Source organism: Argopecten irradians, unplaced genomic scaffold, assembly GCF_041381155.1.
Source record: "Argopecten irradians isolate NY unplaced genomic scaffold, Ai_NY scaffold_0208, whole genome shotgun sequence".
NCBI classification, from domain to species: domain Eukaryota; kingdom Metazoa; phylum Mollusca; class Bivalvia; order Pectinida; family Pectinidae; genus Argopecten; species Argopecten irradians.
In genome coordinates, this window is record NW_027187675.1 from 1 (window position 1) to 68,384 (window position 68,384).

Genomic DNA, 68,384 nt, shown 5'->3' on the forward strand with positions numbered 1-68,384 from the left:
CAGATAGTGAGAGACAAATTGTAATAATATTTTTCACATTGTGTTGCAAATTACGTTTGTTATATAAAATAAATTCAAATCGAGGATATCAATAATTAATTGTAAATCAGGTATGTTTCTTTGAACTTTGAAATTTTGAAAAAAGTTTATGTAGATTTGTCTAGGCTTCCGTTGGGTTTCCTGATGAAGTTTGACACCATATACTACAATGTAATCATCTTGACCAGGTCCTGTCAAGTTCCACATACAGTACTAAACGTCAATCTCAATTAATGAAATCGTTGTAAAAGGAAAGTTTTCAGGAAAATCAAACGTTTTTGTAGGCTAAAGTAGAAAAAATGATAAACGAGGTCACTGTCAACTATGTTTTGAATTTTTCTTCTGTTTTCTTATCATCTGCAGTTCACGAACCCAAAAGTGTTGCAGGCAAAATCTGTGTAAACTATATTTGATTTCTACTTAATATTTAATCATATGGACTTTAACTCTATAAAACATCAATTTTCACCCTTTGACCTCTAAAACTACCATGAGCCAAGACAACAACGGATATTCTGAATAGCATACACTATGCAGCTGACCCTAAGGTATCTTCATGCAAAATAGCTTGCTTATAAATAAGTGACCGTAAAACGGTCCGAATTCTGGTAATCCCATTTGTTAGAAACCACATAAAGGGGAAATAAGCACGACATATGGCAGACAGTGCGCGATGGACAACAAAATGGACCAAGTTTAAACGTCATACAAATCTTCGTATAGCTGACCTAAACAATTGTAACATAATATTGTGCAATAGAATATATATTAATGTATCATATATAATATGTTATATATAATTCTAAGTCTAGATTCCAATGAAATGTGCATCTATTATCTGAATTAAATCAGTTCTAATGAAAGAAGGAGCACATATTGTTGGCATTACTATAATATGCCAGTAATTTCCATTGTGATCATGGTGTGTGGAACATTCTGATCCAACGTCTTGTACGGCGACCTCTTCCACGCTCCACTAGAGTAAAGAAGTTTTGTCTAGAACAACTCGAGTCGTTCTGACAATAGCGTCATTACTGATAAGGTGCATGGTCTTGGATTGTCTGATTTTTTTCAACTCTTCGCTGGCTATTTATAGTACATTTGTATGACACATACTCGGGTATGGTATAGCGTACATATTGTACTAACTTAATCGTATTATAGCTATATCGTTTGAACATTCAACGGTATTAATTAGAACATTTATCAATTTCGCAGAACTTGCCAATATTTTTTAGTTCCGATTTTATAAGGAATATAGAACAATAGCGTATGGCATATTTTTGCTTCAAGGTTATATTTTGTATGTAACAGAAATAGTCTCACCGAATTGTACCTTTAACATACTGTTATATGGGGGTTCAATGTGTATGATTAAATCATTTTCTAAAGTGGAAGCGTATTTTACTTTGACATCATATATCAAAAATGTTCAGTAGACCAGCCGCTTTCATAATAATACACCTTCCTGTTCGGGTGTTTTTGATGTGCTAAATAAGTGATATTAGCAATTTTTGGTATATCTTAATTTTCACACGTTTGCTGAATAGAACCATAAATTGTTATCACATCATTGAACAGTATATCACCTGAAGTTCATTTTTCTAAATATAGTTTTCACCTTTGACCTTTATGGTAGTAAAGGTCAAAGGTCAAAGGTCACAAAATCACCTTTTTATTGAAGAAAACTTCACACTTTTGTTTTTCTTGATTAACGTGCGGAACAACACCACAAACGGTACGTTTGAAGTTTCAATGTAAGCTACAGATAGTTCTGGAGATTATCCTATGAGAAAACCCATTAATTACGATCGACAAAATTTTGACAAAGAGATTATCTGTGTGACCTTCGATGAAAATAGCAGCTAAAATGTTGATATTGGCAGCAAAACCATGTATTGATTAAGTTAGAAGTTACACATATCATAGTAAAACATTGAATTGATAAATATATGAGTTACCAACCGTAATCAACCAAATCAAAATAGCATAAAAATTAAAATTCATGTATATAATATAAATATTATTATAGGCAAGAAACAAGGGAGGTAATATCATATTCTTGCACACTACTCATTGGTTTGGGGGAAACGTTTGCATATCATTAACTCCCAATTTGTTATGAACTTGTAACCTGAAAGATGGTGAAAACATCTTCGTCGTCAGACATTGTTTCCATTCATATTACTGAGATGACAATGTTCATTTTTACAAATGGATTTGTTTGTTTGTTTGAGTTTTACGGCCCATCGACAACTGAGGTCATTTAGGGCCAAACTACAAGTCATGCATTAATATCAGGATAAAAGATCAGGGTAAGAAAAGGCAGGTAAGGACTAAAACACAGATTGTAAACGTTTATTTGATAAAAAAAAAGGTTTGCATGGGATAAAATAGTTTTGGCTAAAACACATGAGAAAACTCATGCACAAAGTTGATGAAACGATGAAATGTTGAGTTGATACGATGATATGATATGATGAGAAAACGTTCATATTTTGTTTAAAATACCGATTTCTTTGAGATAATTAAAAATACGATTATGTCTCACGGCATGAAACAAAGTGTACATGTCGGAGACATCGTAGTACTTATCTCGTATGTGCTTAAAATCAATACAGTGCACTAAAATATGTTCCACTGTGAGAGGAGAATCACATGCATGGCATGTGGGAGGATTCTCCCCTCTCAATAGATAGGAATGTGTAAAATATGTGTGTCCAGTTCGGAGCCGAGAGAGAACAACTTCCTCTCTGCGGTCTCTCCGACTGGACAGTTTAGGATTAAGTGTAGGTTGAATTTTAAACAGTTTATTGTTTGTTTCGGTAGACCACCTTTGTTGCCAATGGTGTTTGATGGCTGACTGAATTGAAGGTTTGATGTCGGTGTATATGGTAGTTTCAAATCTGTTTGTGCTAGGCGAAGAGCAGTCTTAGCTGCTTTATCAGCCTGTTCATTCCACTTTATACATACATGACTGGGAATCCAGAGATAAGTAATTTGAGTTTTAGAAGATAATCGAAATGTTCGGATTAAAAGATTTTGAATAAGAGTAGTTCTACGGTTTCTTGATTTCAAAGCCTGAAGAACCGAAAGAGAGTCTGAACAGATGATTGCCTTTTCAATGCGGTGTTCTTCGATGTGGTCAAGAGCCAGACCGATAGCACAAGATTCCGCAGAGAAAATGGAGGCAACATCTGGAAGTCGGATAGTGGAACAGTGATTAGATGTACAGCATGCTGCCGCAACTTTATCACCATCTTTTGAGCCGTCAGTGTAGATCTTAACATGATCAGGGAAAGCTCTGATGCACTCCCGAAAGGAGGATTTATGTTCTTCGGGTAATGCACTGGACTTTGCCCTCTCATGCAAAGATAAAATTGATATCAGGTGTTTGAATGAGCCATGGTGGTACATCCGATACGGTGTACTCGTCAATGGTGTCGAAATTATATATAGTTCCTGTAAAAAACTTTGAAATTCTGATGCCAAATGTTGGTATGAGCTTTTGATTTTGTCAGAATATGTCCTGGTGTTATGGATTAAATACAAGATCGAATGCGGGGTTTTTGGGATTGGATTTCAGTTGAGCGGCATACTGTCAGGATAATTTCTTTCGTCGATCGTCTAGAGATGGCTCATTAGCTTCCACATGGAGACTCTTCACAAGTGTTGTTCGAAAAGCTCCAAGTGCCAGACGCAGTCCCTGATTCTGGATAGGGTCAAGCATCTGTAGATAGGAGCTGCGAGCCGATCCATAGACAATCGAGCCGTAGTCAAGTTTTGATCTAATAAGTGCCCGGTAGATACGCAGAAGCATTTCACAGTCTGCACCCCAATCAGAATGGGACAGAACACGTAGAATGTTCAGCGCCTTTGAGCACTTATCCTTCAGGTGTTTTATGTGTGGAACAAAGGACAGTTTCGAATCAAATATTAATCCAAGAAATTTAGTTTGTTCAACTACTGGAATTTTAATTTCATTCAGTGTGAGGTCTGGATCGTTGTGTGGTTTTCATTTTTGACAGAAATGCATGCAGACAGTTTTTGATCTTGAAAATCTAAAGCCATTTTCATCAGCCCAATTTTGTAATTTGCCTAACCATTGTTGTAGTTGTCGTTCTATAGTGTGCATGTTTTTTATCTGTAACAGATCAAAAATCGTCCACAAATAGAGGACCCTTCCGTAGATTGGCCAAGATATTTAGTTATGCTGTTAATTTTTAATCCAAAAAGTGTGACGGACAGGATACCACCCTGAGGGACGCCCATCTCCTGTGTTTCTGTTTCTGAATAAGTTGAACCCGTTCGAACTTTGAAATGCCTGTCAGATATAAAATTTGAAATAAACACTATTTAAAATTAAGACGTCTCTTTTCCTTTTCCTTTTTAAATTTTTGAAATTTTTTTGAATGATTTTTGACGGATGAATTGTTAGCAAAATTTTTGGCAAAGGCGTCAGCTATTTCGGATTTTGAAGAAAATACTTTATTTTTGTTAATGAGGTGGGATGATGGTGTTGCTTTTCTTTTCCCACTGATTTTACCAATCATTTCCCAAACTTTCTTCGAAGATGTATTGGAGTTAATTTTTGAGACGTACTCTTTCCAAGTACTTTTCTTGTCGGATTTGATAGACCTTCGAGCTTTCTACCAGATCTATTGATAAATGAATCATTTGAGAGAAGAAACTTTGTAGGTTTTGGCACGGATTTTGGTATGGTTTTTGTAGCGATAGAAGTGAGCGCTTCTGTGAAAATTTTAATGGGGTCATCAAGGTTCAAAAATTTATCCTCGATGAGCTCCTCTGCGCACAAATTTTTAAATTGAACCCAGTCCGCCTTATGTAGATTCCAACGAGGAATAGGCTCCTCAAGTTTTGGTGACCCTATGATTTTTAGTATAATTGGAAAGTGATCGCTCCCACAAAGATCATCGTTGACCATCCAATCATAATCCAGAAAAATTGATGGATGGCACAACGATAGATCAATGTGGGTAAGCGAGCCAGAGGCAGGGTGTAAATATGTTGGGGCATTGGTGTTATAAAGACATAAGCTGTTTTTATTAATAAACTCTTCGATACGTCTACCTCTATCGTCAGTGCCTGGGGAGCCCCAGATGCTATTATGACCGTTAAAGTCACCCATGATAATATATGGCACTGGTAGTTGTGATACGATGTTACTCAGTTCATCACAACTAAATGGAGTATTTGGAGGTAAATATATAGAACAGACTGTTATTTTACGGTGAAGAGTTGCGCTTATAGCAACAGCTTGTAAGGTGGTATTTAGCTGAATGTGTCTGTGAGGGACGTTTTTATGCACCGCCACACCACCTGATGCGCGGCCACCTGTTGTTGGAGTTTTTGTGTATAGTGTAAATTGTCTGAGATTGATGGTGTCTTTCATGGATATATTATGTATACAGTATATTACATATATATATTAAAACGGGAAATTAGTTTTGGTATTAATGGAGAAGCAGAATCAATAAAACAGTTTTGTTGTTGTCGGTGGGAATGTTTGAGATCTATGTTTACGATCAATTGTTATGTTTATATATATACATGAGTATACATTTCAACATATATCACAAATCATCTTTGTCATAGCATTGCTGAATAGAATGAATCCAGGAATGACGGTGTTTACTGGGTTTTTAGTCCCACCATCTGATGATTGTGGGCTATTCAAATCGCCTTCGTCCGTGGTCCGACCGTCCTTCCTTCCGTCCTTCTGTCCTTTAACAATTTTTGTTACTGCTATTTCTCAGAAAGTATTAAAGGATTTTTTTCTCAAATTTCATATGTAGGTTCCCCTAGGACCTTGGCTGTGCATGTTGTATTTTGGGATCGATCGGTCAACAAGATGGCCGACCGGCCGCCATGTTGGATTTTGATAGTTAAAGTTTGGAAAGCAGAGAAAAGATCCCTCTGTCATATGTCAGACATAAATCATTCTTTGGTTGGCGCCAATATCCCTTTAGTATTTCTTGTTTCTTTGTGAGAAGGGAAGACACGTGATTAAAGAGTACCGACATTCTGATAACCAGTACCTATGTCCTTAGTTGACATCTTTGTGTCCGACAGGTTTGTTATTATTGTGGTAAGAGCGAGAAAATGCACGACCAGAATGGTTTCAAACCCAGGACCATCCGAACTCTTGCCGGATGCTCTACCAATTGAGCTGCTTGGTTGTCGGCTATCGATCCGATCCAGAACCTTTACATTAGTATTATCCCCTTCCTTTTTCAGTCATCGCCCACATCGACTCGACACACATACTGGGGTTTTTATATTCGCCTTTTTAGACTCCAAGACACTCCAATTGCTATCCTGATGCTTTACCAATTTAATTGAGCTAACTATATACATGTATATGTCTGTTTCAAACCGATGAGTTCAAGATGGACCAAATCGGAAACAAATTTATAAAATGTGTTTAAGAGGGAAAACATTCTTTTTGATGGCATGATATATATATGATATGTAAAAGTAAGTTTACATATATGTTTATTTTGACTCAAATGTAATTCAAATCACTACATTTACGAATAACATAAATGAATTGCTGTATTGAACTAAGATCCTACTATACTATAAAACTTTTTCATATGGATGTTGTCGATCAATTGTAAGAATGATTGTTGTATGTGTCGTGTCTATTTTATTACAGGCTGTTATTACAAAATTGATTTGTAATCTGTTTTCTTTGTTTTAAAACTATGGTGGTTTTATTATTGTATATATATATATATATATATATATATATATACATAGTATATATAAAATCAATGATCGTCCAAAATTTGTTTCATCCAAGTAATTGTTTTTATCTTAATTAACAAAAGTCTTCCCACATTATGATATAACCATCAATTACATGTTCATATATGTACATATGATCATGCATATACATGTAGCAGAGTCAACCATGATATTATGTCTTCCTCCGATATCCCTTCAGCTTTCATTTGGTTGTGTAAAATAGTGCAAATGACATATCTGACTTGTAATCAGTATGACTTATATGTTTATGGAATTATGAACCACAAGACTTCTAGTATATAATCTATATAACTACATTTTTTCAATTCCAATAACTTTAAATTTTCCAATTACATTACAATATAAAAAAGATCTAATTTGTCTTGTCTACTATTTGTATGTCGTCATCGGATTATAGGCTCTGATTCTGATACCAGAGTCAACATTTTGATGCAAACAAATTAAGAGAGCATTATAAGGTATATGTACATTTATCATGTATATACACATATTTTTAATGCAGATGTTCGTGTATCAGTTTATTACAAATAGTTCGTATGTCAGTCAATTACAAATAGTTCTATCTTCAGCCTATTTTCTGAGTCTATTTCAAAGCGGATCCAGAGCACCACTTAATTTATGCACGAGATCTACATGAACACGTATGCACCATATATGCCTATCACGACACACTCGTCTCAACTACGTACACTGTACATTTACTAATGTACCTGTGATGTACCTGCTACTAGTCCCGCTATTTCACAAATTTTGAAGTAAACAAGTGGAAATGTATCCGTTTTATAAAAGGTTTTATGATCGAACTGGTTTCAACAACGCCTAAACTTTAAGTGCTAATGCATCAAAAATTGTTGAGAGTTTATTATGCATTGTTTCTATGGACGTTCAAGACTTATCCAAGGGACAATACTATAGATTGATTTTCTATACATGTACAGAATTTGAAGTACTTTCACAGATGCCTTACGGATTTTTTTGAAGCGGTGATAATAACCTATGATTCCATCAAATGAGAGTTTCCGAGACCGCAGAGTTGACCGTCCGAGTCAGAATCACCGTTATCTCGCATTCAGCATTCCATAATATGAAGGCGATGCTATTCTTAGATCTCTCACTCGCAAAATGCATACAGTAATTTGGATAGTTTCGTTAAATTATATCTCTGTAATCTTCAGCAGTATGATATATATATATATCGATTTAATTTAGGTAAACAATCACCCAATGTGCTTCTCCAGGATCATGATCATAACGTTACGACAAACGTAATTATTATACCTCATCCATGTATTACAGATTCTGATTAGTCAATACAGTATCACGTGATCAAAAACAATCGTCATGTCATCTGCAATCGCGCTGCATTGATTTGAAATTCCATTATGTCTGAAGAGGAAAAACGCCAGTATTTTATCTTTGATCTAATGTACTATCTTTGTAGAAGAGGAAGAGAAAATCTTCGCCAAATGAAGAAATCTTCATTTCAAATTGCCACCGATGACACTTGGGCCAAATACGTGTACCAGGCAGTTGATGAAATGGATAAAAATCACAGGGAAAACTCCAACGGAGGTAACACAGAGGGCAGAATGTACCAGATACTAGGTAAGTGATTCCTATCTTAAACATTAAACTGTAAATACGGTAGACTAGAGTATTTAATTTCAGTAAGCAGTACTGTACATGTAGCTCTAGACTCTGTATACTAAACATGTACAAGCTTGTTCTTTTTGTATTGCCAATGTAGGCTTATACTACACATTTGTATTACATAAAGTTTTAGCAGTCACTCATAATATAGATGTATAAATAGATCTTCTGTTAATGTAAAGTAACATCCATATTTTGTAGGAAATCGTAACTGCCCGGTGCTGTCATATCAGCTCTATATATCCAAACTACATCATAATTGTGAGGATCTCTGGCAGAAACCTAAAGATTCCATTTCGACTGATGGTGATGACATTTGGTACTGCTGTGCTCCACTTGGAAAGAACACCCTCTCTAATTTTATGCCGCGAGTTTCCACTATCGGCCGTAACTCAGCCGTAAATATACAAACCATTCCGTAAGAGCAACAAGCATTACCGTAATGGACCAATGTGGAATAGATACCAGGCATATTATGAAAGTGTCGGGTCATGCATCTGAGTCGTCTATCAAATCTTATTCCCACAGCATTAATGACCACAAGAAGCGCGAGATATCAAATGTTCTCTCGATAAACCACCTACTGTATATCCACGGTCAGAAACTGTAAGTGTTCCTCCAGCTACAGAAAATACTGGATCTTGTGCTCAAGTCAATGATTCTGTTGACCAAGAACTCATGGACATTCTCGCACTACCTTTTGAATTGGAACCAGCAGACTTGAAATTGACACAGCCTACAAATGTACAGTCTACAAACATTCTCTCGACCAGTAGTTCATTGAGCAAGACATCAGAAATGAGTGCAATGAATTTCACGCCAAAATTTGAACAACTATTACTGAAACTAGATTTTGGATACATAGAAATCCTGCAGATTGTCGAGACTGTTGCAATATTTCCAAGCATATTCTATTAACTATATTTTTACTTGTTAAACTTCACCATTTAAATGTTTGTTTCCAATTAAATTATTTTAAGTGTTCTTCTTCTTGATTTTGTTTTAAACTGTCCTCCTAAATCTACATTTCCTGTTAAGGTATTTATTCCGACATTCGTAGATTGTGTGACATGACGATTTGCCCACCCTCGAGTCGTTATACCATCTCGGGCTCCGCCATAATGTTAAACTTTTGTAAGTAACGTCGCAATTTTTCGTTTGAGTAGGATAAAGTAAAATCGCGATAATTTCGTTTTCAAGAACACCAATTTTTAAATCTAAAGCTGATTTGTGAAGGATTTTATCTGTGGCATTAACACTGTGTTTTCATGAAATTACAATCTAAACTGATACATTGTATATATATTCCGGTCCTGAATATATAAAAAACGCTAATTCTTAACAAAAAATATCGGATGTGTTTTTCATTTGAGAAAATTTTCTATGAAATAATAATATAAAGACATTAGAAAAAACGCCTTTTTCTTGCTTGCAATCTCAGCTTTTCATTGATACAATGTATATGTCATAACAAAAGATACATGTTTTTTATATTCACTTTCCGAGCGGTTTTATTCACGAATAACGTTTACAGATTTAACGGCATTTTCGGGCACTCTTTAAAACGGACGTTTTTTCGACGGAAACCTACAGCGGACTAATTCATTCTAGAAAACTAACTTGTTAAATTTGTATGAACATAAAATGAAGAAATCACTGATTCTGTTGATGTAAATTTCGCATTTCTACAAGGAACATAAAGGTTAATCTGATGCCTTCGAAAACTTATCAAAGTCATATCGGTACAAATGTAACGATGAGAACGGGAAGTGTTAACTCCATCTGGCATGTTGCAAAATTGCCCATTACGAACTGTCAAAACATCCCAACTGAATAAATCCGAGATTGACATTTATTGAAGATTTAGTTAAGCTTGACCTCTATACGTCTTACGTGGTCACAGAAATTAACACCATCATTTTTTATGATAGCAGTATACTGAACATTTTGATATATGGTGTCAACCTTAATCAAGGAAAGTCAACGAAATGACCGAAATGAAAAGTTTAAATTCATTTTTTTAAAACGAATTGCAAAGTCATTTGATATATGTTACTTGTTTTTTAGCAGTCCAGATCACAGCATTTACATTGCGGTACAATTGCAAGTAGTCGGAAAAAACAAAACTCTGACTGTCGAAAAAATCTGTAGACATCGAATTGAATGCTGTCAACACAAAGGAGACCAGTGATACAGGTTTGGCTGAAGATGGTTTTGGTTGTAAAACCAGACGATGGTGTTACACAGTCTTCATTATCCCGAGTTCATGTTTACGACCACGGAAGACATGTGTTGCGACATCTATATTGACAATGACAATGTTACTAAAAGTATCAACGACGAGGTGGCAAATAAACTCCGAATTCCAGTGTCACCCTTATTTTAGTACACAATGGGAATACAATCAATGAAAACTGGCCATTTCATATCAAGAATGGCGATAATATTCACCTTACCGTTAAGGGTAGAGGAGGAATGATGGAAGGGGATGGCATTAAAAAATCTGAAGATGAAGAACACAGAAGAAGAACTGCTGATCAACCATGTGCAGGTTTAAGATCTTTTCTAATTATTTTTTTTATCTTCTTAACATCAAAGTATCTACAACAACATTATAACAATTAAGGGGTAGTGCGTATTAGAACTGGTCAGGTGGCACAGAGGAATCACACTTGCCTTCTCTAAGTTAAAAAGGAAGAGGTGCTTGACCAGAATATGCGATATGTATACCTATTGCGAGATCCTAAGAAAAACTAATCATTAATTGGCAGGTTTATATACCATTTGTCTGTATAACAGACAAATTTCCTTGATATACTTATAAACATAAATTAACATTTGACGAACTTAGATGACACTCTTCTATTTGTGATTTATTCTAAATACCTTTAGGCCGTTGTAATGCGTCGTCTGCAAGCACAATATGTAAAAATATGTAGAGAATCAAAAAGGAAAAAACCAATATATTTGACATTCAAAACGTGACCATTAAGACGTCACTAATGTTTCAGTATTCCATCTTCTGGATTACGTCGTCATTAATATTTGCCTTAATAAACGGAAAGATTCAGGTTTATTTTTTCTCTTAAAAATGCTTTATTTTGCATTTAATTTTTCTAATTGGACTGACGATAAGTTGACAGTAAGCTAATAACGTTTACAATTCTACAAATTAAAATGTCAAACTCTTTTTTAAGTTATATTTATGTACCTTCAAGTGTAAAACTAATATTCGATTTATTCTTAATTGAGCAGTTTAATTGAAATTAATATAATCTTATAGGGTTCTGTCAAGTGGACAGGGTTATCTCAACCCAAGTGACAGATCTTGGCATGCCAACCCATGGGTTGCCGAGGGTTGGCGGCCAAAATCTTTCACGAAGGTTCAGATATCCCTGTCCAATAAATAGATCCATGTTTGATTCTCTATCTCTCGTTGCTTTCCATCTTTTTCATTATCGCAGGAACGTTGTTATGGGTCAAAATTTATATAGCGCATGTGAGCTATCTCATCCCATCCCCTGTGTAAGATAGAATAATCTTTTCCCTAACATCCACGGGATATCCCTATGAAGTATGGGATCATATATTGATCCTAATTGACCCCGATAACAAGTGTGTGAGAAAAGAGAGGATTGTGGGAATCAAATATAAAATTCTAGGCCAAATAATTATTTTTGTTTTTACGAGGAGATTAGTGTTAAATGGAATATTTGATGATGGATATTGTAAGAGATATTGAAAATCCGGGAGAGGGTTGATATCGGCCATTGCCTAGCTGTTGCCCAATTCAAATTGTAATTGCATCATACAATACAATATTCTGAAATTCTGATATTGCAAGTAGTAAAACTTTCTGGTCGATGTATGGATTTATAATTTATTTTCATGAAAAGATACGGTTTCCAGTACAGACTTTCGATAATTCAATTACTTTGGCTGTTTCGAGATCAATCTGTTTTCCAATGACTTTGTTACCCCAAAGACTTATAAACTGAAAACTACAGAGGCAGAATTCGTTAAGTTTTGTCATCTCTTCAAATGTGATTCACAGCTTCGTGTTTCTAAGACAGCTTTGAAGTCCAAAATGCATATTGATGTGATTCAACAAGAATATCCTCCTACATTCCATTCCAAAGAAAGTGTAACGGATGCAATTTGTGCTAAATTTCAAGATTTACTATCAACACTTTGTTTTCAACTGGATGTTGTAGACGTAACTGCAAAATCATGGAATGTAAATTAACTCAAAAACATTTTATCTTCTTTGGACTGTTATCTGAGTGGCACTGTTATCGGTTATGAAGTATCCGGGGAAAGTCTGAAGTACTGGCTTGTTGGTGACAGTTGTTCCATTGAAAAAATGAATGACATTTTAAATCAGGAGCTAGGTAATGCAAATGTGATAATTGGTCTATATTTGCTATTTTTTTTTTATTAAAATCTGCGAATTATAAACACTAGCGAAATATTACAAAAATTCTTGACGTACCTAAGAACAATAGATTAAAGAATCATAAGAATTTTTGAACCATGAAATTTAACCGCCGAGAAAATGGTTTGCATAAGAAACCATGAAATATTGATCCCGCGAATTTAAAGCGTTATACAGTAACAGACCATTGAAGAAGTATAAATGTTAACCTGAGAAACTTTTGATGAATCATAACTCTGACTACCAAAGGGAACAACTAACTAATTAAATGAAAAATAGACATTTGAAATGTGTGTAGATGATTTAGTTCTGGGTAGAATTTTGACACAGCCACTGGTGTGTTGGTTAATTATAAATTTCAAGAAAAAAAATATTTTCTGATTGGTAATTATCACTAGGTACCAATGATATGAATTTGAAAATCCAGATTTAAAAAAGTTCAAAATATCAATTTTGATATTGAATAGGTGATAACAAAATGCACCATATTTCAAAATTGCTACCCTGGTTTGAGTTTGAGCTGAAGGACCCCGTCTTTTTTCCATTTTTTTTCCATAGGAGGTCCTTTTAAGTATAGAGCATAATACATGTAGGTTACTAATAGCTGGTTTAATATTACATTAGCACAGTGGTCTATGTAAAAGCATTTAGTTGGTTGGTCTCCAAAAGGCCAGCAGAGATGGGGGAGCAATATATAAAATTTCGCATATTCTGTAAAATCCTTCTTCTGCTGAAGGAATAGAAGTTTATTTTCATATTTGGTCTGTAGCATCTTTGACTGAATCGGATAATAAGGGCAAATAGAGGTTATTTTAAAAATCCTTTGAAATTCTACTTCGTTTATATGAATGAAAGGTATGTATCATCGTAATTGTTGTTTTTGTATAAACCAATGGTTTGGGTGCCCTTGAAGTCAGAAGGAACATGCGTATTTGGTGAAATGTGATTTCCCTGATCAGACGTAGTTATGAATAAATTACTCTTAAATATTAAGTTTAATTATAATTTGTGAATTATTTGCCATCTGGACGGATCCCGTCTGATTTAGTCGATGTTTACAGTACTTAAAATCGTACATGCTTCTCGATTGTACGAAGTGTATTAGACTATTGGTGCTTACGTTTTATAAGGAATAGTAGGTTTGCATAGCAATTATTCATTCTTTTATCAAGCCAGCATTGTTGATAATATTGCAGTATCATCTTTCGTCTTGCAGCGTCCTTAATCACTATACCACCAGTTGGTAGTGCACTTGACGAAGATGAATTTGATACTGACGAATTTTTTAGTTGTGAAGACGACACCTCTTCGAGTTCTGAGGATATAACAATGAGTATGAGAATGCCGCATAGTCAACATGAGACGCGTCATGCATCTATCGATGTGGAAAAGGGCCATATTCAGTAATACAAGAAGGTGAGATTGAAGCTACATGTATTTGTAAATTCAGCTAAACTTTAAAATAGTGTTTTTTTTTAATATTTTATTGCATAAAAAACATTTTACATATAAACAACTTGTACATAGTCATCATTCACTAACTTTTCTCATCTCTCATTTTTTTAAGCATTTTATTATATGGTCATCTTAACTTCAGCATATTATCGCACTATTATTTCCTTTCGTTGTACAAATATATCTCATTCTCTCTCATTTTTATTACAATTATATCGTTCTCTTACTTCTATTTCATTCAATATAATATCTAATATTTCCTTAATGCTTGTTAGGTTGTATATTTTTTTACATCCCTCTCATCGACTCATTCTAATTCTCTCATTCTATTACAAGCACACTTCATTTTCTAGTATCGTAGTCAATTTTTCCAATGTCCCATCCAATACAAAAATGTTTGCTGTTCTGATTAAATTATTTTTAGTGTGTCTGAATATAAAAATTTTCGTCATGATCAGTGTTTTGATATTTAATAATATTTTTTGCTTTCCAAATCCACCATTTTGTTGTCATTATGATAAAACTGGTAATGATTTGCTGTTCCTTGTTGAAATAAGTATTCAGTCCTAACATAATGTGTTTTTCTTCCATAATATAATTAGGGGGTAAGTTAAATAGCCTTATAATGACATTTTTAATTTTTTGCCATAGTAATTCATTTTTTGGGCATGAATAAAATAAATGAGTTAAGGTTTCTTCATTAATTTTACAGAATGTACATAGGCCGTTTGATTTCTTCATTAGTTTAAGTTTATGTTCTGTGCTTACTATTCTTTGTATAAGTTTCCATTGAAAATCCTTACATTTTTTATCTGCTATTGAATATTTGATTGTTTGCCAAATTAGTTCCCAATTCATATCCTCGTTATTAAAGTAGTGTTCCCATTTGTTCATTTGTTTAGTTTTTGAGCTATTGCTATACAGAATGTGTTTAAAAACTTTTGAGGTCCTAAGTGTATTTATAATTTTCTCATTGTATATAAGACATAGATCGTCGGTGATCTTAGTAATTTCTTGGGCATTTTCTTGTTGGTTTTCTAAGATTTGTAACCAGTTACTAGGTATTGCCTTCTTTATTTTAGCAAATTCTGATATCCAGTTATGTCTGTTGATTGATTTATTCTGTAATGCTTCGGAAGTTATAAATCTGCTTTCTGTATTATTCCATACATGTTTGATTTTTGATATTCCGCTCTTACACCATTGTTTAAAGAAAAGTGGTTTGTGCTTAAATAATATTTTGTTATTGCCAAAAAGATTCATATTCAATATGCCTTGTCGGGTGTGATTAGAACATTTTTGGATAATGAACTGCCATTGAATTAAGGCCTGCTGAAATATGTCTGGGTATTTTTCCGAGGTCTAACCCTTTTGTGGTGCTACATTTGCAAAGAAAGTAATCAATGTTGAACGCTTTATCGTAAGTTTGGAGCCAGTATTTTCCTAAGATATTCCATGCCTCTGTTTCACTGTGGATAAGCTTATATATCATTTTGACTTTTTTTATTTTATCAATAACGTCTATATCCAACATATCCAATCCACCCTGATTTAAAATAATGTTTTTATTGTATTATTATGTATACATCATTAGGTTTAAAACGTTTTAGTTCATCATATAACATTGTTATAGCATTTTTTATTATTTCAAACAAGTAATTGATACCAAAATCCTTGGTAAATCCTTTACTATCGATGATAGGCCACAGTTAGTATTCTTTCGTGCTATTATTTGAGAAGTAGGTTTGTTTTTCGAAGTCATTTCAGCTGTAAAACAAATGTGATTATTTACAAACCATCATTTATTTAATGAATACAATGTATACTAAGTATACGGACTATTTTGGCAAATTATTTAGGCACGTATATACATATTAAATCGTTGGTTTTCATTATGCCAAACTTTAGTAAACTTAACTGATGCTTATATTTTATATGAATTATCATGGAAGGTGTAACAATTTTCATATTTTTGAGAACATTGTCTGGCGTTTTGCTTTTTATTAACAAACAAATTAAAAATGTATCCAACATAATTTGTTCAAAGTCCACCATTCCACACACAGACGCACACGAGATTATGTATGCAATTACTATACAGGGAAACACTTCTTACAAGAATGTTAACACTTATGTTCAGTATGAAATAAAATATAGTACATAACATAACAGCGAAATTAGTTAAAACTTGGCTGTAATGTTATCTAATACGAATATTATTAGTTATATAGTTAGTTACTGACCCCCTATTATTAGTTATATAGTTAGTTACTGACCCCTATAAAGGCATAGAGGGGTCAGTAAGATTTATAGGGGGGCGAGGGCGTAGCCCCGAGCCTCCTATACTTCTTACTGACCCTCTATGCCTTTATAGGGGGTCAGTAACTGACTATATAAACGAATTTATCGCATCGAGGACCATTTAATTGTTTCGTTAATTCTTTGTTTCCTATTTCATAGTATTTGTTTGGTCAAGAATATGAAATCAAACTTAAATCATACTGGCGAATGATAACAAACAATCGACACTTTTAAAATAATAGGCCTACTTCAGTATGCTACATATTTATTTATTCATTTATTAATTTTCAAGAATTTTCAAATACACTGTATAAGGAACCTGCAGAATAATACTGAATAATTCATAAATCAACAATAAGTTCGACATTCCTATGTACACAGTAGGCCTACCTCAATACTACACCAGACCGTCTGTATATTGAAAGCATCACAAACAAGAGTGACACAAACATCCATCTAACATTTTAAGCACAATCTCCTTGATCATCTGTGCATTCTTGCTGAGATAATCACTGAAAAGTGATGCCGATAAATTGGTTGTAGAGTGAGGATTGATCTGTGTGTCCGAACACCTCCATTTGTTTATAATCACAGTCTAGAAAACGCTTGAATTGCTACGTTTGACTTTCGCCGGGTCATCAACTTACAAACTGGCGTAGGGGAAGCAATTCGTATTTAAAAAAATGCATTTCATTTAATCTGAAGTATTAAAACGATTACAATTATTTTTACACAAAAATTAAATAGTAATATATAGTTTTACGGTAATGAAGTGGTATATTTAGTTGAAGAGAATGTGTTTTAATTTTGAAGCGAGGGCGACAGCCGCCATATTGCACCATAATAAAATTTACTGACCCCCTATAAAGTGTTAGGGGGTCACCACGTGACGGCTCTCCGCCAATCATTTGGGGACATTTCTGTCCGTGGTGCGATAAAAAGGCATAGAGGGTCAGTAAGATTTATATACCTATACTTCTTACTGACCCTCTATCCCTTTATAAGGGGTCGGTAACTGACTAAATAACGAATTTATCGCATAGAGGACAATTCTTTGTTTTTCATTAGGTCTTTGTTTCTTTTTTGTTTTGTGAAGAATCTGAAATCAAACTTGAATCATGCTGGCGAAGGATAAAAACAATCGCCTCTTTTAAAATACTTCATAACTGAGAAGTGGCTTAGGCCTACAAAGGTGGGATTGCAAAATCCGCCCACGTGCCGATTTTTTTCTCTCAAATTTTTTGCAGTGTTAAAGGTGCATTTTATTATTTTGTATGTTTTAAAAACGCATAAAGGGCCATAACTGATGTTTTCTAAAATTACTTTCGGTATGTGGCAAGGTGACCCCTTGTGTCTGTCTTTTGAACATATTTTTATTTTTTTAATTATTTTTGTTAATAAAAGATACCTCGTTCTTTATTTTATATCCATTTATAATGACTTTTACGAATTTAACTTACAACTTAAACTCAAACGATACAAATTAATATTATAATTTAAAAAATAATACCAGCACCACAAAGGTTACAATATTTTTTATTATTATTATTATTCAATATACATATAAATAACATTATGTTCCTTTCACAGAAGGACTTGCACACAAATATCCATATCTAATAGATTATTCTAATCTTGAACACAAACTTTCACCGCTTTCACATTATTTACAGATATATTCATCATTTATTCTTAATTACCTCTCAATCATTCATATCCATTCAAAATAAATTGATATTTGTAATTTCAAATTATTAATTTACATTGTGTATATAATATGTCAGGTAAGGGGAGACAAATCTAATATAAAAAAATCGGTAGAAGGGGGACTACTCCGTATCACCTATTCTGACATTCTATTACAAATATGATATAAATGCTTTCATACTTCTAATAAATTCAGTTGTTACATATTATGTAATGTTATAAGGTAACAATTTTAATTTTGGGCTTTTATTTCGAAACAATGGCAACAATGTATTTAAAACTGTTAGTATCTCATTCGGCATATCCCATAACCCATATGTACCAATTTCACTTATATCTAATAATATTTTGATTTCAACCAATCAGAGACCTCCATTTTGTTTCCATGGCAAACAATCTTTTAAAAAGTGATTCCATATTATTCAGCATATTTCATAACCAATACTATATACCAATTTTCACTTTTTGAAAAATGATAATATTTAAATTTCAACCAATCAGAGGCCTCCATTTTGTTTCCATGGCAACCAATCTTTTTGAAATTGATAACATGTTATTCAGCATACCTCGTAACCTCTATATAAAAATTTTCACCTAATTCTGACAACATTTAAATTTCAGCCAATTAGAGGCTTCCGTTTTGTTACCATGGCAACCAATGTGTTACTATGATATTTAGCATCTAAAATTATTACTGTACACTGATTTTCACTTACATCGGACTTCGGAATCGTAAAGTGCAAATGTATAACTAGGTATACTAACAAAGAAGTGGTCCGTTGCTACCTGCACTCTCTATTTTCAAGTCACTCGCAAACTGTTTTCCCGGATTTTAAATTTGAAACTAATTTACACATAGACAGAAAATGTCATGGGAGTTTTTTTTATTGGAGGTAAAATTGGGGACAAAACCAGTAACATGGTGAAATGAGATGGCAAAGAGCAATGTTTCTTCTTCTTCGTGTTTTTCAAAAAGTGTAAAGTTTTCGTAAAAATTGTTAATTCAAACAAAATATTACGTTAAAAATCTAAAAGAAATGACTTAAATATAAAAATATACTCAAATAATTTATGAATAAAAAATATAGAATATTTAACAAATTCACAGGATTACTGTCGGTATTGAGTTATCTCCAATTGCAGGAGGCAAATATCACCTAGATATAAAGCAATTGGCTGATTTGATATTTCTTGCGTTTTGCGTTGAATTTAAAATGAAATTAAAATATTTCAACTTAAATGAATAACAACTGCTTAAACTGCCATAATCACAATATGATGATATGAACTTTGATGCATTATTCTGTAAAATGATTTGCAACAAGTTGATGGTGTATTTTTCTTTACAGATGATCAAAGTGAAATGAAAGGCGATAAAGGCGATGGCGACATTTCAAACACAAATCATCAGGGAGATGGTTCAAGCTCTCTCGATGCAACGAATATTTCTGTGAATAAAGACAGCCAGAAAATTGGAAAACGTACCACAATGGAAGAGACTGGTATAGATGCCACCTCCATTTTACCGACAGTTGAAACAAAAAATGGTAAGTTATATTCAAAGAATACTTGGTCCTCTGCTGTTTATTTTGTATATAAATGACTTACCATTATACACTAAGCATTCAAATATCGACATGTATGCTGATGACTCTACCATTCACATCAACTGCACGACTCTTGATGTAATTCAATCAATCTCCAAATTGACCTAAATCATATAAAGCAGTGGTGTACAAATAACAATATGGCTTTTTAATAAAGAAAAAACAACATGTATGCTCCTTGGCGAACCTAAAGCATTACATACTGCAGGAGTTTTAGAGCTTGAATTAGACAATTACATATTAAACTCAGACACTACACAAAAAGTGCTAGGGATACACATTGATCACACCCTTAGATGGAATGAACAAGTTAATAAGGTTTACTCTAAATTGGCAACTAGATTAGCCCTCCTCAGAAAATTAAATACCTATTTGTCAAAAGACGCGAAAAACTGTTGTATTATCATGCTTATATCTCACCAATTCTTGACTATGCGTCTATTGTCTGGGGAAATGGTACTAAAGAACAGATAAAACAATTAACAAAAAATCAAAAGCAGGCATTGAGAATAATTCTTAATAAACCACCTCTCTCACCTTCTAAGGAAATGTTTAATGAACTCAAAATACTACCCTTTGAGTATAGAATCAAATACCACATGTGTGTGTGTTAATATATAGACCAATTCACGGACTAGCCCCTGAATACATATCAACATTATTTACACCAGTTTCACCCAGCTGTTCGTATGGTCTAAGGTCAGCCTCAAAAGATGCTTTTGTGCTCCCAAAGCCTCGTACAGAACTAATGAAAAAGTCATTTAGCTACCATGGAGTGATTAACTGGAATTTATTACCCAGGCAAATTAAAGAATGTACGCCACTTGCAAATTTTAAATACCGATTAAAAATGCATTTATTGCAAATGTATATTGAAATTGATTAAATGTTGTAAACAACACAATCGAGATCATGTCCTTGAATAGAATGTGGTGATGAATCTATGTTTACTTTGATTCCTCTAACTTAATTTGTAGTCGTAGTTGATATACATATATATGTAAATGTTTTCGTATGTTATTTTTTTTTATTAATTACCTTATTTTAGTTGATTTACTTCTATCTATCCATGTATAATTTGTCATATTATTGTCTGTTGTATTGCATGCTTTTGTGTCGACCACATGGGAGATGAGCCATTGGCTCAATGGGTCATCGACGTTTAAATAAAGTCATTATTATTATTATAAAGTTATATGCGCCATAACAGGGCAATAATTTTACATGTTACTTTTTCTTCAGTAATCTATTGAAAATCACAGGGTTTGAAGAATTAAATTGTGAAAATCATTCAAATGGACAGACAACCATGTATAATGCCTTACAAACGTTAGTTAGAAAACATTATTTACCAACTGTAAATGTGTTGTTGTTTGTTCCTTATGTATGTTTAGATGGAAATATATGTGCAAAAATCACTATACAATTACTAATAACACTGTAAAAATGTGAAAGGAAATTGTAGACTAACACTTGACTTCATGGTCTGACAGATGTACTAAGTTTAATGCACGGTAGACATTATTGTAATGGTTTTTGGCAGTCATGCCTAAAGTATTTTTAGCTCAAGATTATTTTAAATGTAAAACCCTATGCATTGTGAAGATTGTATTTCTCAAAATATTTGTAACTTTTGGTGGTTAATATGGTTAGTATGAAAAATATGGAACATATTACTTTTAAAATAAAACCCGAACATAGTGGTACAAGCATCATTATCTAAACAAACACAAGGTTTTCCCATTGTTACTTGAATGTAGTTTTTTTTCTATTAAAGCATTTCCCAACTAATCAATAAAAACCAACCGTGATTCTGTATTAGTTTAAAACTAAGTGAGGACAAACGTCACTTGACTCCTGCTCAAGTAGGCAAAGCAACGAACAATAGAAATTTAAAGGACAGATACAAGCTGACTGAAAGAATAGTAGAAGCGGATTGATAGAGCAAAGTAATAGATAATCCCAGCAAAAAACATACTACGATAGTTACAGATTCTTTTGATATATTTATTTTAAAAAGGAAGCAACAATTTCTATTATCTTTCATATGTGAACATCGAAATCAAAGCATTGAAAATTAAATTGTGTTAGTTTAATACCTTGGTATAGTAATATTTTACTTTCGTTATGTTTGGTCTACATTGTTGGTACTACTTATTTGCCCCATTTATCTGTGGTGTCATGTTCTCAGATTGTAAATGTTAACGTAATCCTTAAAGATGCTCCACCGCCGACAGAGCATAAATGCTATTCATCATTTTAACAATAATTGGTGTTTATTCGTGTATATATATGTCTAATTCACACGAAATATAATATAAAATAATTTATTTTGCCTTTGGTGCATGCGCAATCAGTACTTCATTCCATAAAGGATATAGTGCCACGGAATTTTTTAGGGATGCAATTAATTATTTTTTTTTATGTTTTTAACTTGAAGTAAAATTAGAAGATCAAACTTTTAAATGGTGGTACTGGTGTGAAGTAAGTTACTTTTGTAACTGAAGAAAAATACTTAATCGTCTGCTCCTGTTTTTAATAGTGAAAAAATACCATTTGTGAGACCGCAGAACCAAATGATTTCGCTATATACGATATATTAACGTTTGCCACTGTCCAGGTTAAATGGAGTTTTCAAGTCTGGTCACCTGTCACTAATTTTGAAGAATGACATCTGGCATACCTGTGAATAAAAAGAAATAAAGATCTACCATCTTGCTAAACTTTTATGTGGGGGTTCCATCTTATGCTGAATTCCGCACCAAAAATAACCAAAATATTCATGAAATTCCAATATTGATTACCTCCCCCTGTCAGACACACACTTGACAGAATTTTAAAATTTCTTTACATATTTTACATCCACATGTGTATGCCCAATCCACACATTAAACATTTGAAATTTGATGCGCCCCTGACCTCTCTATACCCAAAAAATCAGCAGGCTCCGAAACATTCACCTCTCTATGAAATTTCTTGGTGTGCCACTCAATAAAGATTCACAGGGATTGAGTCCAGGAATCGTTTTAATATTTTTTACGTCTTGCGTTGCATTTTGAATTTAAAATATTTATAGTGTTAGCTATTACAATATGCTAATATGAACTTTAATGGGTTTGTTCTCTAAATGCTATTTGCAACAAGTGGATAGTGGGTTTTTTCTTTACAGATGGTCAAAGTGAAATGAAAGGCGATAAAGGCGATGGCGACGTTTCAAAAACAAATCATCAGGGAGATGGTTCAAGCTCTGTCGATGAAACGAATATCTCTGTGAATACAGACAGCCAAAAAAACAAAGAATGGTTAGTTATATCTAAAGTTATATGCGCCATAACTGGGGAATAATTTTACATGATACTTTTTCTTCAGTAATCTATTGAAAATCATAGGGTGTGATGAATTAAGTTGTGAAAATCATTCAAAATGGACAGAAAACTATGTATACTGCCTTACAAACGTTAGTTACAAAACAGAATTTGCCAACTGTACATTTGTTGTTGTTTGTGCCTTATGCATGTTCAGATGGAATCTTACCTGCAGATATCACTTTACAATAACTAATAAAACTGTTAAAATGTGAAATGAAATTGTAGACAAAACCTTGACTTTATGGTCTGACCGATGATCTCATTGCAATGCACTGTTAGATGTAAATATATTATGATTTTTGGCACGACTGTCAAAAGTCATTTTAGCTTTTATTTTTAAAAGTTAAAGCATATGCACTGTGAAGATTTGTGATTCTCAAAATGTTGATCACTTAAGGTGGATAATATGATTAGTATGAAAAACTCGGCACATATAACTTTTGAAATAAAACCCGAACATAGTGGTAAAAGTGTCGATATCAGAAAAAAACATAATGTTTTCCCATTATTATTTGAAAGTAGTTTTGTCTATTAAAGCGTTTTCCATCTAACCAATACACAAATAACGAGAATATGTTAGACCGAATATGTTCGAAAGTTTTACAAAGACTTCATTCTTCCCGTGAGTGTTTCCTTTCAATTCAAAGCAGATCAATTGCTCCCCAAAAACAATCTTACGATTAAAAACTTTGCTTTAAATTTCACTCTTGATTCAATTCAAAGGTATTTGGAAATAAAACCAATCGTGGTTTTGCATGAGTTTAAAACTATAGTATGTCAAACTTCATTTGACTCCTGGTCAGAAAGGGAAGGTAAATAACAATTGGAATTCAAAGTGAAACGTTTTTTTGTTGATACCGAATCCCATTTACTGTTTGAGTGCATTTAAGCCTAATTGTTTTCCTAGGGACTGATACAAGCTGCCTGTAAAAATACTAGAATTAGATTGATAGAGCAAAGTAATTAAAAATCCCAGCAAAAACAGAATACGTTAGTAACAGATTAATTTGATATATTTAACTTAAAAAGGAAACAGGAATTTCTATTATCTTTCATATGTGAACACCAAAATCAAAGCATTGGAAATTAAAGTGTGTTAGTTTTGACGCCTTGGTATAGTAATATTTTACTTTCGTTGTACGAGGTAGTCAATATTGGTCAAGGACGTAAATCATCAATTCGACAATGTTGGGTCCACACTGTTATAACTACTTATTTGCTCCATTTATAAGTGATGTTATGTACTCAGTTTGTGGATGTTAACGACATCCTTAAATCATATATCTGTGTGTTTTTTATCACTGTTTTTTTTCCTACATGATATGTTTTTGGTAGTGTATCGCTGAAGTTAAAGATTCATAGGAATAACTGCCAGTATGAGTTATCTCCAATTGCAGGAGGCAAATATCACCAAAATATAAAGCAATTGGCTGATTTGATATTTCTTGCATTTTGCGTTGATTTTAAAATGAAATTAAAATATTTCAACTTAAATGAATGACAACTGCTTAAACTGCCATAATCATACAATATGCTAATATGAACTTTAATGGATTTGTTCTGTAAATGATTTGCAACAAGTGGATAGTGGTTTTTTTCTTTACAGATGGTCAAATTGAAATGAAAGGCGATAAAGGCGATGGCGACGTTTCAAAAACAAATCATCAGGGAGATGGTTCAAGCTCTGTCGATGAAACGAATATCTCTGTGAATACAGACAGCAAAAAAAAACAAAGAATGGTTAGTTATATCTAAAGTTATATGCGCCAATAACTGGGGAATAATTTTTCATGATACTTTTTCTTCAGTAAGCTATTGAAAATCATAGGGTGTGATGACTTAAGTTGTCAGAAAATCATTCAATATGGACAGAAAACTATGTATACTGCCTTACAAACGTTAGTTACAAAACAGAATTTGCCAACTGTACATTTGTTGTTTGTTTGTGCCTTATGCATGTTTAGATGGAATCTTACCTGCAGATATCACTTTACAATAACTAATAAAACTGTTAAAATGTGAAATGAAATTGTAGACAAAACCTTGACTTTATGGTCTGACCGATGATCTCATGCGATGCACTGTTAGATGTAAAATATAATGATTTTTGGCACGACTGTCAAAAGTCATTTTAGCTTTTATTTTTAAAAGTAAAAGCATATGCACTATGAAGATTGTAATTCTCAAAATGTTGGTCAATTTTGGTGGATAATATGGTTAGTATGAAAAACACGGCACATATCACTTTTGAAATAAAACCCGAACATAGTGGTAAAAGTGTCGATATATCAGAAAAAAACATAATGTTTTCCCATTATTATTTTATAAGTAGTTTTGTCTATTAAAGCGTTTTCCATCTAACCAATACACAAATAACGAGAATATGTTAGACCGAATATGTTCGAAAGTTTCACAAAGACTTCATTCTTCCGTGAGTGTTTCCTTTCAATTCAAAGCAGATCAATTGCTCCCCAAAACAATCTTACGATTCAAAACTTTGCTTTAAATTTCACTCTTGATTCAATTCAAAGGTATTTGGAAATAAACCAATCGTGGTTCTGCATTAGTTAAAACTATAGTATGTCAAACTTCATTTGACTCCTGGTCAGAAAGAGAAGGTAAATTACAATTGGAATTCAAAGAAACGTTTTTGTTGATACCGAATCCCATTTACTGTTTGAGTGCATTTCAGCCTAATTGTTTTCTTAGGTACTGATACAAGCTGCCTCTAAAAATACTAGAAGTGGATTGATATAGCAAATTAATAAATATTCCCAGCAAAAACAGAATACGTTAGTAACAGATTAATTTGATATATTTATCTTAAAAAGGAAGCAACAATTTCTATTATCATTCATATGTTAACATCGAAATCAAAGCATTGAAAATTAAATTGTGTTAGTTTAACACCTCGGTATAGTAATATTTTACTTTCGTTATGTTTGGTCCACATTGTTGGAACTACTTATTTGCCCCATTTTTCTGTGGTGTCATGTTCTCAGATTGTAAATGTTAACGTAATCCTTAAAGATGCTCCACCGCCGACAGAGCATAAATGCTATTCATCATTTTAACAATAATTGGTGTTTATTCGTGTATATATATGCCTAATTAACACAAAAAATAACATAAAATAATTTATTTCGCCTTTGGTGCATGCGCAATTAGTACTTCATTCCATAAACGATATAGTGCCACGGAATTTTTTTCGGGATGCAATTAATTATTTTTTTTTTGATATTTTTAACTTGAAGTAAAATTAGAAGATTAAACTTTTAAATGGTGGTAATGGTGTAAAGTAAGTATCTTTTGTAACTGAAGAAAAATACTTAATAGTCTGTTCTTGTTTTTAATAGTGAAAAAATACCATTTGTCAGCGGTGGAGCATCTTTACATTGTAAATCTATGTTCAAGAAGTGTTTTTGTATCAATGTTTGTCTGTCTGATAATTTTTGGTAGTGTACCACTCAAGATAAAGATTCACAGGAATACTGTCGGTATTGAGTTATCTCCAATTGCAGGAGGCAAATATCACAAAGTTATAAAGTAATTGGCTGTTTTAATATTTGTTTACGTCTTGCGTTGCATTTAAAATGAAATTAAAATATTTATAATAGTTAAACGAATGATAGCTACTTACGCTGACTTAATTACAATATTCTAATGTGAACTTTAATGGGTTTATTCTGTAAATGATTTGCAACAAGTGGATAGTGGTTTTTTTTCTTTACAGATGGTCAAAGTGAAATGAAAGACGATAAAGGCGATGGCGACGTTTCAAAAACAAATCATCAGGGAGATGTTTCAAGCTCTGTCGATGAAACGAATATCTCTGTGAATACAGACAGCCAAAAAACAAAGAATGGTTAGTTATATCTAAAGTTATACGCGCCATAACTGGGAAATAATTTTACATGTTACTTTTTCTTCAGTAGTCTATTGAAAATCATAGGGTTTGATGAATAAAGTTGTGGAAATCATTCAAAATGGACAAAAAACCAGGTACTATCTGTAGGGATCAACCAACTAAATAAAAAAAAAGACCTTCGAAATGGCCCCTGTGTATACAAGATTGAGCCCAGGATAGAATTTTAACCCGGCCACTGATTGGCTGGCTAATTATGAATTTCAAAAGTAAAAATGTTTTCTGACAGGTAATTATTCCTAGATAACCATGATATCAATTTGGAAATTCATATTGAGATTTAGGTTCAAAATATCAATTTTGATAATGAATAGGTAAAAACATTAGAATTTCCGGATATTTTAGTGCAAAATGCGCCTGATTTCAATAAAGCTACCCTGGTTGGAGTTTGAGCAGAAGGACCCAAACTTTTTTTTCTATCTAGTGTTATATGAGAACCTAGACTTTAATTATAGAACACAATACCTAACTAATATTCCTTTGTTTTAATAATACAGTACAAAACTTTAACAAAGTTTAACACTGTGGTCTATGTAAAATCATTTAGTTGGTTGCTCTCTATAATGCCTTACAACCGTTGGTTAAAAAACAGAATTTTCCAACTGTACATTTGTTGTTGTTTATGCCTGATGTATGTTTAGATGGAATCTTACCTGCAGATATCACTTTACAATTACTAATAAAACTTTTAAAATGTGAAATGAAATTGTAGACAAAACCTTGACTTTATGGTCTGACCGATGATCTCATTGCAATACACTGTTAGATGTAAGTATAAAGATTTTGGCACGACTGCCAAAAGTCATTTTAGCTTTCATTGTTAAAGTTAAAGCATATGCACTATGAAGATTGTAATTCTCAAAATGTTGGTCAATTTTGGTGGATAATATGGTTAGTATGAAAAAACACGGCATATATACCTTTAGAAATAAAACCCAAACAAAGTGGTACAAGTGTCGATATCTGATGAAAAAATGCTTTCCCATTATTATTTGAAAGTAGTTTTGTCTATGAAAGCGTTTCCCATCTAATCAATACACAAATAACGAGAATATGTTAGACCGAATATGTTCGAATGTTTCACAAAGACTTCATTCTTCCGTTAGTATTTCCTTTCAATTCAAAGCAGATCAATTGCTCCCCAAAACAATCTTACGATTAAAAACTTTGCTTTAAATTTCACTCTTGATTCAATTCAAAGGTATTTGGAAATAAACCAATCGTGGTTTTGCATGAGTTAAAACTATAGTATGTCAAACTTCATTTGACTCCTGGTCAGAAAGGGAAGGTATATAACAATTGGAATTCAAAGACACGTTTTTGTTGATACCGAATATCATTTACTGTTTGAGTGCATTTAAGCCTAATTGTTTTCCTAGGGACTGGTACAAGCTGCCTGTAAAAATACTAGAAGTAGATTGATAGAGCAAAGTAATAAAAAAAATCCTAGCAAAAACAGAATACGTTAGTAACAGATTAATTTGATATATTTATCTTAAAAAGGAAACAGTAAATTCTACTATCTTTCAAATGTGAACACCAAAATCAAAGCATTGAACATTAAATTGTTAGTTTGACGTCTTGGTATAGCAATATTTTACTTTCGTTATACGAGGTAGTCAATATGGGACAATGACGTAAATTATCAATTCGAAAATGTTGGGTCCACACTGTTATAACTACTTATTTGCCCCATTTATAAGTGATGTTATGTACTCAGTTTGTGGATGTTAACGACATCCTTAAATCATATATATGTGTTTTTTTATCATTGTTTTTTTCCCTACATGATATGTTTTGGTAGTGTATCGCTGAAGTTAAAGATTCATAGGAATACTGCCAGTATTGAGTTATCTCCAATTGCAGGAGGCAAATATCACCTAGATATAAAGCAATTGGCTGATTTGATATTTTTTGCGTTTTGCGATGAATTTCAAATGAAATTAAAATATTTCAACTTAAATGAATGATAACTGCTTAAATTTCCATAATCACAATATGATGATATGAACTTTAATGCATTAGTCTGTAAGTGATATGCAACAAGAGGATAGTGGGTTTTTTCTTTACAGATGGTCAAAGTGAAATGAAAGGCGATAAAGGCGATGGCGTCGTTTCAAACACAAATCACCAGGGAGATGGTTCAAGCTCTGTCGATGCAACGAATATTTTTGTGAATACGGACAGACAGAGAATTGGCAAAAGTAATACAATGGAAGAGACTGGTGTAAATTCCACCTCCATTTTACCGGCAGGTGAAACAAAGAATGGTGAGTTATATTTAAAGTTATATGTATGTACCATAATTAAGCAAACATTTTACATGTTACTTTTTCTTCAATTATCTATTGAAAATCATAGTGATTGATGTATTAAATTGTGAAAATCATTCAAATGGACAGACAACCATGTATAATGCCTTACAAATGTTATTACAAAATAGAATTTAGCAACTATATTTGTTGTTTGTGCTTTATGACGAATAGTTGTGTGAATACAGACTGCCAGAAAATTGGCAAATATATTCCACCTCCATGTTACCGACAGATGAAACAAATAATGGTAAATGATAAGTTATATTTGAACATAGAAGCACACATATATAAAAAACAATTGTTGACATTTTTAAAATACATTGTCATAATTTTACTATTTGATTCAATGTTTGTCACCTAAATACCCAAATAACAATGATAATGTTCATGTTTTATTTAAAACAAAAAACTTTACCACACCAATAAACTTATAATTAGAAACTTTCCTATAAATTTCACTCAATTAATCTTCAACCGGGAACATATATGGTTTGTGCCAGGTCAGACCGTCCGGCGTTATCAGGACTCTATTTCCTATGCCATCGGGCAATAAACATCATGATTGGCATGTGACTCCACCTAGCCGGGAGCAGTGTCATATACCAAGATGAGGTCACTATGAATCATAAATCTTTGTTCAAGAAGTGTTTTAGCGGTCTGAGGGGATGTTGACTTATAAGCGTAACTACTATATCTCACGCTGTAGAAGTATACAGAAAGACATCTCGGACAAATGTTAGAACTGTACATGAATTAGCGCAATGACACGAGTTCGAAAGGCGTTTAAAATAATGACACTGCTAAAATTAGTACACGGACAGTTAGCTTTGCAGTCTGGTTTTTAGTCCCCGACCGGCGGAACTGAAGGGAATTGTAGTGTTAGTGTCTGCTTGTCTGTCTGTCCGTTTGTTGATTTCCAGACTTAAGACAAGTTTGATGAATTTTAATGAAACTTCATCTAATATTAGCTGATATGGAAACATGGCATTGGATTAACTTCCGGGTCAACAGGTCAACTACAAAGGTCACTGTTACTAAAAATACATTTGTTTGTGAAATGTTTGGTTCCATACAATAACTTTAGAAAGGATTGATATATTGTGTTGAAACATTTGTAACTCATGAGAAAAAAAACAGCTTGGGATTCATGTTCGTTGTTTATAGTGTGCTAGTTCTATTCTAAGACTCGTGTAAAATTCTGTCGATATTGTATGATATACAAAGAACTCAGTAGGCAATCACTACAGTGTAGTCAAATAGTTAAATGAATAAATTAGGTTTTTTATATTTATTGCTTGTCATGCTGAATTAAAATCGAACATATATTAATATAACCTATACACGGATAACGTTGGCTTACGTTTCCTTAAACACAACTGTTTTTTTTAGATGATGATCAAAATGAAATGTGCGACGATAAAGGCGACGGCGGTTCACAGTCAATGGATCAGATAAACGAAATAGACGATGATTCAACAATAACATCAAAGATAACAGAAAAGCAGATCGAGGGTGAAAATAGAATGCCGAAAAAACCTGATCCCCCTTTAAATTCATCAGCACTGGAAACACTGAATGGTAAGTTATCAGCTACCATAAGTTGAACATGTTATTAACACATTCTTGCTTTTTAATAAAAAAAATGTTACCCTTCAATAATCTAATTTCCATATGCATTGTTACCTTAGATACAACACTATATATTAAATCTTTATAGTAAAGCGGCGTACGAAAACACTGCATATTTGAAAGCATTAAACTTAACATACAAGCAGTTATGACTACCAAAATGAGATTTATATCGCTAATTAATCACATGTACCTACTTCCGGTTTCTCTCACATGGTTCATTGACAACACTTTGCGATCGTTTTTTATTCAGTTATTAGTAATTTCACAATTACAAATATTCGGGGAATTTCTAAAGTATGTTTTTTTTTTAAATCCGCTGGTCGGACTAATGGGATAACCAGGCAGGGTCGCTAGGACACATAACGCAGACGGAAAAGACTGTTGTCTTATGAAAGTAATTATCGGAATGATAGTGCAAATACCTATCAACTCTATTACATTAACAAAAGCTTTACTTATTTGTTCAACTTCATTCAGTCATATAATTAATGTGATTATATGTTGAAATAAAGGTCTTCCTGATCATTTGTTTTTTTTAAATAATATAATAATACCCTTAACATAAATAGTGTATGTATTTAACCTATCAGTCATCGCATATTGAAGATTGTCAAATATAAGCGTTCCCTGTGAAATCATTTAAATAAAAAAAAATCATTGTTATTTCCACAACTGAACGATTGTTGAATCCCAAAACGTATCTTGACTAAAGTCTTATTTGTCATTTTTAGTAATTAGCACTTTCAGTTAACTAAAAAATGTACTTGTCAATGCTCTTTTCTGGCATTTCATAAATGAAGCATCTGTAAATAAAATCGAAGACAAGCACAAGAGCAGTTGAAACACCAAAAGATAAGTTAATGGCGCAAGTTCATATACCAGTCTCCCCTTCAACTCAAAAACCAGGTGAGTGCTTCTCTGATACTTACCATTGAAAAGAGTACATAAAGATAATGACTGAAAGATAATCTGTACACCAGAAGCTTAAAATGATTGATCTGTTTTAATTTATTTTAACATTCTTAAACCTTTTTGTTGATATAACCACCAAATTATTTTAATTCAATTTTTTAACGTATATTTCGTATTAACAATATATATTAACTATATTACAAAGTGTTTGAATAACGTTCGGTTAGACTATCGCTGACAGTGCATGTCATAATCAGAAATTGTACTCGACCGTGTCATAGAATTATTGAATTATAAATTCGGTAATGAATGTTACAAAAAAAAATTCTTTTTCAGATCAGAAGGACATAATCAAATACTTCGAACTGGAGAAATACTTTCCTGGTCAGCTTACTTTCAACGAAGTAATGAAAATAACTAGGGACGAAAAAGAGGAGGCAGTGACACCCACGGATGTACCCTTCATTACTGTGCGTAAATTGATAATGTTAGAACACACAGGAAGAGAAAGTGTTTATCATGCCTTCTATAATCGAAAAAGTCACGTTAAAGCATACAAACATAATCCAATTGATTTACTGCTTTCATTTTTCCACTGTCTAAGTCCACAGTTAAAATGTATTGTTTGTTCAAAAATGTTTATGTGTCATATGGCAATACCTATAGTTTATCCTTCCCCCATTCAGTCAGAAAAACTCATCTTTTCCCTATGGCCACTTCATGCATTAACAGTAAATGATGGAACAATGGACCAAGGTATTGGTAATGTTGAACAACATGTTGTTTCGTTTTTGAAGCTAGGACGTCCAAAAAATATCTAAATCGGAAATTGCAAATAACATCTTACATAAAACCAGCATTCAAACTTTCTTCAACTTTCACTGTAAATGTGGCTCGAATGAAAAATATTACAGTAGAGGGCTGATAGAAACCGCATGGTACTTCCCATCCTCAAAATCAGAAGAAGGTGATAGCTTAAATAGAACAACACAGATTTTAAATCTCAGGGGTGACTCTGCAGAGCACGAGAAGCAAACTGAGTTATTAAAAGCGGTCTCTGACATCATGATAATAGTGACAGATGTTAAAACCTTAGAAAGTACCGACTTGGTTAACACAATCGAGCGATGTGTTCATGTTTTATTTCTAGTAGATGATGATGTAACCGATGATTGGTTTGAAACACTGAAAGCTAGCCGTGGGTTACAAGGTGAAAGTCGGGTTGATTTTATTAAAGTAAAATATGTCAGCATGTCAGAGATTAAAGAATCGATACTTCTCGTTCTTCAAACGGTACTCCAAAAAGCGAAGCCAAGTACACTAATTGGGATATGTGAAAATGCTAGAGAGATGGATATAAGTGTTGACACAGATCACCACGATGGTGCGATCAAAACAGCAGAAGCCCTATATGCCGCAGTAAAAGATACACCTCTGCAAGAAGCGAAAACCAGATTTACACCACTTCAAACAAACCTCTGGAAAGAATTCTCGGATACAGAGAAAGAATTCAAAAAGCCAGGTCACTTTAGTGGCCAAGCAAAAGGCGAGCTTCAAAAGCGACAGAAAAAAATTAGGCTCAGTCAATTAAAAATGTTCAAGGATATGTCAAGATGTCAGACTGCAATGAGTAAATTCATTGATGCTTTTGTTACATTTGATGATGTAGAATTATATTATTATCTTGAAACATTAAAATTCAATCTTGATGAATGGACCAGGGTAGATATTCCGATATACAGAAAGCAGTATCAACAAGCATATGACGATTTTAAGACACAGGATAACCAATCCAAATTGACAGAAGTTGAAAACGCAGAAAAAAATCTTAGCGATGCATCATTTGGAATTGAGCATTTCTTCCGTGAATTAGGACAAGTGTATGAAGCAAACAGCTCCACTAATAATGGTTTTGATGGCAGTAAATATGCTAAAGCAGCTGCACGATCAATCATTTTAGGATATCCTTTTGAATTAATGGACGGGGACGTGGCCAACATACCTATAACATGGATAAAGGCAGTTTTTACTGAACTTAATAATGCATTGGGCAAAAACAGATTATTGACGCTTTCTATCCTTGGTGTTCAAAGTTCTGGCAAGTCAACTTTGCTAAATGCCATGTTTGGGTTATCGTTCTCAGTAAGTGCTGGCCGATGTACAAGGGGAATATACATGCAACTTATGCCCGTAGAAACCGGACAGTTCAATTTTGATTATGTGTTAGTCGTAGACACAGAAGGACTTAGAGCCGAAGAGGTTGGTCATATAGCTTACCATCATGACAATGCGTTAGCTACCATGGTGATAGGAATGGCAGACATAGTTATTATCAATATACAAGGGGAGATTACCAGCGAAATCAAAGATATTCTTCAAATCTGTGTACATGGTTTCCTGAAAATGACATTAGCAAATCAGAAATTGAAAATGAGACAGTCTTGCATATTCGTTCATAACAATGTATCGGCGCATAATGCTGGGAAATTAATTCATTCCCGTAATAAGTTAGAAGAAACCCTGAATATCATGACAAGAGAGGCAGCAGAAGAGGAAAATGTTTCAAATATTACACAATTTAAACAAGTCATTGAATTTGACAACAATCAACATATTCTGTATTTGCCGACTCTGTGGAGAGGTGAGCTCCCAATGGCCACAGTAAATGAGGGATATAGTAAAAGCGTCAAAGTTTTAAAAAGGAAAAATACTTGAAAATGTAAATGAACGAGACACTTACTTCTATGGTTTTCTTGAAAGTTTTTGTCATATACGAGATCTTTGGAATGGAATTTTGGCCATTGATTTTGTTTTCAGTTTTCGAAATAGCGTAGAAATGAAAAATTACAACCTCTTAGAGGATAAGTTAAATGCTTTTGTTTGGGAACTCGAATGTTATCAAATTGAGATATTAAGGCAGTTTCAAGGACATTTGAAGAAGTATAATTCTTGTGAAGAACTTTCAAGAGACAAACAAAGTTATCGAAAGACGTATATAAACCTATTTCGTGATAAAGAAGTTTTTTATAAGGGGTCGATTGGAGAACCTTTTCGAAGACAGTAAATCGAAATTCATACAATGGAAATGTACGAAACTAAACAATTGGGAGAATCAATTCAAAATGTTAGATTATGAATTGCAAACAGAAATGAATACTATACAAAAGCACTGCCAAGTAGACTTAGAAATGCAAAAGACTATGGATAAAAACAAAAGAGAAATATTGCGAAAAGCTACAAAGTCAGCGGAAGAAATGATAGAAAATCACTCAACAGATACAAAGATACTCGAAACATTTAATGCCATGTGGAACAGTTGGGTGTCACAATGGGAAGTGTACGAAGAAGTTTACGAAGATATAGACGATACTTTAAAAGAAATATTATTTGATACATATCAGAAATACCGGGAATTGATCGAGAAAGAATTTAAAGAGTATCAATTACCGGCAACAGATGGAAAACTTTGTTTGCATGGAAGTCTAGACAAATTTGATTTTACAGATTTCACCAAAGCAAAATCAAAAGCACGTCATTTTTTGGAGAAATTTCCATTGATGAAAAATCCACAGCGAAATATTCAGGTCATTGATTTGGTAAATATGATATTTAGAAAATATGACACTAAACTAGCAGATTTATCGAAATCAGACTGGAAATTCAATAAAACCGAAGTTAAGGAAATGACAAAATGTATCACAGAACAGATTGATATATTTAATAACGAAATGAAAGACAACTTTACTATTTCAGACAAATGTAAATTGAAGCTGAATGTCGTAGCATTTCGTCATGCAAAACCGCTATTTGAGAAATCCCCAAAAGCAGTACAGAGAAAAATACAGTATAACAGCAAAACTTGAGAAACACAAAACAATAGTTTGGGAACATTTTACTGATATCGTTCAACAAAAGTCTTCAGATATAGTGGCTAGAAACAGATTTTGTGAAATAATCCGTGAAACTGTCGAAGAGTACGTTAGGCAGCAATTACCAGACATGATCTTTACAGAAATAGTTGATGAGTTTTTAGCTAAAAAACACGAACTTTGCATCAAAATATTGGAGGATCTTGCAGAGAAAAATGAATTCAACTTGTATATCGAATATATAAATGATACGTACACATATTCATTTCGTTGGATGACGGAGTTTATCAATAAAAAATGCTTCAAAAAAGCTAGATATCATGAATTAGCTAATTCGAAAACGAGAGTGATATTAAAAAAGCTTTCAGAAGTTATCAGTATACAGACAGACGTACCTCTAAATGAATGGCTCAGTCATTTTTCAAGATAAAACAAAAGATGAGTTACCAATTAGTCATGATGCATTTTATCTGGTACGGGAACAAGTCGTGTCAGACATGAACGACTTTCGACACAAGTTTGATTGAAGATTTAGAAAAAAATACCAAAGAAAATTAAAGAAACGTTTTTCAAAAGACACTGCGAATTCAGTAATATGGCAGAGCCCTACTCCCTACCAAAAGGTCATGAATAAATTGTGGGGATGTAAAAGTATTTGCCCTTTCTGTAAGGAATCATGTAAATGGAACCACTACCATGACGGTACCCCACACTCTTGTATACAACATCGTCCTTCAGGATTGGCTGGTTGGCGTAACTCACAAACTACGGTTACAGTTAGTGAGAACTGTTCGTTTCTAGTTCAATCCACTGCTAAGTTTAAATGCGGGAGTAAAGGTACATTATGTAAACGTGATTCAGACATTTGTGAGATAAGCGGAACCACTGATGAGCATCATCCCTACACGGATTATATATAAAGTACGCACCAGATTGGGATATCCCACCTTCTCCTGATATCTCCTCCTCCGTATACTGGGCTTGGGTGATGTGTAGGTTTAATGAAGATCTAGCTAAAACATTATGAGATTAAGAAGGCTGAAATTCCTGAATCTTGGAAAACATACAGCAAACAGGACGCCATTAAAAGTTTAAGAGAGTACTGATATTTAGTGATACTGACATGGAATTCATGACTTTGTGGGTCGTTTACTACAACCTGTTAATGATGTTCTAATCCAAACGCATAATAAAAATGAACTTTTCTCTTCTGTTTTCTATTAAAAGGAAACAAAAATCCACCCTTTAAAAATGAACGCATATTAATGGAAAGCTAGAAGAGTGCTTTTTTGAAATGACATTAGTTCGTCTGCAGGGAGTTAATGCTTTTTTAGAATTCTGTGTTATAATTATTGTAAGTACACATCATTAATGTGAAAAGAAAGTATAATGAGTCATTCCTTACTTTAATCACACAACATGCATTGTTTCCTGCATGTACATATCGGATTTTCCTTTTCAGAAAAACAATCTCAATTCTTGAATATTTTTTTTTGTTATTTTATAAAGACCTTGATGTGTTAATATTTTGAGCTTGTTAATTTATGTATTATACCTATTGTTAACTAAAATCATTACTTCTAGTATTGTATATAGATTTAAATGGAAATTAAAAGTGGTCCCGCAAAAAGATATTAAAACCGGGGTTATTTTGTGATAATTTTTATGGATCTTAAAACATATCGGATGTGATATTAATTTTTCTAGAAATAATTACTTTTTTTTGCGTTTTAGATAAATTTGCTTCCCGAACGTTGCCGCAGTATGTTATATTTGATTTCTTCATATCAACAAGCAACTAAATTATAGTGTGTTTTCTATCTTTGATCTGTTTTGTCTGTATAAATGTGGTGATGCTATGATATATTGCGTTAAGATTGCATTCATTAATAAAGAACCGTATACATGAGAAATGCATTTGATATATAACTAAAATATTTAACTTTGATTAAGAGAATATTCAGTCATCATTAGTTTTAAACAATGAAACAATTTGAATTCAGTTTTGAAATAGTTGGTATTGTATTATAATTTCACTTCAACTGTTATTGAATAATTTTCACTTTTAGTATGATATGCATATCAAATCTGAACTGAATACTTATTTTACGATATAATTGTAGTTATAGGGCAAATTCAAACATTCAACACTTAATACATTACTATTAAACTCATTTGGGTTATCCGTAAATTGGTTGTTAGCTACATATATATACGATTTTGCACATGTGCTCCGAATTAGCAAAGTAAAAATAAGAAAATGCTTTATATAAAATTGGAAACTTACCAAAATGAAGATAAAAAACCGAAAAAAAGAAGAAAATATTTATATTAGAACATTTTATCGTTGGAATTAACACGAACGGCAGCAAAGGTCACGTTGTATAAACAACTGAGAAACATGCCTAATTATAACAGGCTGACCAATTCGATATAAGCTGGGCTATCTGGTAAACAAGATAAAATATAATAACAAGGATAATGATGTAAGATTACATGTTAAATATGCACTAAATATCTGTTATAGATTTCCTTTTTTATATATTAGTGTACGTTTATTTTTAATAATAAATTAATGGCATGATATGCTTTTGTCTTATCAGTTATATAAAGTAATGCATACGTTGAATAATGATACGATTACTGACCATGATATTTCAATGCGGTGATTTTGGCCAAACAAGGAAGAGTATCACACAATGGCATATAGTGTTTATGTAAGATAACTTTATTATATCGCCTAAATTGAGAGGAATAACCCTCCATCACTGACCGTGGGCATGGTGAAAGTGAATTTACAGATAGGATTGTCCAAGCCAAAAACAAGCTTCATGCATTCCGTTACATAGGCAAAGATAATTCTATGTGGCCATTATATATATAATGGAATTTGACAACGGTTTTGAATGCACATTGGTAGAATTTTCCTGAGCTCATTAGACAAAGGCAAAACACTGGAAGAAAGGACAAAGGGCGTTTAAACACCGACAGTAACGTTTGTTTACGGAGACAAAAAAATGACACAGGTGTTACGAAAGCAAACAATTAACCGCAGCGGTTCAACTACACATATTGACACGACACTCTAAACATGACATTGACAGATACCCCTTTGAGGACGTTCCCAACCCTCATTCCGCTAAAATTCCTATACACCCCTATATGCATAAAGCCTATCTAACAACCACTCAAGTTATACCTAAGTAAGAGAGGAAAAGATCATAATAGCGACCCACATACGTGTACAGTTTTGTTTGTACCCCCCCTCGCAGACATGGCGTGATATGTAAATCCCGAATATACAATTCCCACTAAACGTCTAATCAGATGGCCGAATCCAACAACACACCCGACTACAAAATTTTCTACTATTTTCTGACTACTGTACTTTCACTTCGTAGACGCGAAGAACGTGCAAAGTGTCACCAGTAAGCAGACAGAACAGGCGGCAAATGCTAACTTACAGCTATAATTTGCATAAGAATATAATTTGAAACATTGCGAGACAAATGCGTTACAACGAGAGGTAAACAAATTGGAAACGAACTGACAGAAAATTAAGAAACTAAAACCAATCCGTGACATGTGGATCTGAAGGATAGGGATTTTCTACCCGAGGGTCACAAAATGTAGTAAACGCCGAGGATTTACAACTTTTTGTGATCCCAATGGTAGATTATCCCTTTACTTCATATCCTATCATATAGTTAATTTGGACAACGTATCGTTACCATATGAGATAAATTAATTTTATCTATTCTGTACTTAAGTACGGCGGCGTATTAGGGCCACTATGTAATTTCTTCATCTTGTACGTACAAGTTAGAATATTGTACGTACAAGTTAGTATTTTGTACATACAAGTTAGTATCTTGTACGTACAAGTTAGTATCTTGTACGTACAATTTAGTATCTTGTACGTACAAAATACTAACTTGTACGTACAAGTTATTATTTTGTACGAACAAGTTATTTTCTTGTACGTACAAATAAGTATCTTCTACGTACAAATTAGTATCTTGTACGTACAAGTTATTATCTTGTACGTACAAATAAGTATCTTGTACGTACAAGATACTAAGTTGTACGTACAAGATACTAACTTGTACGTACAAGATACTAACTTGTACGTACAAGAACGTACAAGATACTATCTTGTACAAGTTGTACAGCGGCGTATTAGGGGCCACTATGTAATTTTATTCATCTTGTACGTATAAGTTTAGTATCTTGTAAGTACAAGTTAGTATCTTGTACGTACAAAGCAGTATCTTGTATCTTGTACGTACAAGTTATTATCTTGTACGTACAAGTTATTATCTTGTACGTACAAATTATTATCTTGTACGTACAACTTAGTATCTTGTACGTAGATGGCTTTGTTTACATTTTGGCGCAACATTACGTGTATATTGTTGTTTTTCATAGAAATTTGGAAAAATGTAAACAATACATATAAGTTTTATATTTATATATGATACCAACATTTTTAAAATTAACAATTGTATAAAGAAACGGGAAAAAATACCCCGACATGCATTGCTGTCAAATGTAAACATATACCTCTGTGTCTGTGTTTCGGTCCTAACGAATCGCGTCTTTGGGGTGGACGGGCGTGAGACCCTCTGACAGAGGTCAGTTATAAACATATCCACCTTGTCTTTGTTCTTTGAGAATTTAATCATGTGTATTATCAAAACATGCACCGCTAGTAAAACCACGTGTTGGGACAGTTACGCGTCACCCACCAAATACGTTTGATTGTACCCATGCGCCATCGAACACAAGTGAAAAATGTTCCGTCTGTAGATGGCGATGGAGCTAAGCGTAGATAATATAATCACATGGTTCCCAAGGATGAAATCATCGTCAAGTCAGACGACAATCTCAAACACGTTAACTTACTTGAACATCGTGGTTTTTGGACAACTTCGGCAAATATCCAGTGTGTAAGCGTGCGTCAGCTTCGCCTGGCTGCACAAAAACGGTCACCGAGTTCACACATGTGGCCGAGTAAAATTACGCTATATTAACTTTTAGCAAAATTGAATATATATTTAAAGTTCTGATCAGATGAAATAAAATTTTTCTCTGAAATTTACTTTGTTTGTCATGTTATGTTTAACAATGAAATATTGAACTTTATTGTCGTCGCGGATGAATAATTCTACTTTACGTGAAGAGTCATCTTTCGCTGTTCAATTGAGTAAGCTCCTCTCACTTTTGGCGGACTTTTATTGAATAATTACGTCAAATTCAAATGACGATTTTATAGCACAAAACCATATATAAAAAAGTCGTATGAGTGTAAATATAGGGATTGGATTGCGCTTTTATGTTAATCATGCTTGCATGGAGCAATTCCTCTAAAAATATATTCAATATGGGGCGCTAACGCTTAATTCTTAGAGGAATTGCTCCATACAAGCATGGTTAACACAAAAGCGCAATCCAATCCCTATATATGTCTAATAAACACAAAAACAAATAATTTGTTTTGCTTTTGTTGTCTGTGCAATCAGTATCATTCCATACAGGGCATAATACCTTGGATTTTTATCGGAGTGAAATTAATTATTTCCAATACTAGTATTCTGAAGTAAAATAAAAGCTTAGTTTTTTCAATGATAGTTTAAGTGTAAAGTATTTAAAAAAAAAATATGAATTCGTCTGTTCCTGTTTTTATATCCCGCAAAGATGTTATGGGGGTATACGGAAATCGTGTTGCCCCATCTATCCGTCTGATTGTCTGTCTGTAGACACAACTTTGTCCGGCGTACTCCTCCTAAACTACTTGACAGATTTTGATAAACACAGAACCCTGACATAAAGGGTAGTTGAGTTAACTATATATGATTCTGCAATGTCCACTATATTGGAGCAACTATGCAACGCAAGTTTCAAAACAATGCAAAAATTATACATGAACAGTCTTAATTGATAATCCGGCAAAGTCAAATAAAAAAAATTATGAAACATTAATTCTTCGGTGGCGAACAGCAGATCGACTCAATTTGGTAAGAACTTGAACGTACAAGATACTAACTTGTACGTGCAAGATACTTACTTGTACGTGCAAGATACTAACTTATACGTGCAATATACTAACTTGTACGTGCAACAAAATAAACTTGTACGTACAAGATAATAACTTGTATCCACAAGATAATAACTTGTACGTACAAGAACGTACAAGATACTATCTTGTACGTACAAGATACTAAGTTGTACGTACAATATAATATCTTGTACGTACAAGATACTAAGTTGTACAGCGGCGTATTAGGGCCACTATGTAATTTTATTCATCTTGTACGTATAAGTTAGTATCTTGATTAGTACTAAATTTGTACGTACAAAATAAATAAAATTACATAGTGGCCCTAATACGCCGCCGTACGTAAGACCTTTTGTGTGTAATGTATATTTTTGGACTTATGTATCGTGGATAAGATAATTGGCCAGGAAAGACAGTGCTAAATTATTGTAAATAAATCTTCAGTAACATAATTTCGGTGTCGTCATCTCATTGTCATTCAATCTGTGACAGTTACACAGTCTGATGGTGACCTAATACGGAAGACTATTAGGTCTAGAAATAAGTTTTATCGCGCCGAGGCGAAGCCTCTGTCTAGCATTGATCTATGTCTGTGTTTAATTGTAGGACTCGGGCACACTTGGCAGTGAATCAAATAAACATTTGTCTTGTTCAACAATTCATTCTCAACTTTACAAAAGAATTCCCGGTGATTGACGGACACATATTCCGCAATAGTGCATACAGTACTTACATACAAAGATAAGATAAAAATGCCAGATTTACACTTGATCGTTAAAATAGACACTATATATTGAAGAACCACATGTATATCACACATATATATCACTAAGTTCCATCAAAGACATGGTAAGATTTGAGTTTTTTTTTCCAAATTAATGTTTTACAAAAACAGGATATATTTCCCCCAAAAATGGATAATTAACGTTTTTGATTATATGTATTAATTTAATCGAGATATATTGACGTTGTGTTTTACCCTAGGTATAGTAAAATGAAAGTGTAGAAGTACAACCTGTAAATATTTCATTAACGTAAGTTTGTCAAATTAATACGCCAATAATTATTTCTGGGAATAATTCTATATTCAATCAGTCATTTTGTAAGCAATCAATTACATACTACAGATGTATAATATGTATAGTTTAATAATAGGTTAATAATATATGTAGCAGTAGATGTGTTAAAACTGCAAATCAATTCACTTCCACATGTAAAATACTGTAAATCTGAACAAATATTATTATTTTTATTTTTTTCATTTCAAAATATTTAGTGTTAATACAAGAATAATAGAAAAAAATACAATTCGAATCATAAAATGATACCGTGTTAGCAAATTGATCGGACACCAGGCGAATCCTAGACAAATCCTTCCCAAAATCGTGTTGTATTGTATTATTTGAAATGACTAACTTACACGAGGTTCAACCTTGGGACCAGAAACACTTTTGGCTTGAGTTCAGTTTAACTACTTACACTGAGTGATGGTATGTCCGTTTTCAAGAAATAGATATTTACCCCCATCAAACCTTCCATCATATCCATGTTCCCTCATAATGTTTTACACATGACGACGTCATAGTCACCGGAAGGTGGGACTAATCAACGGTAAATAGTACTATACTCACGTCGTTTTGGGATCTCGAAACCCCCGTATTCGATTCACTTGTTCTACTATATATCTAGATTCAAACTATAATTGAAATGGACGTACCGGTACATGTATGCATGTATTCCTAGCTGGTTGTCAGATCCCTAGATAAACACATAATGGTGGATTGTAATTGTTATTGTATACATTTATTTTAAAATGTAGTACTTTATTAATATATAGTTAAAACGAAGGAAGAAATTTGTATCAATTGTAAGATATATATAATTATAAATATTTAATATGTAGTCATTGAATTCATGGTTTGATATCTGCTGTTTCAAGGAATATAATTCTACAGGTAAAGAATTAAGTTTTAAAAATTAAATCACAGTGTTTTTGCCTCACATTTTATAAGAATGGTACTATTCATGTTCCTATTACAACTATCATTCAAACTTATGCATGACACCATTAACATACATTTCAACTCCAAATGAAGTAGTGATATAAGTCAACCCTCATTAATAATTAAATAATTTTATGTTTATGTTCTTGGAGATCTCATTAATGAATTCTCAATATTAGGACAGTTGTAGGGACACAGTTACTCTCAGGTGATATCAATCATAAATTAAAGTGATAATCATATTATTTACATAGCAAGTTAAGTATTTCCATTATAAATAATAATTAAAAAAAAAATTTAAAACGAATAGATGCTATGCATGTGCATTGATCTCAATATGTGACGTCATACTTTGACTAAAGCATTTGTTTGCCAGGTCTTGTGTTTTGGTATAACAGACGTGTACATACAGGAACCAATTTTAAATCTGAACAGCAAAGGATTTACCAACAAGCACGAAATTATATAATCACCTCAATCATTTTGTGTTCTACTTATTTGGACAAATTCGAATTTTTAACTACAACAGTTACATCATGGGACCTTATATATTAACCTTGATTCACAGTTCAGGAAATGACACAGCTACAAGTCTATTTTGTAATAGCTATAGTTACATGTATAGCTAGAAATTTGTTTGTATGAAAAGTCACACACTTCCTCTTTCCTACAATGAATAAATGAAATAAATATACATATGGGATTTAAGGTACAAAACTGCATTGTAATTTCTCAGTTGGACAACTAAGTATTAAAGGTCAATTAAAATTATACGGTTAAGTAATATTCTGTGTGATTCAATTTGCTGTCTTTTTACTTTAATTTTATGAGTCACACATTCATTCCTAATGTAGGTGCAACAAAGAAGTAGTGCTGATCATGATTTTATTTATGATGCTGGTTTCGATACTCAGTCACAATGTTAGAGTAAAGGCATGTAAAATTAGCATGTTATTTCAACTTAAATGGTCACTGGTATATGTCATGGTGTTCATTTTGGAAGTTAATTGGGAATGGCTTAATGTAATTTAATTGTTAGTATTGAGTTGTCAAAACTGTAGAAAAGTTTAGCATTTGTGGTATATAAAATGTCCGGGTGTAGGCTTTCATTAGATGTTATGTCAGGAACAAACACGGCGCACATGTTTCACACTTTATTCCAATGTGGCGGGCAGTCAGTAACAACTCAATAGGCATGCGCAAATACACATACAATGTTAGTCGTACTAAATACCACTATGACTATATGTAATGACAATTACCACCTCGATAATGACTTGTACAATAATGTAGTGTTTGTTACGTGAGTTAAATACCCATTTAAGGACGGATTGAACCAAACATAGAAATCAACACCATCGAAGGTTCACAGCATCATGGCTCCCACGTTTATTCAAATGCGCATGTGTGCAGAATACAAACATACTTCCGTATCCGGTTAGTTCGGATAGGTATATACTAAATACAGGATAGTCACACGAATGTGTACGTTTGCCATTATCATAAACGTAGTAAGACACCACAATGCCTTTCTTTTTTCTTTTAAATGAAAGAACCTTCATATCATATTTTAGCACTCAAAATATTACCATGTTAACTTTGAAATTAATGTCATAACATTATTGATTAAACTGTTTTGATTAATCACATAAACCATTTAAAAGTCAATAAAAATAATTTTACCAATATTTGAATTATCTGCTTCAAATAAACATATTTTTAACTTTTCACCTTTTCCACGACTTTTTCAATTTTACTGTCCGTCATTTATCACAGTTCTATAAAACACTATTTTCCACATATTTGCTTGATATGAATTCCAGAAATTAAATCAGTTATCATATGTAGTTCATATTCACAAGATTATTTTACGTAGTCTCTAAATCTCGTTGGCAACTGTCCTTGTGTGGTGCGCGCTGATCGTCGAAGTGGCACGACGTCACTGGAGTTGTCGTCACCAGGTCGGCGTCGGTATCTAACGTCGTTTCTTCCTGTTCCTGGATGGAGTTTTCCTCTGGTAAGTTGCCCGAGTTGTAGCGATGAACTTCTTGTTCCGAATCATGACCTTGAGGAAGGTCAAACTCCTTTTCACGTGGCTCATCCACATGTTGATTATCCGTTTTCGAATTCAGCTGTGCGAGCACGCCTCCGAGTCCAACAGGACTAGCATCTGCTATAACTTGGGTTTTTGCATTTAACGCATAGTCGGATATCTCCATTCGACTTGGGTACAATAACAACTGGTGACACCCATTCAGTGGGACCTGCCACTTGTTCGATGACATCTCCGCGTACAAGCTCGTCCAGTTTTTTTCTCAAACCTTCTCCCTAAACGAATACGCCATCCTCCTACCAGCTTGCACAACTGGTTTTTACAGTTTTATCAATAGGTAGCTTTAGTTGATAGTCATTAAGCTTTCCAATACCCTCAAAAACACTTGGGTACTTTTCTCGAATTGAGCTTACAGTCACATTTTCTGGTCCTACTCCCAGATCTTTAGCTGTTCCTTTCCTCATCAACGCCTTTCCTTTTTCCTTAATAACAAAGAACTCGGCTGTCTTTTGAACTCCAGATTCTGGCTCCATGACCTCTGCTACAAAACTTCCTACTACAGTTTATGGAACGTCGATCCCATATGCAAATAACCTCTTACTTGGTTTGATTTTCTGGTCACGTACATTGATGTTGTTCCTTTTCAGCTGGTTCCAACTTCCAATACTGTTGGTCTAGCACATTAACACATGCACCAGAGTCAATCACGAATTTTGCTTTGACGCCTCCCAGTTCTAAATTTATGTAACTGGCATCATCACCTGCATCAATACTGAATAGAAATTCATCGTTAGAGTCATCATCATCGTCAACTTGCTTCACACGAGTATGATTGTGTTGTTTTGATTTAGTTTTACATAGCGAAGCGAAATGTCCAACTTTTTTACACTGGTTACACTTCCTAGTCTTAGCAGGGCAGGATGGATCAGATTTTAGGTGTCCAGAATAATCACATGCAAAACACGTTCTGCTATCCTCAGATTTTTTAGACTGGTAACCCAGACCTTTGACGTTTCTTTTCTGTATCTTTTGCACTAACTTTCCGTACCGTTTCATGCGTTTCCATTGAAGTTGCCTCCCTTTGCGCCGCTTCAAATGCGTTTGCTAGTTCTCGTATTTGATGGAGTGTAACGTTACGTCTTTCGAGTAGCTTCCTCCTTAGACGACTTGAACTACATTTCTTAATGATTTGGTCACGAATCATCTCATTCATGTCTATGAAATTACAGAACTGACCTTTTTCACGTAGTCTTGTGATGAATTGTTCAATCGATTCAGCTGGATCTTGTGACATGGCCCTGAATTGCGACCTTTCGAATGTCTCGTTCACTTGAGGCCTGAAATATCTTAACAACACGTCTTTGGTAACGGTATACACGTTTTCTCCTTCACCCGGCGCTCTAACATCCAAGGTGGAAAATATAGTGAACGCCAAAAAAAAAAAAAACTATACATGGGGGTTAATCTCAAATATATATATATATATATATATATATATGTCTTACACCGCCGGACCTACACAGTGTAATGATAATGCCTGTTTTTGTACCGCATTGTCCACACTCCTTTGCCTGTAGCGTAAAGTTCAAATGACCGCATCCATTTTTCCCATCGATATCCCAACGTGGAAATTTGAGTCGTGTCAATTTTGAAATACTGCCCAAATCCGTAAAATCAACTGCCTGCGCCATCACATTGGTGTTTTACATCCTCGTCGCCAAATTTGTAGTGTCTGTTACGTGAGTTAAATACCCATTTAAGGACGGATTGAACCAAACATAGAAATCAACACCATCGAAGGTTCACAGCATCATGGCTCCCACGTTTATTCAACTGCGCATGTGTGCAGAATACAAACATACTCCCGTATCCGGTTAGTTCGGATAGGTATATACAAAATACAGGATAGTCACACGAATGTGCACTTTTACCATTATCATAAACTTAGTAAGACATAACAAATAATGTTAAGTATTTCCCCCTTTCAAACCAATAAACCAATATTCTGATCTGTAATAATAGTTAAAGCTCATTTCAACTGATTTTGAGCAAATATGATAGAGCACAGTTCATGAATATCAGTCTTGTAAAACACTGAACACAACCTAATTAACCTAATTATACTCCTTGCATAATCTTCAACTGTCAATATAACAATAACAGAAAAGTAACACAAATTACAGTTCAAATTCACATGGACTCAATTAACCTCTTAGGTTTTGAATGTTCGCGACGCGGAAAACGCGTCTCTGCGGTCATAGATTTTATCACGCGAAGGAATGGTTTCTACATGTACAGTTTTTTTGTGTGCTTAACAGGGTTTTACCATTCGTAACAGTCTTAGGTGTTGTTTCACATTGCTGATTGGTAACTGATACAAAGGCTTTAGGACTTATAGCCATATCCGTTGGTTCAGTTCTTGGTACACTCGATGGGACGAAATGCTGTGACAAGTCGTCGGTACATGCATTACTCTGTGAAGATGAATGTAATGGCTTTGACTCGCAATCCACCATACAATCTCTCATCTGATCAATATGTCTTTTCCACAGTAAGTCTCCAACCTGTACTCTATAGGTTACTGGTCCTAGCTTCTGTACAATCACTCCACGAATCCATGATCGTTTTCGGTTGGTGCCTCGATAATCATGCACCATTACCAAGTCTCCAATCTCCATTTCGCGACTTTTCTTGGCCACGACATGTCGCTGATTACGTATTTGAACAGATTATTCAAGATTTGGTCTGATAATGTCCAGACGAGTTCTGAGCTTCCTGCCCATGAATAACTCAGCTGGTGTGACCTTTGTAAGCGTATGAGGAGTTTTCCTATATGACAATAGGAATGACGCCAGCTTTTGGTTCAATGTTCCTTCCTCATCTTCCAAATTTTTCATACCAGTCTTAAATGTTCTCATCGCACGTTCAGCCTCACCATTTGAACTTGGATGATATGGCGCTGATTTGCTATGCTTGACGCCATTGATCTTTAGGAATTCTTCAAACCCAGCTGCCACGAACTGTGGTCCGTTGTCTGACACTATTTCTTTTGGTAGTCCGTACCACAGGGACCTGGCACGAAAAATGTTTAACCAATAGTATACATTTATATATTATAGTATGAAGGGTATGAGTTCGGCGGTCGAGAAAAACGGACCTATTTTTTTAAAACTGCGATTATTTTAATAAATTGATTCTATTCAACATTGACGGATATCTTACCTTAAAGAGAAATAATTTATCTTTCCATTGAGTGCTTGATGAACAAAATTGGCCAAGTATTGACGAAGTTATGGCTTGATGAATCGGGAAATTTACGAAAAATATGCTAGGTAGACATTTCCCTGTCCGGTCGAAATGTCGTCTCGGCTCTAATGGGTACCTCAAAAACCAAGAAAAATCATAAAATCTACGCTTGTGGTGGTAAACAGTACCCAGAACTGTGTTCATCCACAATCTCCTTTGGAGGTGTCATGACCTGTACTTTGTAGAAACTCCACTCGTGTAGCTCACTTACTTTAACCGTCACCGCCATGTTCATTTTTCTCTCAGAATGCTTCTCGACTTTACATATCGTGACTACATTATGCAATTATGTTATGTTGTGCTGGTGTGTAAACTCGAGAAGCGTTCCGAAGTTCGCAGTTCACTTCATTTGCACGAGATTAACTTTCTTCATCAGTCAATGCAAGCAACAAAATTGACAATCAATCCTTAAATGTCCCACTTTCTCACACCGAAATACATCTTGTTATAAGTTTTTTTTTTCAAATTTCATGGTTCTTTGGCTTGTGAATAGTGAGTGGATTAATACTTACCATCTGATCTCAGAAACCGGACAAATATTGAAAACAATTTACAATCGTTTGAAAAACAACAAACATCCTGGCAGCCATGATGATGGTCACCTGACAACCAGGAAGAATATTGTTTGCGTAGGTTAAACACATTGCTTTTTCAATTTTACAAAACACAATTTTGCTATACCTACGTCCCCTCTAAAAATGCTGCAAGTATAGATTACCATCATGACATTAAGATTTTAATATTGGATAAAAATAGAAACACGTATGCCGTATGCACAATATGTATAAAGAGTAAAGTGATATGTAAAATGAATAAAAAATGCACTTGTACACATTTATTTTTATCCAGGAAGAATAAAAAATTGATTTTGAAAAAAAAGAATAATATTTGATCGCGAAATAATGTCCTTCACACATGATGAATATCGTTTATGCTCTGTCGGAGGTGGAGCACCTTTAATGTACCTTCAGTACAGCGATATTCATAAGGACTTTAAATGAGCGAATGGTTGACAGTGTATTTACTTTCTGCATATCCCAGTACAGTGTATTAGGTTAGATAATCCATATGTAGTGTTACAGGACCTATTGATGTTTCCTATTTGATCCTGATAAGACAGAAGACTCCCTATTTTAAATCGCACATTTGTTTCCTTTAATTTGTATTTGGGGTAATGTGTTTAGGTCTTCCAGGGTATACGTGTTGGGTGTACCTAGGCCTTGGTATGTATACTTGTGTATGCTACATTTATCACGATTTACACAGTCCATGTGCACGTCTATTTTGTCAACTAATGATCCGAGATTGTGATTATGATCTTTAACTAAACGTAACGCCTCCCCTACACAAATAATGATTGTAGCATGAATGGTTCAAAATGTTTAATGGTTTACTGCCATTTAGCTTCTCGGTAATTTACAAGTATACGGACAGGTTATCAATTAATCATATTTTCATTGTTTGTTTCTCCCATGGTACGAGCGTGTATTCTGTCAAATAAATGCATGATTTCAGTTGAGAGTGCTTGTAATAGTAGTAATATTTGGTGTTCACTTTTTTATCATTTGTCGATGTATGCAACGATCATGAATATTTTCCGTGACCTTCATAGCTCGAAATAACATCGTAATATTGTTACGAAAAAGACATTACCAATACATGTAACCTTACTGATCTTAATCTATGTGAATTGGTATTATCTATCATAACAATCGATGAGGTCACATTAAAAGATACCTGGACATGAATGTGTTTGTTTTAAACAATAATATATGATGTTGATCAAGATCAAACATAACTTTACTCTGAGATGATTCAATGTTGGTATAAACACACATACAATCATGTGACGTATATATTTTCGCATAACTTATCACAACCAATGGCATTCATTGTTTCGTTTCTGATAACCAATTATATTTAGAGTTTCAATTTAGGCATGTAATACCCGGATAAGTGGCATATAAGGACAAACAGTGCGGTCCTATTGAATGTTGTCTCGTATCAGTGAAATTTCAAAAAGGTTTGTATTCAATAATGTAATCATTATTAGAACTACTTGACTCCGCCAGATTTTCTTGAAAATTTAGAAATGAATGGAAGGGTTTCGATAAGTAATTTTACTTAGCTGTAAATATCAAGTCTAGTCCGACATTGTTACATAAATATTTTGCTATCTCAGTCAATTTTATCTTTTCAAATTAGTTTTGTACTAGATTTTAAAGTACCACCGATTAAATGCATACATTCCGCCTTTTTAATTTTTAAGGTATTGTCGCCCCAACGACTTTGGTATTAGAGTATTGAAAATGCAATTGCTTCGTCTTTAATTTTACACCCTAAGATAAAATATAAAAATAAAACAAAATTAGGTTCGGTTCAAATTCTAAATGTTATATATGTTATATAAAATGGTGCATGTAGTGATTTTATTTAATAACACTTTGCTGAAAATGTTGCCATTTGCAGTTCTGATTAGATTATTTGATTAGTTTATAAAGTAACAACATTGATAACCCCTACTAACCATGTATTGCTGCTATTTTATGTTAAAAATACATTGCTATCTATTTGATTAATGATAGTGACATCCAGGTTAACTTATTAAAATATATTGTTACATATCTGTTAAGTAACACATACATAATAGAAAAAAATGCATAGAGCTCAATTTTTAGGTATCGATACCCCAACATTCAAACGAATATGCTTTGAATGTTGGTTTTTTTACATCCATAAAATGTTTTTAAAAATGACAAAGTAGAGGTATTATATACATGTAGGACCATTTTAAGGCCACTAAGTGATCAGCAAAATATTGTGCATGAAGTTACATGAGGGTCACCTGCATATTGAATGATATTCAGAACATCCCATTTTTCCGGTAGATGTGGACATCTATATGTCTATGGGTCCCGATTTTTTTTTTCTGTGCACTAACGTCTACAGGCTCAAAATACTTTATGCAAGCTTAGAAATGCTGCCATATATGGGATTAATCTGTTGTGTTTACTGACAGAAGGAATAATAAATGTAGACTAGGAATGATTTGAAATGTTTGAGTCATCACTTCAGAAAATTATTTTGAAAAAGTGCGATGATGTGCAATAATAAAAGACTCTTCCATCCCTACCCTTCATATCCACATAAAACGGGTATTATTTTCTCATATATTGACGTTTTATTGCAATTTTAAAAACTATGATATCCCGTCATTTTGAAATCAGTTCGAAAATAAACGCGACCACAAGTCAATTAACCATGCATGAAAATTGCGTGATTTCAAACGCCGAATCCAGTTGTTTGCATCTTATGTAATCGAGCCTAGTTTTTGAAAGAAAATATTGAATTTTTACCGACGAAATAGTAGCTTTGTTGACGCTGTGACATCACGAGGCTGTATTGCATGGGTAGTCATGTAATACAGCCTCTGTCAACATTGTGTATTGCATGAGACCAGTCACTATTACCACCTGTATGAAAGAGGGAATATATTGTGTTATCATAGCAGTAAGAAAAACAACACAAGCTTGCACAGTTAGTGCGCATTGTTTATTGTCATGTAAGGTTAAAAATTCTGCGCCAGAGTATTGAGTTCATGTTGACGAGTTGTGTATACTTCAACTGTGCATTGATATACCGTTCCATTCCCTTAACCAGGCATAAGGTGTATTCAAATCGACCTCAAATATTTTGTCATAATAATAATGCAATAAGTACAAAGTATAATATGTGGTTGATGTTTTCTTTTTTTCACATTACGTTTCTGTTCAGTTAAAGACAATATGTACGTACTTATGTGTGTTTAGAACATTGAAAACCTATTAAACCGATCTTTATCTTACATTGTGGTAGGCTACACACGTACTTATCCGAATCACAATTAGATTGCCATCCTTGTTTTGGCAGACTTGTGGAATTGTCAATTCTAATTAAAGGGTCATCGAACCCTTTCCGAAACGGCCTTTACTTTGTAAGATGTAAAATGAAATTGATAATTTTTAGAGTAGCCAAAGCTATCAACTTACTACACTTAAAACACTTTCTGAACAATTAAATTAAAATATATTTAATAGTCGACTTATGTTTTCCAGCCGTCGTCCTAATTACAGCGTGTTAGTTGACTATCACTGCACCAGACGGCAAAACAGCGAAATTAATCTTCACTGTTAGCCTAGATTACGGAGGGAATCTTGCATTTGTTTGTGTTGTAACCTCATCATGGGCCATCAATACACATTTTATGATGTTATTGTGTTGTTTTTAGAAAATCAAACAAATTGTTTCCGGATAAGTAGTGGCCCTTTAAGAGCCGATAAGATTCGGTCAAACTATTAATCAGTGTTCATGTATTATGTATACATGAGAAGGTGGATAGGGTTTATCATTTGATAAGTAAAAGTATTTTGGGAGTTTGCGAACTGTGTGCATATTCCAATTGTAATGTCAAATGTTTTTATATGTAACTTCACATAACGTCTTTTAGAGCTTTTGTCGCTCCAGGACGAGTCTTCAGACTGTTTAACGCCTACATGTATTTGAAAAATGAAAATAAAAAAAAACACATGTACTTTAAATAAACATTTGGAAGAACCCTGAAACGGCTAAAAGTACTAAAAGATGTGTAAAGGTTTAGTTAGGATTATCCTTATTAATCATTATCATAAATTATATTTATATACTTATTACCAACAAGTAGATTTTAAACAACAAAAACAGCTATGTTATGTGCGCTTTCCAAATAAGGCATGCTAAAGATGGTGACGCAATCCTTATATCTCAGCACAATCTGCATGCTTTATATTTTAATGCATTTCTATTGATAATAGGTCATGATAATTTCAGAGGTCAAAGGTAAAAGGTTGAGAATGGTTTCTCCATTGTTAAAGTCCTAAATAATTAAACAGTAAAGTGAAAAAAAAAGATATTTTTGTTTAGATTTTGTTTGCAAATCATTGGTTTGTTAAGAACTCATGTAAAATTGAAGTTGTAGGTCACAGTCACCTAGTTAAGCATTTGCTTTTTTTTTACCATCAAAAAGTTTGATAATTTTGCTGAAAACTTTTCTTTTTTTCTTTAATTCATTGATTTTATGAAAAAATAGTGATTCGACGATTTATTTATTCATTTATTTAGTATTTCACGGGATTTTCGCAAACTTTTGTTAGGATCAAGTACTTAATCTGTATTTCACATACAGTAACTTACCTGATCTTAATTTTAGATACAAGCACATATGGATACCATATATGTGTCCGGAATACCCAAAGGACTAAACAGAAAAGCAACTGGTCTTTTTGATCAGAAAACACGTTGAATCCGGTAGGTACATGTACACATTTTGATATTTATTATAAAAAACGCCTGATTTCCCTTTTCTGAAAAGTAACCCTAGGGCATGATACAAAAAGAATTTTTACGGTAAACTTTTCAACATAGTTTAAGCCAATATTTTGAATAAATTAAACTACATCTCTAGAAGCAATCCTTTTAGAAAGAAATATATTTACCCGCCTACTTCGCTTTCCGCCGCAAAAAAAAAAAAAAAAAAAAAAATCTGTCTACGGCATCATTATCTTTTGAGCTACAATGTTTGAGCTACAGCTGTCATGTTATCAACAATTACATAACAACAGCTGTGTCTGTTTCAAAAGTTTTTGTAGTCATTGTCATTTCTTAAGCATATAACAAAATGTATAACCGAAGGTATAGTAGGTCAGGTACGTTTATTCGTTCTACAAAAGGTATTGATTTTTTTTAAATTAATGAAATAAAATAAAGCAACAATGAGTGTCTTCTCTGAACACAATGCTAAAGAATGAAACACTTACGTAATGATACATTATATAAACATGCTAATTTTGTATAGTTACCTATGAAATAATAATCAAATTCATTTTGCAGTGGCTCAAGTGAATAAAGTATGGATACACAGAGACAAGGTATGTAACTTTTTATTCAATATACAAATGTAGTTTGTAGTAAGTAAATTAGATTATCATAATATTTGATTGAGTCGTAAACTATTCTTCTTTTCTGAGCAAATATTTTAGGTATCATTCTCTTAAATATGTAATGCAAGTTTATGCTACATTTAAGGAAGTTTCAAATATGACTACTTCTTTTAGAACTTAAACATTACTTAAATCATCATTAGTTACTCATGTCACATTTTCAGGCCAACATTCGACAATATCGGATTTTGACCATGCCTTATTTTATGACTTATCATCAAATGCTTATCTATAATATTTAATATAGCGTAAATGATAAAACCCATCCAATTCTGCTAATATCACGTAATTAATAATAAACTTAACTAAATCAATGCTAATTTACTGTGGAGATAAGCTAATGGACATATTGTTTACCAATTTGGATACTATTGGAAGGCAGCGCAATCTTATTTGATGAATTCATGGAGGTCATTCTGTCAGGCATTGCCAGGATATTAGATTTTACACGTAGTTAAGATTTCCTCAATATGTTAAAATGCCTACAACGCGGATTGTTTGTAATAATATATATCCATGACAACAATTTTCAATTACATTGTATCCTAATAACATCTCAAATTATTAGCTCAGCGTCAATTCATTTTTGTAACCGACTCCTTCATTGCTTGGTGTTGAGATATTGAGTTTCTTAAAAGTAGTTGTATTGAACATTTTCGAATTTGAATGATCGCTGTTTTTAAATCCAGTATGGTGATTTAAATGAACTGTTACTTAAATGACGCTATATCAGGAACTAATCTGTCACTAAAGTACACCATGTGTACAAAATGCCGTGATTTTATCTAAAAGTGCACAATCCGTGTGATTATAAGTCTACTTAATACAGCGTACACTGTTTCACGCTTTACAATTGGAAGGCAGCTTCTGACTGGTCATTATTGTATTACAGGGGTGCGGACATGTAACGTTATTCGACTCCTCGTCTATGGATATGGTGCTGACTCTTGATGGGGTGAGTTTACCGATTGTGTAATTTTAAAGAATTACACGTGCATATATAGGTTTTATAGGTTTCATAATACGTGAATGTAGAATACGATGTATTAATATAAAGCTACTACTGAACGATTAGGTTTTACAAATGAAATATAGTCATTCACGAATGTAATTATTGCTTTGCCGTCAAGGGCAAAACTGTAAGGTGTCGAAAGTAATTAAATCACTTCAACATAAACACATTCTGTTTGAACCCCTAGTATCTTTTCTTTGTTAGTGGAGGTTTTTCTCAAGACTTTGTACTTTTATATTGTCGAAGAATGAATTTATAAGGATGACATTATCGGATTATATATTTTAAAAATTTTAAAGTTTGCAAGACGCATTCGTACACATTTCCACCATTTGGAAAATTGTACTATTAAATCACTTTGCTAGTAAGAGAAAGATGAATAGTGTTCTGTTTCGGAAATGTTTGAAGGAAATTCGTAAAATCGTTATTAATTATAAAAAGTAGCTCCTGTTTTGCATGCCGTATGTAACGACGGTGCTAGTTGAGCCTTAAATGTGGTGGCTATCCATTTAAAGAACCACGGCCATCGGTTGCAAATACTCTATCTTTTTTCGAGATTCATATCTTATAAATCATATTCTAATGTCAATGATATCCATTTTAATGTGATAATGGCAAATTTACCTTTTATACAAAGGTTTGTTGATATTATACCGTTGACCGAATGGAATAATATATAATAGAACCACACTATGATATTATATCCTATCTGTGACTATCTCGAAAACTCGATAGGCTAGATATACATCAATCGTAACACTGCACAAAATTGATATTAAATTATTAGTAGTGGTTTTTATCTCGATTTCTGCTAGTCTCAAATGTCAAACGGATCTGTCCACGACTTCAGTTGTAAATGTTTTATAGATTCGCCACAAATAGTGAACCCACGCTTAGCACATTAATAAACCTAGTTAATCGATTCTATTGAATCAGCCTCTTTGAGAATATACCTGATTAAATTTCGATGATTACATCATGATCCAGACATAAATATTGCGTTCTGAGACTATATGATGCCGTCTGTACATAAGGCAAAGATTGGTTCCCTCAAGACGGATATATGGTTTATAACAGAATTGCCTATGATATATATCCTATCTGATTACTTCTATGACGAATACTTCCAAAATGGAAGGTTTGAGTGATTAAAAGTCGACGTCGTCGGCTAGTTATATGTAATGTAAAAAACATGGTAGTTTTTTAAATCGATGTCTCTTCTATCCAATGACTGCATGTGGTGTTAAGTGTCAATCGTTTTGAAAACATAAACTCAAATATGATATTAATAATAACAGCATAATATGGATTTATATAGATTCCTTCTTTTGATCAATAATTTCACTTCGTTCACATATGATTAATACGTACATGTCTATATAGAATTTTGACGTGGAAGGGTCAAACGAACATCATTAAAATTACAAACCTCATCTAACGTTGTAAAGCCTTTGTTCGGTATAATAAAAAGTTTTACTAGTAGCGTGCTACAATTTTATCTGCTTTGAATAGTGCACGAATATTAAGGATATCTAATGCTGATTTTGTTAGCTAGTCGTAGATGTAATTTTTAGTTGTTTTAAGTACGATATCTAGATCTGCTTTTATCAAATTAAAATTCTAGGGTATTTATATGCTGTTATTTCTATTTTTTTCGTATCTTCTTATATCAACGCAAATCTACTACTTATAAGATATAGATTAAAATAAATACCCGTATCATTTCTTAATAATATTGTTAAAGTATAATATTTAATCTTTCACGCTCAAATACATTAATTTGCAATACACCTTTTAATATTTACTATAATTGTACATTTAGCTATCCTGCATCACACAGTATTTTGTCCTTGCGGATACAATTTCAAGCTACATACTCGATAAAACCAATATATGAATAAAAAAACTCTTGAGTGTCGAAAAACTAAATCGAGGAAACACGTAATAATAATGAATGCTGGATAATCACACCGGTGACATGAGACTAGGTGATAATTACATGTTTGGATTGACAATGATCTTTTCTTTTGGCCGTGAATACAAGAAGATGTTGTAGCTCAGAATTCATTTCTTCCGAAGCTATCTCATGTTTTAATGAACCATGGGGTAAAACATAACGACTCAATATTAAATGTTGGTACAATGTCAATCTGTTACTCAAAGTATCATAACGTTCAGTTATCAAGAAGAAAGGAAGGCAACAATTCCTAGTGGTCGCATCTTCCTTCTACAGCTACAAAATGGAATAATATAAAATGGGACAGTTTGGTCCATGTGTCTTAATCACGAGTATAGTTGATCAATGTTCACCATTTCTGTGAAAAGGCAAAAACGGAGGGAATGTATGTATAAGGAAGTTATTCAACAAATGGTAAGGATATCAGGCAGAAACGTTTTGCCTCATTGTATTGACCTGATCTTTCCATTATAGTTTGTTGTAATGATAGTCGAAACATGCGATCTTTTAAGAATTTTGTTAACTCTGTTCAAGAAGTCTGCTCATGACAGAAGTCGTTGTTTATGTTTCTTTAATTATGTTGCTGCCGTTTATGAGGGGCATATTGAAGTAATGATTCATTTCGTTATTTTTTGCATTCGTAATTATGTTAATTGTCAGTATCCATGTCCTTTTTGACATAGATTTATACGATTTTAAAGAATATTGAAGCACTTATTAACTCTTGTCTTTTTTAACTATCCATTTTAAATTTGGCATCACAAGTGAATCAATCTATCTGAACTTATTCTGATGTGATCATAAAAAAGAATATATGAAGTACTCCCAAAAGGTTCTATATTTTTCATTGTATGGTATCTTTATTAATAAAATGATACAAACTGGTTATACAAAAGATAATTCATCATAGACACGATCTCGAAATATACCTCCTGATAATTTATTTTCAAAATTCAAGATGTCGGTTCGCAAAGTTTTTGGAAACTTCCAGTATAAGCGTTTTACAGCTGAAAGTAGAAAGGGGCAGATTTGAAGAAGAAGATTGTGAAAAACTAATTTGTCATCTATTACGTGTTACCCTGTGAGTCTACAGCTGTCAAGCACTTTTGACTGGAGAGACTTTGGCAGCAACACAATTGGCCGTCTTGATATTGTATAATACAGAAAGGATTTAACTCCTTCGCATGTTTGGCCTACAAGGCGAAGCACACGGATCGTAATCGATGCAAACATCAAAGAGTTACTAGATCCAAGTTCTTGGGCTTTCATCACTATTGTTGTTTTTTGGTACTTTGTTAGCTCAACAGGCCTTACATGGGAATATAGAATAAAATATAAAATATGTTTTGTTCTATTCTTAGACATTTTATCGGACATGGTCTAACTAAACACATAAGGATTATTACGGCTATATCTGTATTCTTTTTGGTGATAGCTCTATGAATACTTGCTTGATGGTGAGAGAGATGCCTTAATAATTGTGGAAAACTAGTAGCAGTGTTATTGCCTAAACGTATATCATGAGAGTATATTTGGAACATAGGATCTAGGTGAATATGGTAGCAGTAGGTGTGATACAGACCTCAGACATTGAAACTCGGACTAAGCTCAAAAAGCTCCGATAGGTTAAATCCACTTGTGCGCGGTAGGGAAATATGTACAGTCAATCGTACCTCAAAACAAATTAAAATAACCGGTGAATACATAGGGACGATTCGATATTCACAAGGATGTTATTATACGCCATATTAAATGACTATAACACAATTTTGGTACCGGACATTCAGTAATCATTATGTCATATGAAAGACTTTAAGCACAGACAAGGTAAACAGTATTAAAGAAAAAGATGAATCAATATATTTATTTTTTATAAATAATAGTAAGATCCTTGTTGATTACTTTTATAGAATATTAAAAAAACAGCTACAATTAAACACTACCAGGTCGTGGGCAGATCTCTAGCGACTTCGTCTGTGCTTCGGTGTCTCATCAGGAAAATGAATAACTATTCTATACATTGCGTATATATATTCTCTATTGTTTTATGCCTGTGATTACTATTCATAACCTTGTCGTTCTATTATGTCTTTTCTTCTGTATATTTGGGATTTATTTAATTATTGTTTGAACACCACATCTTCCCATTGCAAAATGATGTTTCTCAGCGTTATTTTGGAGATATTATGCAAGGGTAGTTGAGGGGTATTTCAGCTTTTATTTTACTATTTACACTCAAGTTTCTGGAGAGTTGTTGTGGAGATCAGTCCGGTTATTCCCATTTTTTAGTTTAACACCTATACGATACATTATTGATTTTTAAAAATAAATGTAGGTAGATTGTTTTTTGTTGAGTCTAACTCACAAACCAAATCATTATCATTACTTTTATTGAATTTTAGAATATTCGTAAGCACCAGAAGTACTACTAGGGTTTGTGCGGATACACTAAGAAAAGGATGAAGATGAAGTCAGAGTGATGATGTGTTGACGGGTATACAAATGTTGTGATGGTCGATGACAACACAGAATTCAAATTGATCTACAAGAAGGACATGTTAGGTGAGTCCGTATCTCAATAGGGGACAGTTATTAAGGAGTTGTGATAAATGATCATGCAAGTCACTATCTGGAGGACGATGCAATTGCTGAGAAAATCTCAGTTGAAGTTGTATAGAAGGAATGATTCTTAGGTATTAGCCAAATTTTACTCCACATTGTATCCGGTATTGTTTATGTAAGATTTTTGAAATTTATGGGTTTAATGTATGTTTCGATGACACGACTGCTTAAATAACAATATCTACACGTTTGTTTTAATAATTAATCGTGGAAAACATTCTTAAATCTTGAATAATGATATATTATTCTGAATACTGTTATTCTGAATCTAGTTATATAGTATATTATATTAAAAGTGAAAAACATAACTAAGCCCACATGCGTAAATCATAAATAGAAATATTTAATTTGGGAGAAAAATTCAGAAGTAAGGTTTAAATGTTATTGATTGGTGAAACCATGAGTAACATCAAATGATGTCATATCAGAATATTTTCGTTATCAAGACAAGGTTGCTTTATTAGACCCCTGCCGGTTTAAACCGGAGGGGGACTATGATATTTGTTCTCATTTGTCTGTATGTCTGTCTGTCCGCCCCGTCTCTCTGTCTGTCCGGATTTGGTTTCCAGATAATAACTTGAGAAGGAATTGATGGATTTTGATCAAACTTCACACAATGGTGGCATATAAAAATACAGCTTGGGATTGGATTTTGGGTCAAAAGGTCATCACTAAAAAGGTCACTGTTACTGAAAACAGATTGTTACACAAATTTTAGTTTGCGGCTGAAATCTTGAGAACACATCGATAGAATTTGATCAAACTTCATACAATGGCCAGATAACATAGCTTGGGATTGAATTTGGGGTTCAAACGGGCAGCTACAAAGGTCACTGCAACTAAAAAGAGATTGTTTCAAAAATTGTAGTTTTCGAACGATAACTTCAGAACGCATCAATATAAAATGTTCAAACCTCATACAATGGTAACATACGAGATAACACAGCTTGGATTTAATTTGGGGTCAAAAGGTTAAAACTACAAAGGGTCCCTGTTACTAAAAATCAGATTATTTAAAAAAAATTAGTTTTCCGGACGCTATACTTTAGAACACACCAACATAATTCCTTCAAACGCCATACAATGATAAAATAACTAAGCAATAATAACTTGCCATAAAATAGAAAATGTTAATTGACGGCAGGGAATGTGTAGTGTTTGCTGCTCCAATTAAATTTATTTTTCAACGAGAACCTTTCGTCTGTTCTATAAGTAAGCACAACAAACACGACTTGAGATGTTATAGTAGCTCAAATTGTAGCAAGGTATCTGTGTCTGCTAACGATACTCATTTTTTCTAAGATGAAATACCAATCACTGAATCATTAAAAGTTATTAATAAGATACGAAAAAGCATTTTAATCTACTTTTAAAGCGGAGAAAACAGCTAGTTTTTATCTGACTTGATGAACAAATAGCGCCAAATTTAAAATAAATTGTTCTGGTCAAAGCAAAATGTAAAAATAAATAGGGGCATTCCATGGAAATATTGTAGATAATGATGCAGTATTGGAAAATAAATAGTGTCCAAAACTGTATGGAAAACATAACTTGAAAATCAAGAAGATGACTAAAAATCGTGACGTTATCTGCTCCAATCACGCTTAAGTTTTTATGTAAATTTACAAAGCAGAGACACCTATACTTTGAATCATTATAGCAAATACTTGCCGACTTCATAAAAAGATGAATATCAAATATAATAGTTGCTTTGCTTTCCCACATACACATATATGTACCTAAATTGTATGATTTCTTAGTATCTTAATCGATATTCGAAAACGTTCGATTTGCCAAAACACCATTTAAGGATCTTGTAAAATCAAACATGCTAAAAGAAAACAAATATGTTGACCAACTTTTTTCATCACAAGTAACTTTCAAAAGATTGAAAGCAGAAAGGATAACATGCTAAGCTTACTAAAATCTCTATTAAGCGTAAAGTCATCTTTAAAACGTTTGCCAAATTGATGTTTTCCTGACATTTTTGAATAGAAGACAAACACGATATTTAGTTGGAAGACAATATTTAATTTTGACAAAATTAAATTCATATCAATCAAATAACATGAATAAGTAACGAAGGTCAAATGGGGTCCTTCAAATTTGCTCAATAAAACATAAATGCACTGAGAGTACTATTTTAATCTAGTCTATTGAATATAATTAAACTTAATATGACCAAATTGGCCAAGGCTTCAACATGAAAGACAAAAGTGAAAATTTGGCACTAAGCAAACGGATGGGAAGGGTGTTTTCCCCGGCAAAAAACTATAGAAATAAAATCACAAGTGACTTATCTGTAAGATACCTACACTAGAAATGAAGTAAATACCTCCAAACCGGACATATTTCTAGCTTTAGACATGCGACCAGGAAAGTAACTCGTTATAGAATGTCTTCATTTGATTATTGAACAAATTGAGATAACTAATTTATAACATGGTATGACGATAAACGATCGATCGGCAATGGGACCTTCATTAATTGCTTGTGAGTTGACAAGTAGACATTTTAAAGGCGACGCAACGCTCACTTTGCGAGCAGGGTTCGGAATGCGTAGTCAAAGAGATTATTCCATAACCTTCAAAAAGATTACCACAAAACCTCGCTGGATTCCATCTTTTATCCTTTTGTATTTTATCTTTAGATTTATTTACACTTTTGTATACTTCTTCTCTTTGTGCTGTAATTGTGATTGTACTTGTCCATTCGTCAGATGACCATATAGGTATATAAGTTGTCCCATTTTCCAGCTGTGGATTAAGAAGTAATGATTAACCTTCTTAGTAAGTTTAAAAAAATCAATATGATCCAGTCAATGTAGATTTCATGATTCTGTGAGTTTTAAATCACAGGTGGCCTTTCGATTTTGATTCACAGTAAATGATCAAAGTGAAATTTGTGACGGCAAAGATGAAAGCGCTTTACAGTCGATGGACGATACTTAATTCATCGGATAATGATTCGAGTAATGGTGATGCAATGATGGCTTCATGACTACACTTAAAGAGACTGCTCGATGGAGACTGTTAAAGAAAACATTCCATCTACAGCTGAAATGCAGATTGGTAGGTTACACAATATTAAAAACAAACCCAAGGATTATATTTTGTAGATTGTAAATAAAGACCAATATTCATCATAATAGATAAACAAATGTATACAAAAATGATATTTTGCTTACTTCTTTTTGTTCATCGAAAGGCATTCCGTTAGAGACCATATAATTGTAATGTTGTTGTACCAATGACTGACTTTAAACCTACATTCCGTGCCATTATTGCAATTGTAGCTTACACTGAAAAGTTTTCAGTATACAATATCTTGAAAAGGTTAAACTGAACTGTTTGCATATAAAAACAAAATTTGATTGTTCATTTAGAGCTTGTTATTTTGAAATTTACCAAAGACAATTTATATTTACTTGATAATACATACAATGTAATAAAGTTCTCGGCACCATTTGGTTATTATATGGTAGACATACATGTATCTTTCTCCATAGGCTTACATTTAGTACCCCTATACGAAGTCAGCTTGAAATAATACTAAAAAAACAAAAGGTTTAAAAGATTTATATGAGTAATTATATATACAGTGTAGTACATACTACATGTATCATTCAAAATTGTAAAAAACTAAAGAAATGAAAGATCAACCTATCTACATACAGGTATATGTACATAATGGTACGTGTTACAGAATGTGATATCGATAGTTGTGCTGTATTTACAATAGGCCAGGAGCTAGGAGGGAGATTCCAAACATGCAATTAATCTAAATATGACCAAATGGCTTAAAGGCAATTCACACTGTTAAAGACAAAGTGACATTTATCTTAGCACTAAACGGTGGCTAATGAAAACGGCATGGGTATTGTCTCGCGGGGAGTGAGTCAGGAAAGCAATAACACTTAACGTATTCTGTTTTATCCCGGCATAAAACTATCAGCCTAATAAATTTACAGTTACAATATAGTGACTTGCTAAATTCTGTAAGATATTACACTCAGAAATGAAGTAAATAACTCCAAACGCGGACATATTTCTAGCTTTAGATTTTAGCGTCCTGATCCAAATTGGGTAAAGTAACTCGTCATATGAATGTCTTCATTTGATTATTGAACATATTGAGACTAACATTAGTTCTATGTATATTGAAAGCTGTTATTATTTACGCGTTTGTATGCAGTGTTGTTTAATTTCATAACATCAGGTAATGACTATACGATAACGATCGTTCGGCATTGGGACCTTCATTATATTTGCGTATTTCTGTGAGTTGACTCAAGTAGACATCTAAAGGCGACGCAAACGCGCACTTTGCGATAAGGGTTCGAATGCGTAGTCAAAAGAGATTATTCCATAACCTTCAAAAGATTACCACTAAACCCTCGTATGGATGGATTCCATCTTTTATCCTTTTGTATTTGATCTTTAAGATTTATTTACACTTTTGGTATTGTTCTTCTCTTTGTAGAGCTATAATTGTAAATTGTACTTGTCATTAGTCAGATTGACCATATAGGTATATATATGTTGTCCCATTTTCCAGCTGTGTCTAGATTAACGAGAAGTAATGATTAACCATCTTAATAAGTTTAAAAAAATCCTCAATTTGATCCAGGTCAATGTAGAGTTCACTGATTCTGTTGAGTTTTAAACCACTAATGTCGGCCTTTTGATTTTGCTTCACAGTAAATGATCAAAGTGATATTTGATGACGGCAAAAGATGAAAGCGCTTTACAGTCGATGGTAAGCCAAGATACTAATTCATCGGATAATTGATTCGTGTACATACTAGTGAGATGCAATGATGGCCATTTCCTTCATGACTACACTTAAATGAGAATGCTGACGATTGGAGACTGATAAAGAAAACATTGGATATTTTACAGCTGAAAATGCAGAATGGTAGGTTACACAATTATTATAAACAAACCTAGACTTATATTTTGTAGATTGTAAATAAAGACCAAATATTTATCATAATCGATAACAAATGTTTGACAAAATGATATTTGTATGACTTCTTTGTGTTCATCGAAAGGCATTCCGTTAGAGACCATATATATAATTGGAATGTTGTTGTACAATGAATTGACTTTTAACCTTTACATTCCGTGCCATTATTGCAATTGTAGCTGACACTGAAAGTTTTCAGTATCAATATCTTAAAGGTTAACTGAACTGTTTGCATATATAAAACAACATTTGATTGTTCATTTAAGCTTGTTATTTTTAATAATACCAAAGAAAATTTACATTTACTTGAAATACATACAATGTAATAAAGTTCTCGGCACCGTCTTGATTATCTGTCTCTTATAGATCATATGGCAGGTATTCTATAATAAGCATATCTGTGAAATGAATAACCCACGTGTTCCACTACATTAGCTAAATTAAGGTAGGATCCGAATATTGGTGAAGAATGGCCGTATATGGTGCATTGTGTTATTAATATGGTAGACATACATGTAACCTTTCTCCTTAGGCTTACATTTAGTACCCCTATACAAAGTCAACTTGAAATAATAAATTTCGGGTTAATTGATTTATATGAGTAATTTATATATACAGTGTAGTACTAAATGTGTCATTCCAGAAATTGAAAAACTAAAGAAATGAAAGATCAATCCTATCTACATACATTTGTTATATGTACATATATTTAAAGGAAATCCTAACACACCAGGAAAATGTAGTGTCAGCGGTTTGGAAACAAAGTAGCAATCATTATGCCCAATATTACACCGGTGATATTTTGTAAACCAAATGATGGTATAACAATTGGATATTGGATTTTTTGGTCTCCTGATATGTTTTGCTGTTCTATTGTGGTCATTTTGGATACCTCATTTGTCTACTAATTCGGTTGAAAAAGTTGTCAATGTTATGACTATTTTTCAATTTTTTAGTGAAATTCTAGATGGCGGGCCATTATTGATGACGTCATAACCGGATAGTTCATCCCAACTTATGAAATGTTAACATTTTGATTTGTGATCAGTGGGTCATAAGGGGTGGGTTCAGAAAAAATATCTTTGTTTCGGAGGGTTTGGGGGATGGGGTGCATGTGGGACCCTCCTTAGCCATGGCCTACAAGTAATTATGGGAGTATTTAAATGAGGTGAATGGGAGAAAAAAAAGGGGAAAAAAAATAAGAGATAAAATAAACGATATAGTTCGTTTTTCCGTTTACTTGATTTTTATATAAATTTTACTTAAGATCAAAAATTCGAGCTCAACTTCTCACTGATTACATGCATAGGTATATTTAAGTAAAGTTTAGTGCCCATATACCATCTGGAGTGTCATGATCCAGAAATGTAAATTTTTCGTGCAATTATACATGTTACCTGTATATCAGCCACTCCATCCAAATGCAAGCAATACAAAATAAAATATTTAAATTATTGTCGTTAAATAATGTAATTCTATTGTGAAAAAATACAAAATAACTCCAATTGGCAATTTTTAAACATAAATGGTAAATATGATTAAAAACATTTTACATCACCTTCAATTACTGCATTACATAATTTTCTAGTATCCATGACCATTTAAGTTTATATTTGGCTTCAAAGTTGACCAATCAAGCAAATAATTCTCATAGTATCTATTGATTTCTTTTGATTTCTAAGGGGCATCAATTGAAAACAACTTTCCCAAATCTTTATCTGTGGTGACTTTTTTCTTGTATAAAACAAAGTTCTTATCTGCAAGGATGAGAAAAAAACTGGGAAAAATTATGTTGCAGTAATTAAATATTTGGAAGGTAACACCCTATGTTTTACTTGGACTAAAACGTCGATGTATAAGAGGAAAAAAATACTCTTTCTATCTCGGGATCATAAAATGTTGCAAAACTCTCGGCAAGCCTTTTTGCAACATTTTTTGACCCTCTTTAATTTAGGTAGAATATCTCTATCCTTCATATCCATTTATATAATATAATATATATAAATTTAGTTATCCAGTATAACACTCACATATTATAAAATGTCTTTTTCTTACGGATAGTTTTTCTTTGCATATTCACTTGAAACATTCACTGTACATTACAAACTAGGTCGACACCTCAAGGTTAGTTAACAATATTCTTCTAACATAATTCTATTTACAAAATTATTGTCCATCGAAAATGTGTTGACAATGAAAGCAAAATATAATTATTATTTCAGATCCCTTGGGTGGATGAAACACAGATGGGCTTTGAAGACCTAATTGGTAAACTTCCCAAACATATGATAAGCAGAATAACATGGGTCTGGGCATTTGCAGATTTTTATGGAGGCTAAAAATTCTCGCAATCTGCTTTCTTAGATAGAAGACAATCAAACCAA

At 33.2% G+C, this 68,384-nt stretch overlaps 2 protein-coding genes and 1 long non-coding RNA gene across 3 annotated transcripts; all 3 read left to right on the forward strand.

Annotated features, from left to right (window-relative positions):
* The first annotated feature begins 10,552 nt into the window (after positions 1-10,552).
* LOC138312104 (uncharacterized) lies at positions 10,553-23,277 on the forward strand. The gene is made up of 3 exons (XR_011206859.1): positions 10,553-11,032; positions 14,133-14,332; positions 23,156-23,277. It is a non-coding gene; the product is annotated as an uncharacterized lncRNA (long non-coding RNA).
* Positions 23,278-27,092: 3,815 nt separating this feature from the next.
* Positions 27,093-31,198, forward strand: LOC138312106 (protein rtoA-like). Its single transcript, XM_069253151.1, has 3 exons — positions 27,093-27,219; positions 29,352-29,549; positions 30,984-31,198. The coding sequence occupies exons 1-3, from the start codon at positions 27,102-27,104 to the stop codon at positions 31,196-31,198; spliced, it is 531 nt and encodes a 176-aa protein (XP_069109252.1). The 5' UTR covers positions 27,093-27,101.
* Positions 31,199-31,962: 764 nt separating this feature from the next.
* Positions 31,963-37,252, forward strand: LOC138312107 (interferon-induced very large GTPase 1-like). Its single transcript, XM_069253152.1, is given in 4 exon segments — positions 31,963-32,132; positions 32,475-32,948; positions 32,950-34,843; positions 34,845-37,252. Coding segments are annotated over 4 exon segments (2,772 nt in total). The 5' UTR covers positions 31,963-32,086; the 3' UTR covers positions 35,203-37,252.
* Positions 37,253-68,384: the final 31,132 nt, after the last annotated feature.

Coding starts and splice junctions, on each gene's coding strand:
- LOC138312106 (XM_069253151.1), top strand. CDS start 27,102: ATGAAAGACGATAAAGGCGATGGCGACGTTTCAAAAACAAATCATCAG. Junction 27,220..29,351: donor CAGCCAAAAAACAAAGAATG/GTTAGTTATATC, acceptor TTTTCTTTACAG/ATGGTCAAAGTGAAATGAAA. Junction 29,550..30,983: donor GGCAGGTGAAACAAAGAATG/GTGAGTTATATT, acceptor TGTTTTTTTTAG/ATGATGATCAAAATGAAATG.